Source organism: Phoenix dactylifera, unplaced genomic scaffold (genome assembly GCF_009389715.1).
Source record: "Phoenix dactylifera cultivar Barhee BC4 unplaced genomic scaffold, palm_55x_up_171113_PBpolish2nd_filt_p 000542F, whole genome shotgun sequence".
Lineage (NCBI taxonomy): Eukaryota > Viridiplantae > Streptophyta > Magnoliopsida > Arecales > Arecaceae > Phoenix > Phoenix dactylifera.
In genome coordinates, this window is record NW_024067951.1 from 39,055 (window position 1) to 111,143 (window position 72,089).

Here is a 72,089-nt window from a genome sequence, read left to right on the forward strand (position 1 = left end):
GGGAGGGCTGGGAGAGACGGAGAGTGGGAGTGGGAGACTAGGGCAACGAGCAGCCAATGAGCCAAATAGCTCATTTGGCTTGTTTGAGCATTTGAGCGTGGGACCCCAGTCAATCGCGATTCGGATTTCGGGAGGAGGCTGGGCCTGGGCGCTAGCCAGCTGGGAGACTTTACACTAGGGCTCGTTTGGGCTCGTGAGCTGCTCGGGCTCGAGCCTGGGCTCGAGCTCGAGTATAAACGGGCCTCATGTTGGGCTCGAGCCCGGGCTCGTTTCACTAACGAGCCGAGCCCGAGCCGGGCTTTTACCGAGCCGAGCCTGAGCAGCTCGGCTCATTAACAGGCCTATGGATGAGAGGCTTTGACTGATTTCCTCACAGAAGTAAATTTCAGAGGAATGCCGGTGACGATGATGAACTTTTTAGCTTTTTTCTTCTGACTCATCTTCTTTAGGAGTCGCCTCTTTAAACACAAGGGTCGACTCATCCAATAATTTTTCTGGCCAACGCTGAGACTGAACTGGGGTCGACTCTTCAAACATAAGGGTCGACTCTGTTGGAATTTGTATCCTAAATGTCAATCGTCAGCATATTGATGATTGAATTTTGTAAATGAATTGACAAATTAATAAAGTGTTATTTGGCATTATTCATCATTTCATCTTCAAATGAACTCTTATATGATGAAGTCCTTAGGACTTATGTTATGATAAAGGAGGATTTATTTTTGAGTCCTTAAACTTGTTCACGACCAAATGATATGTTGTTACTAGGACGACAGCAATATCGAGATTAGGTCGTTGTGTGACATATACGTTGGTTGTCCTCTTAACTAAGGAGTGTGGAGACACTGGTATGCCACACAGGTGAAGTGTAGGAGTACATTTTTCGAACGTGACCAATTCCGGAACGCTCTACTGTCGAGAGATGTTCCGAGTGGATATGGGTATAAATTTGGCCCTCTGACCTGAGACCACAACCTGTGACTAGCAAGCAACTCACTGTACTTTGGTACCGGACTATCTGAATTTCTAATTCAGTGACGAAAGGTCACTGGGTGCAGTCAAGTACTTGCGTAGTCAGTTATGAGTCAAGATGGAATTGACCCCTTCTGAAAATAGGAGATAATGTCTTGTGATTAATTTAGCAAAATCTTGACCAGGGTAATCCCAATGAGGAGTCACGGGATATCTAAAGTTAATCACATAATTGATGTACTAATTATAGGGTTGACAGTGAGCTCTAAGTCATCCTGGCATTAGGAGTCAAAGAAATTGAATTATACAGTAACCATAGTTCAGGATTCTAGAATATTTGCTTCGCATATATTCGGCCTATCCGAATGTCGGGTACCTTTGCTAGATGGTCACATTGATTAGTGTAGGAAGTTGTTCCTATACTACCGGCCTAGGTTCGAACCTATGAGGTCACACGCATAGAAGATTCCTGATTGATCAAGAAAGCTGATGAATGATAAAGAATCATTCAGGGATAATTTGGTCAATTTGATTGGCAAATTATCTTATAAAATAATTAAAGTAATTATTGGAGGATTAATTAGTAATTAAATTACTAATAAACTCAATTTGATTGAGTAATTGAGCTAAGGATGAGCCAAATTGAATTGGCTTCAACTTTGGGCTCAATCAGGGTTTTGACCTGATTGGATTAGGTTAGAACCAAAAGGACTTAAGCTGATCAAATTAATTTTAAATTAATTTGTGCTTAATTGGAGATTTATCTAATTGGATTAGGTCCAACACAAAGTAATTAATTCAATTTGATTGAGTTTGGATGAGCCAAAAATTGAATTGAATTCAATTTGAGCTCAATCAGGGTCTGACCTGATTAGATTGGGTTCAACCAAATTGCTTTGTTTTAATCCGGGTTTGACCAAATTTGATTAGGTGCAACCCAAGGGGATTAGGCTCAGATGATGTGGCAATTAATGGTGACATGGAATTGGATTTCATGAATTTTAACTAAACCAAAATTATTGCATGGCGCATGGATCCATTGCTGGACACATGGCGACATTGTTTGTTGTTTGAATTTGAATTCAAATATTAAGCAATATATTAAATGATTTCATCCATCAAATAACTTTTCTAGCTGGTGTGTGAACCTCTAAATCATTTAAATTCAAATTTCAAATGAAATATATGCGACAAGAGGAAGGAAAATTCTGCTGCATGGATTTCAAATTCCTCCCCTCTTGCACATGTGTTTAAAATTTGAATTTAAATCAGATTTGGTTGAGATCTGATTTGGGTTGTGTTGCCCAGAGATGGTCACCCAAGAGGGGGGTGAATTGGGTGTTTTAAAACTTTTTGACTATTTAAAAAATAAAACACGCAGATGTATGAACTAAAATAAAGATGGAGGGATGAGAACAGTCAATCGCAAATACGAGGTTTTATAGTGGTTCGGAGCTTCCACTGCTCCTACATCCACTCCCCAAAGCATCTTTGGGAATTTCCACTATAATCCAAGATTACAGTCCGGTAGTTTTGCGAGTGCACTACCCAACTCGTTGTTTTACACCGGGCTAACAACGAACCCTATAACCCCCAATTTAACCTAAGCTTGGGACGCCTTTTCCTTGTTCCAAGTCCCTTGACTGGAACAAGCACAATATTGAAAAAGTTTTACAAGGATTTAAAAGCTCTAAATAAGCAAATATAACAATGATAAGCAATAGAACCCGGAAGAACCCTTTTAGCTGTTGGAAGCGTGGGAGATGATGGTTCTTCCGATGTGGATCGCGTTGGCTTGAGTGTGAGCTTTGAATCCCGAGCGGAAGAGAGTAGTTGAGCTTGAAATCAGTTGGGAAGCTTGAAGGCACTTAATTTCTTCACTTGAATGCACTAACTCCCTTGAACCTCTCTCTCTTGCTTCTCTCTTGAATGATCTTGTGTTGGGTTGGTGAGAAGTTGTTGAGAAGCACTTAAGAGGTCCCTTTTATAGCCCAAAAAGCAAATATAGCCGTTAGAGATAACGTTAAAGAGATTTGAAATTCAAAACATCCTGCAAAAAGGTGTCAGTCGCGTCCCAGGCGCTCCGGAGACGCCTCCGCTTCAACGCGAGACGTCTCGGCTGTAAGATTTTACTTTTGACGTTGTTTGGGGTCGACTCGGCGCTTTATGGGGACGTCTCGGCTTGTTTGCGCTTTTTGCATGGGGACGACTCCGCTGCTTCGGGGTCGACTCCGCTGTTATATCTCCGAAAAATATGTCTTCTGGAATTCTCTGAGAGAGTCGACTCCGCTCTTTCAGGGGACGTCTCCGCTGCCTTAACACCGAAAAAGACATCCTCTGGAAAACCCTGAGAGAGCCGACTCTGCTACCTCGGGGACGACTCGGGAGGTTTACTTTTTACTTGCGGGGACGACTCTGCTTACTGTGGAGACGACTCGCGCATATCACTTGAAATCGGCCTTTCTACCGCCTCTGAGAGAGTCGACTCCGCTACTGAGAGAGTCGACTCCGCTATCGCGGGGACGACTCGGCAGGTGCCGGGGACGTCTCCAGTCGTGCCAGTTCTTCCTGTTTGTGCCAGAGACGTCTCTGAGACAACCCGGAGACGTCTCGGCTGTCCCTGATATGTTTTCTTCAGCTCAAAAATTCTTCAATAAATTCATAAAATTATGAGAACTTGCCTAGACATTTCTTAACAATATTCTTAATTAAACACATGAAATCCTCAAGTAAATTGTTAAGATAAATGGAATTATACTCTAGTGTTTTGTATTCATCAAAATCCATTAGGGGGTCAACAATCTCCCCCTTTTTGATGATGACAAAACACTGAGTATATGCAAAATTCGAAATTTAAACATATACACAGTATTTGATCAGATGTACAAGTATAATGTTTTGATTAGAGCTAGATACAGTGTGCATAATTCAAAATAGTCAACTTTCATTTCTATCCTTATGCATAAGATTGATCTTAATAGCTCTTAAGCAATTTTAGCATATCAACTGAATTTGAATCAAGTTAAAATGAAATATTGATGTTCAAGATAATTGAAAGCTAAGTTCTTTTTGACTCCCCCTTTCTTTTCCAGAAGGGCAATTATCTTAAAGCCAATATCTTCAATTTTATCTCTTCTAATTCTTCAATTTTGCATTCCACCATAAATTTTGCATTCTAATATATCCAATATCCATATTGGTTCTACTCCCCCTTTTTGTCATCAACAATGAAGGGGACAAATTATCCTTAGGTACTTAAAACTCAAGTTCTAGTAAAATTCAGCATATTACCATGAACCACTCAAGGATATTCAAGTTATTTCTATTAATGAATTCTGCATTCATTTTACTCCCCCTTTGTTTTGGAATTCATTTCAGACTCATCTTTTCTCCCCCTGTTTTATATGCATTGATAAATTATGTCAAATTTGAACATTTAAGGTATGTTATGAGATTTTTATGGCACATCACAGAATCACATACACAATCACAGAATCACATACACAGAGTTAGCAACAATGTACACAAGGTTTCAAAAGAAATTGTATGTCATTCATGTATCATTGTAAACCTTTGAAGTCATTACAAAGTTAAAAGAGGAAATCATTACAAGTATTAATTTCTAATACAAAAAGTGTTTCAAAATGAGCCTAGGGTTTACAAAAAGAAGAACCCTAGTTGTCTACAAGGTGTCCCTCATCGGCGACGTTGCTCATAAACTCTGGCAGCTGCATCTATAAAAGCATTGATGGAATCTAGCAGTGTTCTGAATTGATCTCCCTGTGACTGATGAAAGGCTGCCACTAGTGCTTCAAATTCAATGCTTGCCCTATCAATTCTTCCTCTAAGTTGGGCAACCAAAGTGCCCACATTGCCTCCAGGGCTTGTCAATTCTTGAAGGCTATTTGAAATGGTCCTCAAGCTGTCTTGTAGCTCAATTGATCTGAAGGTTTGGGTGGCATTCACACTAACTAGTTCTTGCGCTGTAGCTTCTATCTGAGCTCTAATTTCCTTTGGCTCTTGTAGAATCTCTTCATGTGAGGCTCTGATGGGGGCCAACTCAGTAGAGATCATCGATCTCATCTCCTCCCTCATCTGCTGGCAAATTACAGATGCTAAAGTGCGCATCTGGTCTTCTGATAGGGAGTAGGGCCCACTGACTGGAGGAGGTGGTGGCATGGATGTGGAAGGTCCAGCTGAGCTAGAGGGTACATCAGGAAAGTCCATGTGGCTATGTGGAGGAGAGTGGTGGTCAGGCTCCTGAAGTGGGATCTCAGGCTCTAGGGTTTGAGCTTTTCTCTTTGGTACCTTGACCCATGACCCATCTACCTTGTGAAACTCCATTCTACGCATTGTGCTCTCATTATAATAGTCGGTGTTTCTCAAGGGTTTTGCAGGCTCATTTTCTGGAATGGGTACTTTGAAATGTTTGAAGAGTAGGGTAAGGATCATCCCATAAGGTATGCTAAACCTAGAATACCTATGACATGTAGCAATGTAGTTCAACATAAGTCTAGGGAGGTTTAGGAGAATCCCTAGTAGGATGTGGTGCATGATAACTAGGTCTCGCTCCGAAACAAAATCGAAGCGGTCGATTTTAGGGAATAAGACTCGGTTGACAATACTCAAAAGGAGTCTCATCTCGGCATTTAGGTCTTGGGAGTTAACCACATCGAGAGGGCCGCAGTCCTCTCGTCCTAAAAGCAAGTTTAGGGCTATTTTCCTTTGGGGATGTGAGGTCGGAGCCTCACCGTCATTAGGGATTTGCAAGACGCTAGATAGGACATCTTCATTAATTTCTACCAACGTCCCCTGAACATATGCAGTGTACCCTAAGTCCCCTAAGGCCATATTGCTAAATAGTTCTCTAACTAGGCCGGGGTAGGTTGAAGTATTGAGTGTACAAAGATATTCCCACCCTTGGGCACGGAGTCTCTCTCCAATAGAGAACCCCTCACTATCTAGAAAATGGAAATCTATGTACCTCCCAGTGGTTACTGTGCGATTCGCACAGGAAATGGTCATGGTTGGCGGAGCAACCGGAGGAGACGGCGCGGAAGGCTCTTCCCTCCGTTCCTCACCGTCGGTCGCTGCCCTAGGACGCCTCCCACCAGTCCTCCTAGCTCTTTTAGGTGCCATTGAATGGAAATCCTAGGAAAATGAGGAGAAAGAGGCTAGGGTTTGTGTTGGAGAGAAAATGGAGGCTAGGGTTTTTGTTTTTGTCGGGGATGAAAGGTATAGCTCGGGTCGGCTCGAGCTGTTTCGACTTATTTTAAAAAACCTCGTTCGGTCCCCGAGACGTCTCGCCGGGGGGACGTCTCTGCGATTTGCCAGAGACGTCTCCGGCACTGAAAAATTTCAGACTGATTTTTATCTTTTCCCAATTTGTTTCATTTAATCAATTTAATCAACATGATTTCTTTTTGTGAATACAGAGTGAGTTTGTTTGTGATCCTCCCCCTTAATAATACATCCTATAAAAGTTTGATAATGATTTTTGAATCATTAATATTGAAATGAGGAATGTTTGACCAAATTTCGAATACCTATGAAATAGGCTCTGAAAATATCTCTACAAAGAGTCCAAGGGAGGGTAACCATCCTCCGGAAAGTCAAATAGTTCGTCATTTAGCTTAGATGGATTCATGCTTTCACTTATGTTTACCTTGAGGTGGATTACTACCTTGAGTAGCAAAGTATTGCAATACAAGTTGAATTTATTTGCTAGGATCATACAAGCTCAAGGCATTCCTTAAGAAGTTGAACCTATCTTTACAAAGGGGTTTTGTAAAGATATCGGCCAATTGATTTTCAGTACATACATATTCAATCATCACATCATTTTTCAGCACATGATCCCTAATAAAGTGATGCCTAATCTCTATATGTTTTGATTTTGAGTGTTGGACAGGATTTTTCGTTAAATTAATTGCGCTTGTGTTATCACATCTAATTGGTATATTGTCCATTTTGATACCAAAGTCTTCAAGTTGTTGCTTAATCCAAAGAACTTGGGCACAACAGCTTTCAGCTGCAATGTACTCAGCCTCAGCTGTGGACAAGGCAACTGAATTTTGTTTCTTGCTAAACCAAGAAACCAAATTAGCACCCAAGAATTGACATGTGCCACTTGTGCTTTTTCTGTCGAGTTTGCACCCGGCAAAATCAGCATCGGAGTAAGCAATTAAATTTATGTCAGATTGTTTAGAATACCATAAGCCTACATTAGGTGTCCCTACTAGATATCTGAAAATTCTTTTAACAGCTTGCAAATGTGATTCCTTAGGACATGCTTGGTATCTAGCACACATGCAAATACTGAATAATATATCTGGCCTACTAGCAGTAAGGTAAAGTAAAGAGCCTATCATACCTCTGTACAATTTGCAGTCTATACTTTGACCTTTTTCATCTTTGTCAAGCTTGCAGCTTGAGCCCATGGGTGTGCTAATTTCCTTTGCATCCTTCATCTTGAATTTTTCCAACATTTTCTTGATATATTTGGACTGACTGATGAAGATGCCTTCCTCTGATTGTTTTATTTGTAGCCCAAGGAAGAAGTTGAGCTCACCCATCATGCTCATTTCAAATTCTCCCTGCATAAGCTTGGCAAACTCTTGACAAAGACTATCATTAGTAGCACCAAAAATTATATCATCCACATAAATTTGTACAATCAATAAGTCATTTCCTTTTCTTTTAATGAAGAGAGTTTTGTCTACATTTCCTCTCTTAAATTTATTTTCAATTAGAAAATTACTTAATCTTTCATACCATGCTCTAGGGGCTTGCTTAAGTCCATACAATGCTTTATGCAATTTATATACATAATCTGGATGTAAGTGATTTTCAAAACCTGGAGGTTGTCCTACATAAACTTCCTCCATTATATAACCATTTAAAAAGGCACTTTTTACATCCATTTGATAGAGTTTAAAATCCATGAAGCATGCATATGCCAAAAGTAGTCTAATAGCCTCTAACCTAGCAACAGGAGCAAAAGTTTCATCAAAATCTATTCCTTCCTCCTGATTATAGCCTTTGGCAACTAGTCTGGCTTTGTTTCTTATAACTATTCCATCTTCATCTAGTTTATTTCTATACACCCACTTGGTGCCTATAATTGAAACATTAGGGGGTCTTTTCATTAGAGTCCAAACTTCATTTCTTTCAAATTGGTTTAATTCTTCTTGCATAGCATTCATCCAATTATCATTTTTTTCGGCTTCTTCTAGTGATTTAGGCTCTATTTGTGAAACGAAAGCAAGATAATTACTAGTATTTCTTAGAGAGGATCTTGTCCTTACCCCTTGTGAGGGATCACCAAGGATTAGATCCTTTGGATGACCATGTGCATACCTCCATTCCTTAGGATGATCTTGATTTCTCAATGGAGGTTGATCTTCTTCATCTTGCTGAATTGTATCTTTTTTGATCTCATCCTCATATTGTTTGTCTTGTATGGAGAATTCCTTCATTCGGTCTTCAAGTATACCTGCATCACCATCTTCTTCTTTTCTAGAAGAATCTCCATTAGCTTCGTCAAAAACAACATGAATGGATTCTTCAACAACGAGAGTTCTCTTGTTGAAGACCCTGTATGCTCTACTAGATGAGGAATAACCTAAGAAGATCCCCTCATCTGATTTAGCACTAAATTTGCTTAGATTGTCCTTTCCATTGTTTAAAATAAAACACCTACAACCGAACACATGAAAGTAACTTATATTGGGCTTCTTATTTTTTATTAGCTCATAAGGTGTTTTCTTTAAAATAGATCTAACTAATGCACGGTTTAAAATGTGACATGCAGTATTTATTGCTTCAGCCCAAAAATATTTTGGTAGATCCGATTTGCACAACATGGTACGAGCCATATCTGCTAGTGTGCGATTCTTCCTTTCTACCACCCCATTTTGTTGGGGTGTCCTAGGGGCCGAGAAATTGTGATTGATACCATTTTCGTCACAAAACTTTTCAAAGTGCTGATTTTCAAACTCGGTACCATGATCACTCCTAATTGCTTTTAGTTTAAGATTGAGTTCATTCGAAACTCTATTATGAAACTTGATAAAAGCGGGAAAGGACTCATCTTTATGTGCAAGAAATGAAACCCATGTAAAGCGTGAAAAATCATCAACAATTACAAGACCAAATCTCTTACCCCCTAGACTAGCAGTTCTAGTGGGTCCAAATAAATCCATGTGAATTAGTTCTAAGGGTTTTGTTGTTGAGACTATGTTTTTAGGCTTGAAAGAGCTTCTCGTTTGTTTCCCTAATTGACATGCAGCACAAATTTTGTTCTTTTCAAAATCTATCTTTGGTAGTCCTTTGACTAGATCTTTTGTAATCAATTTAGAAATTAAATCTATGCTAGCATGTCCTAACCTACGATGCCATAACCAACTAGTCTCATTGACTTTGGGATCCATGGCTACAAGACATTGGCCATCCTTCATGGTGAGATCATCAAGATCTACCATGTAAACATTTCCATGCCTATGTCCTGTGAGTATGATCTCATTGTCAATTGGACTACTAATTATGCATAGTGATGATTCAAATGACACTTTAAAGCCCTTGTCACAAAATTGACTTATACTTAATAAATTATGTTTTAGTCCATTAACTAACAATACATTGTCAATAAAAGAGGAGGGTGATATGGAGATTTTACCAACACCAATTATTTGACCTTTAGCATTGTCTCCAAATGTGACTACTCCTCCTTCTTTTGATTTCAAGGTGACGAAGAGACTCTTGTCACCGGTCATATGCCTTGAGCAACCACTATCAAGATACCACATTCTCTTTTTATTCCCGGCTGCAAGGCATACCTGCAAAATGATTATGTGAGGCTCTTAGGTACCCAAGTCTTCTTGGGTCCTTCGTGGTTAGTGTAGTTGGTTCCCTTAGGCACCCATACTTTAGTTATGTTTTTAGCTTTTACAAATATACTCTTGTTAGTTTGGATCTTTCTTTGAATACAAGAGTAGGCTTTATGTCCACCTTTTTTACAATGAAAGCATGTAGGTTTTTCAGTTTTGACATCTTTTGCTTTCACAAAGAAATGCTTTAGATACTTTTGTTGCTTGTTAGTTTTATATCCTAATCCGGCTTTATTAAAACAGCTCTTCGATTTGAAAGAATAAGATTTAATTTTTCAGAGCTTTGTGTAAATTTTTCAACAATTGGTTTGTACTTATGTACCTCATTCTTAAGATTCAAATTTTCTTTAACTAGTTCTTCCTTGTCCTTTTTAAGGGATTCAACATTTTGTGCAAGTGAGGTATTATTATTGAGTAGAGATTTAACTTTTAGATTCAATTCCTTAATTAGTGTTTTTGCCGTTTCATTTTCAATGCTAAGTTTTGAATTTTTGTTTTCTAGATCAATGGTGTTAACATTTTCAATGCTCTCTTTCTCAATCAATAGATTTTTAATATCTTTCTTTAGTTTTAGATTGGAGGCTTTTAATTCTTTATTCCTTGCTCCTAACATACTACAATCACTCATAAGTTCTTGAAAAGCTTCATACAATTCTTCTAAAGTAAAGTTTATAGTTGAGTTTTGACATACCTCGTCGTCTTCGAACGCCATGAAGCACAAATTGGCGGTCTCTTCCTTCTCTTCCTCGAAGGAGGATGTGTCACTATCGTCCCAAGTTGCCTTTAATGCCTTCTTCTTCTTCTTCCCAAAGTACTTCTTTTGTTGAGGGCATTCGGAACGAATGTGTCCCGGTCTCTTGCAATCATAGCATATGATTGGGTCTCTTTCTTTTTCCTTTTCTTTTTCCCAATCATTTCTCCCTCCAAATTTCTTTCTTGGGAAGGGTTTCTTTCTTCTCATAAATTTCTTAAACTTCCTTACTATTAAACCCAAATCCTCATCTTCGCTTTCCTCTTCACTTTCACTACTTTCTTCTTCACACACACTCGAGGTAGCCTTGAGTGCGATTGTCTTCTTCTTTGGCAACTCTTCTTCATGTTGCTTCATTGTGAGCTCATGCGTCATCAATGAGCCCAATAGTTGTTCTAGTCCCAAGGTGTTGAGGTCTTTGGCTTCTACGATTGCCGTGACCTTTGCTTCCCATGCTTTCGGCAAAGACCTGAGAATTTTACTCACAAGTTCCGGATTAGTATAAGATTTACCCAAACTCTTTAGACCATTAATTATATCGGTGAAGCGTGTAAACATGCATGTGATAGTTTCATTGGGTTCCATGTTAAACAACTCATATTTGTGAACAAGAATGTTCACTTTAGACTCTTTGACTTGATTTATACCCTCGTGGGTAACTTCAAGCCTATCCCATATTTCCTTAGCGGAACTACATGTGGAGACTCTATTAAACTCATTTACATCTAGAGCACAAAATAGTGAGTTCATGGCTCTAGAATTGAGTTGAACCATCCTATTATCATTCTCATCCCAATCCTCCTCAGATTTGGGAACTTGAATGTCATTCACCATGTGTGATGGTTCTTGTGGTCCCTTGACTATAACCCTCCACAAGGCATAATCTTGTGCTTGAATAAAGATCCTCATTCTAGTCTTCCAATAGGTATAATTTGTCCCATTGAAGAGTGGAGGTCTATTGGTTGCCTGCCCCTCAGCAGGAACATTGTTAAAGGGTGTTGCCATCTAGATCTTTGGCTAAGACGGTTAGGTCTTTCAAGAAATACACAGAGCACCTGCTCTGATACCACTTGTTGCCCAGAGATGGTCACCCAAGAGGGGGGTGAATTGGGTGTTTTAAAACTTTTTGACTATTTAAAAAATAAAACACGCAGATGTATGAACTAAAGTAAAGATGGAGGGATGAGAACAGTCAATCGCAAACACGAGATTTTATAGTGGTACGGAGCTTCCACTGCTCCTACATCCACTCCCCAAAGCACCTTTGGGAATTTTCACTATAATCCAAGATTACAGTCCGGTAGTTTTGCGAGTGCACTACCCAGCTCGTTGTTTTACACCGGGCTAACAACGAACCCTATAACCCCCAATTTAACCTAGGCTTGGGACGTCTTTCCCTTGTTCCAAGTCTCTTGACTGGAACAAGCACAATATTGAAAAAGTTTTACAAGGATTTAAAAGCTCTAAATAAGCAAATATAACAATGATAAGCAATAAAACCCGGAAGAACCCTTTTAGCTGTTGGAAGCGTGGGAGATGATGGTTCTTCCGATGTGGATCGCGTTGGCTTGAGTGTGAGCTTTGAATCCCGAGCGGAAGAGAGTAGTTGAGCTTGAAATCAGTTGGGAAGCTTGAAGGCACTTGATTTCTTCACTTGAATGCACTAACTCCCTTGAACCTCTCTCTCTTGCTTCTCTCTTGAATGATCTTGTGTTGGGTTGGTGAGAAGTTGTTGAGAAGCACTTAAGAGGTCCCTTTTATAGCCCAAAAAGCAAATATAGCCGTTAGAGATAAAGTTAAAGAGATTTGAAATTGAAAACATCCTGCAAAAAGGTGTCAGTCGCGTCCCAGGCGCTCCGGAGACGTCTCCGCTTCAACGCGAGACGTCTCGGCTGTAAGATTTTACTTTTGACGTTGTTTGGGGTCGACTCGGCGCTTTATGGGGACGTCTCGGCTTGTTTGCGCTTTTTGCATGGGGACGACTCCGCTGCTTCGGGGTCGACTCCGCTGTTATATCTCCGAAAAATATGTCTTCTGGAATTCTCTGAGAGAGTCGACTCCGCTCTTTCAGGGGACGTCTCCGCTGCCTTAACACCGAAAAAGACATCCTCTGGAAAACCCTGAGAGAGCCGACTCCGCTACCTCGGGGACGACTCGGGAGGTTTACTTTTTACTTGCGGGGACGACTCCGCTTACTGTGGAGACGACTCGCGCATATCACTTGAAATCGGCCTTTCTGCTGCCTCTGAGAGAGTCGACTCCGCTACTGAGAGAGTCGACTCCGCTATCGCGGGGACGACTCGGCAGGTGCCGGGGACGTCTCCAGTCGTGCCAGTTCTTCCTGTTTGTGCCAGAGACGTCTCTGAGACAACCCGGAGACGTCTCGGCTGTCCCTGATCTGTTTTCTTCAGCTCAAAAATTCTTCAATAAATTCATAAAATTATGGGAACTTGCCTAGACATTTCTTAATAATATTCTTAATTAAACACATGAAATCCTCAAGTAAATTGTTAAGATAAATGGAATTATACTCTAGTATTTTGTATTCATCAAAATCCATTAGGGGGTCAACAGGTTGTTCCTATTCCTTTGCATGCGCCAACTAAAGAAGATTTTCTAAAGATAAATTTCGAATTTTGAATGAAAATTCGGAGGCCATTAAAAGAGGTCAAACATGGGCACCAAAAACACATCCATTGCAGCCTTCTTCCTCACCCGCCTCCTCCTCTTCTTCTCCATTTTAGATAGGGTTTTCAGGGTGAATATCTAGAAGATTCAAGATCAGATCTGAGTCCTCTACTTTTCTTACAAACCTCAACTCCATCTGCTTCAAGACGATTGATCAAGAGTTGATTGAATCCCGACGGATAGATTTCAGCTTTCAAGTGTTCTGCAGCTGCTAGCACTGTTGTGGAAGAAGATCCTTCAGAACTTCGCGTGTACTTCTCGTAGAGGCTATTCGTGTGCATGGCTGCGAAGTCAAGAATCAGATTCACAACTTTCATCCATCATAAAAGGTATTAATCTAGCATTAATTATTTATTATGGTGTCAAGATCTAGGTCCGATTTCTCGAGGTTTTACCCTCTTTTGGGGCTCCTCACGGAGATATCTTCAGAATCCATTCGATGGATATTCGGAGATTAATTAGAATAGAGTTCTTAAGTTTCAGATCTGATAGTTAATCATGCATAAAAGTTTTAGCATAATTGTTTAAACAATTCCGGCATAATCCTATATGTTCATAATGTGCTGATTTCTAGATTTGATCTTGTAAGCATGCATGAATTAAATTATTTGATTTATTTTTCCGCTATATTTTTGAAATTTTAAAAGAACTACGTGTGGCTTGATCCCCCTTATGAAGGGGTACGTAGGCAACCCGATCAGGTTCAGCCATGGTTTTCAAAAAAAAAAAAAATTCAGCATGCTAAACACCGAAGAACCTAGGAATAACTTTCAGTGGTATCAGAGCCAGGTTTATATTTAAACTTTTATGTTTTAATTCTTGTAATTAAATCTGAAATCATTAACATATTTAGATTAGATCTAAAGTGCTTTTTATAATTGATTTAATTGCTGATTATGCATGATTAAGTAGATCTGAAATTTTGGATGCATATGATGCATGTTTGTGTTAGGATTAGTAACATGAATAAATCTGAAATCATAATATTGTTTAGATTAGATCTAAATAAAGTTTATGATTCATATGATCTCTAATTTTAATGAACAAATCAGATCTGAAAATAAAAGTGAAAAAATAAATACATAAGATGTATGTTGTTTGTATTAATTCATGTTGTTATGTATATGTGATGCATGAACATAAAACATAATGACTTAAACATGAATTAAATCTGATTACATATGATTAATTATAAAAACTTAGATCCGAAAATGTATTTTAAGAACTGAAAGATTGAAATTAATATGTAATTAAAAAGAAATATGCAATGATCAAAACTTTCATAAGTCTAAACTTAATTAAGAATTAAGTGCTATGAAATAGAATTGTAACTCAATTAATTGACATTGCATAATTCTTTGGGCATACGGGTTAGCTTGAATCAAGTTCTTAGGATTGGGTTAGACCTAAGGTTAGAATCATACATGGACTAATAGAATTAATTGATCAAATCTAATTAAGTAGTAACTAGATTATGTCAAGGAAATTCTAGAACAATTTACAATAGTTGTAGATGGATCAAATCCATGTCTTTGATTAGACCAAGATGGAACTTGATTTAGGCTCAGTGGTGTAGCCCGAGTTATTTGAGTAATCAAATCAAAATTGATTAACCAGTCGATGTCTAAGGTAAGTTTGGCAGACTCGACCGGTGGTTTTTAATTGGGAGCTACTTGCACTGATTCGTCTTTATCGAGTTAATGGCATATTCCTTCCACCGATCTCACTTACCTGGCAGACATGGTCAATCACATTTTGATTGGATCACTTAATGATTCGAGTTAGCCCATGCCTTAAGAAAAATCAGTATGACTGATTTAGGTGTCTCCTTAACCGATTTCAGTCTAATCTGATTTGGTAAAGTCAGTGGAAGAAATTAGACTAACTGGATCTTCTCATCTATCCTAATTGTGAAATCCTCTAAAATTATTAGGTCCTTAAAATGAAATGGTTATGGGGATAACTAGGTCATAGCTGTTAGATGTATGCCCTAGAAGCCAATCTGGCTGACACATTGTTAATTCTAGGAACATAATTTTATACTTGACTATTTATTATTGAATAAATAAAAGGCATCCTTTTATTCATATTGTTTATGTGTCTATGAATCGTCCAAAAATTAATAAGATGATGATGCGTATTCTTAAGAGTTAAGAATTTGAGCCATGCATCATTGGTGATTAATTTCTAAATGCTCCTGATCAATGGATCATCACAAGGACGGTGATCGATCCGATCAGTGCACATATTGCTTTTCCTATGGATGGACGAGACTCGAGTCCACGGTGTGGAGACACTGAAGTAATAGTGCAGGTGCTTGTTAGAGAACAAGGGTACTGAGCGTGACCAAGACAAGAAGTCACTTGGATGTCTATCCACTCGTCAGTGACTTGCTTGATGTTGTCTATCCACTCGTCAGTGACTTGCTTGATGTTGCAGTAGTGTGACTGATCCTTTGACCTGCGATGCTTCGGCTACTCACAGTGAGGTTATTGTAGTTTGACTGCACAAATACATGGTCTCTAGCCATATGGGTCCATGCAGTGTAGATTGGCTGCAGTAGGTTCACTGTAGGAGTAGGGTATGCATCTACAAGGAACCTATCGACCTTGATAGATAAGGAGAGATCCTATGTGATTTATAAGACTGAGTTCGTAAGACCTCGGCCGGGGCAGATTGCATAGTGGAGAAAGAGTTCTCCACTCTCGAACTTATCTCGAATAAATCTTGACATATGACAGACGAAGGGGTTTGACAAGTTATCCATGACCTCCGTCTTGTAGGAATCCACGACAGAAGGACTGTATCACATAATAACTGTACCTAGAGGTTCATCATTCCATTCTGCTGGATAGCCACTACATGCTGCTAGGTGTCACTAGTGGATGGTGAGACTCACAGGAATTATCTCGATGATCGATAAATCCTAATGAGTAGAGTTGGAATCGTTCCAACCCATTGAAAGGAGTTTTCAATGATATTGAGATAGAGATCACAATATATATCTTACTACCAGTCAGAATAGAACCTATGGGGTCACACACACTAGAAGTATTGACCGATTCGATGGTTGAAATGTGATTATGAATCAAAAGTAATCAATTTGATTGATGATCAGTTGAAAAAGGAACAATGGAAATTGATTAATTGGACTTAAACACGAATCCTACTTGGAGTAGGATTCCTAGAGTCCTAATTGGATTAGGACTGGAAGTCCTACTAGGAGTAGGACTGGAATTCCTACTTGAAGTAGGACTAGGATTCCTACTTGAAGTAGGATTCCCACAATCCTAAAAGATTTGGATTTTGAATTTATTTTGGATTTCTACTTAGAATAGGATTCCTAGAAATCCTAACTGGATTAGGACTTCGAATTCAAATTAGAGTCCTAATTGGATTAGGACTAAAATTGAATAAATTCTAATTGGATTATGACTTCTTAAGTCACAACTAATTATTTATCTAATGAATCAAGATGACTCCTAATTAGATTAGGATTGAAGGGTTCAATTGAGTCATGGTTCATTAAGTTCTAATTGGATTAGGACTTACCTAGATTAAACCCAAATTGGTTCAACCTTGGACTAAGCCTAATTAGATTAGGACTTAGCCACAAGAAGACCACCTAATCCTCCTTAGAGGATGTTGCCCAGATAGACAACCCAAGAGGGGGGGGGGGTGAATTGGGTTTTTAAATTAACTTGAATATTTAAAACTTTGTGGATGATTAATTTAAAGCTATAGCAAGTTGTTTAATTAAAGCTAAGTGCTGTGAGTAGTGTCCGGGGAAGAAGATGAGAGACAATGCACTACAAACACAAAGTTTTATAGTGGTTCGGAGCTAACCCTTGCTCCTACGTCCACTCCCCAAGTCTCACTTGGGAATTTCACTATAACCCCCATGGATTACAGCCGGTTGTTTTGCAAGCTCACAACCAAACTTGTTGTTTTACGAGCTCACAACGAACTTGGTCGGTTTTTCCAGGCTCACTGACTAGAACCAAACCCCGATTGTTTTTCCGGGCTCACAATCAAACCCTTACACACGTTGGTTTTAACTTGGCTCACCAACCAACCTTAAACCCCTTGATTCAATCCCCCGATTGAATCAAGTAAATACAAGAGATAGAAGAAAACAGAAAATAGCTTCTCAAAAAGCAGATTTAAAACAATATAATCGTAAAGGAGTTAGAAGTCCTCAAACGCTTTTAAGCTGGTGAAGAGGTATGGCTTCTGGAACTCCGGTCTCCTCTTGAAAGAGTGGTCGACTTGAATGCAGGAGGAGGAAGCTTTGATTGTTGGGAAGAAGTTGTTGGAGCAGTAAATGCAGATCTCCCCTTTTTCGTTTAAGAGCACTTGGAGAGCTTGAAAACTTGAATGCTTGGAGTGGAATCTCTATTCTCTTCCTTGCTACAGTCCTCTGTGGCTATTTAAGCCAACCCCCACGGAAACTAGCCGTTACTCTGCTTTTTCTGGCCGTTCTGCACACTCTGCGCAGCCTGACAATGTGACCGTTGGTGGGTTGGAGTCGACTCGCGCGATCAGGAGTCGACTCGGCTGTAGCAGGAGTCGACTCACGCTTTTTCGGAGTCGACTCGGCAACTGTTCCAAATTTGAATTAAAGTTGCAGTCTTGACTGGGAGTCGACTCGTCTTGACCTGGAGTCGACTCGCCAACTTCTGGAGCTGACGTGGCAATTTTGGAGTCGGCTCATCCACTGAAGTCCGTGGATCCAAATTTGAATTTTGTCCACTCGAGTCGACTCGACTGTCCTGGGAGTCGACTCGAATCTCAGAGCCCGAACTCCCGATTCTCTGTCTTTTGGCTCATCCAGTCTTGGAGTCGACTCGAACTTCCTTGGAGTCGACTCGGCTCTCAGTTTCCGAAAGTTGGTCTTCTGCCTTTTGACGTGAAGCTTGTCTCGGAGTCGACTCGAGCTGTCTGTGAGTCGACTCGAATCTCAGAGGCAGTAACATGGTCTTCTGTCTGTTGATGGTCGCTCAGTCTCGGAGTCGACTCGCGTACTGCGGGAGTCGACTCGAATCTCAGAGCCGAAAACTGCTCTCTGACTTTTCTTTGTGTTTCTCTTGGAGTCGACTCTTACTACCCTGGAGTCGACTCGTTGAACATTGGAGTCGACTCGCGCACTTCGGAAGTCGACTCGTTGACAGTTTCTGAGTTGAAGCTTTCTGTCCTTCTGTCTGTTCTCAGTCGGAGTCGACTCGTACTGATCTGGAGTCGACTCGAGCTCGTGCCAGTGAACTTGATACGCTTGGAGTCGACTCGTGATACTCGGGAGTCGACTCGAGTCTCAGACATTGGTTCATGCAGACTTCTTAACTTATCCAAAATACTATGAACCAAGTCTAGAAACACTTGGACAGGATTTTCACTGAAACACTCAATTGAATTCATTAGTAATCACAAGATATACTCAAATGCTTTGAGCTCATCAAAATCAAATGGGGTTTTAATCAATCACTCCACAATCTCCCCCTTTTTGATGATGACAAAACTTTGAGTATATGTAAAGTGAATTGCTCATAAAACAATGAAGTAAAATCCATAAATGAATTCAAATGTCTGATAATTTAATTTATCCAAGTTTGAAAGGAGTGAAACTTTAAATTTCGGAGTTAAAGCTCCCCCTTTCATTTGGAATTATATAAGCCTTCATATTATGCAATCAATTGTTCGGCTTATATGTCATTAATTATTTAGCTTGATTAAAATTCAGATTCTCCCCCTCAACATATGCATTCAACTATGTTTTGATTCTCTGAATTTTCTTTTAATGCTTTGAAGTTTTTGAACTGAATTTTATCTTTTTAGAGGGAAAATCTGTCAATTTGTTCTTGAGTAGGATTCAGCTAATCTCCGAATATCCCTTGAATAGATTCTGGAGATTACTCCATTAGGAGCCCCAAAAGAGAGATAATGAGCCTCGAGGTACCGAATCCACTTAGAACAAATTTGTGTGTGTTATTAAGAGTTTATCTTTTTATTTTGAGTTCTTTTACATATTTTTTCACATTTCTCCCCTTTTTACATATTTTATACATATTTCTCCCCCTTTTTGTCATCATACCAAAAAGGAGGAAATCACACACAATCAATGGCACAACCAATCATCAAATGGCACATAATTGAAGATAAAATGTCTACTCATTGTATTGATATGAATGTGAATACATGTGAGAATACAATAAGTAAAGCAAAGCAAGACAAAACACAACTCAAACACATCTATGTCCTCCTCGAGGATGAAGCTCCCCCTCTCGAGGATGCATCTCCTCCTCTGGAGGGTGTGGCTCCTCCTCTTGAGGATGTGGCACCTCCTCTGGAGGATGGTGCTCCTCCTCTCAATCGGCTCTGCTCCATGAGGAGGGTGACTGCATCTGTCACATGTCCGAGCTGCGTGATAATAGACGTGGTGGCTCTGCTATGTGTAGTGGAGAGCTCTGTCACCGACGCCTGAAGTCCAGTCACCGATGTCTGTAGTGCGTCCAGCTTGTCGATGAGTACATTCGACAAGCGCTCGGCCCCCTCGGTGGTGGTGTACATGTCACGACCTATCTCCTCTCGCATCTGTCGAGTGGAGCTCGTGACCTCACTCATGCTATGGAACTGGGCTTGGACCAAACTCCGGATATTGTAGATCTCTTCCCGTACATGAGCCGTCATGTCAGTCACGGCTGTCAAGGAAGGGACCAGGGTAGAGGAAGTGGGCGCAGAAGAGGGAGCAGGCACCGAGCCGCGGATCTCCCGAAGCAGCTCGTCCTTCAGATCTCGGACGATCTCCTGCCGCAGCTCCCGGAGCTGCTCTGTATCAATACGGACCTCCATAGATGGTGGAACTGAGGAGGAAGGTCCGGCAGAGGTGGCAGGAGCAGGAGAAGTGGATGGGAGGTCTGGATGGTCTGGAAGATCTGGGTAGTCTGAATCTGGCTCAGGACTGGGTGATGGTCTGGTGGTCTGAGCAGTAGAGTGGACTTCCTAACCCAGATCCCTTCTCTCTTCCGAAACCCCATCCTGTGCATAGTCCCTGTACATAAGCGATCAGTCCATCGCAAGGCACGAGAGGGTTCCCTCTCAGGAATGGAAATCTCGTACTGCCTAAAAAGAAGAGTGAATAACATCCCATATGGGAGTGAGAGCCTAGGTCTATGTAGGGGCTCACACATATACCTATAAATGAGCTTTGGAAAGTTGATCGGGGTGTCCTGAAGGATATAAGACATAATAGCTAAGTCCCTCTCATTCACAAAATCAAATCTCCCTGTCTTAGGGAAGATGGACCTGGACAGAATGCTCAAAAGGATTCTCACTTCAATAGGAAGTGAGCTAGCAGATACCTCATCTAGGGGGGACTGAGGTGGATGCCCTAAGACGACCGTAAGGGCTGCAACTCTATCCTCAGGGTGTGCGGGAGCCACCCCTACTAATGGAAGGTGAAGGATATGGGCAATGAGGTCCTCTGTGACACGCAACGGGACACCTACTACCGTGCCCTCGATACCTCCATCTCCCCGATGGACGGTACTGTAAAACTCTTGAACTAGGCCAGGATAGGTGGGAAGGTCCAAGGTGAGGAAGTACTCTAGGCCCTGGGCTCTAAGCCTATCGCCTATGGTGAACCCCTCCCGGGAGAGATAGTCGAAATCGACAAACCTCCCGGAGGTGACGGCCTTCCCGGCCAACGGCCTAACGAGAACCACCCTAGGCGGGGAACGATCCGGAGGTGGTTGCCTCGCGGGATCGTGCCGCGCCTTGGAGCGCCGCTCGGGACCGGCCTCGGGACGGGACCTCTTCCTAACGACGGTCTTACGAGGCATCTTGACCTAAACGGGAAGAAAAATACCTAGAGGACGGTGAAGGACCGACAGAGGAAGCTCGGGACGGACCGGAAATGACCTAGGAACGGACGGAAACTCAATGTCCGGCGAAGAATCGACGGGAAAAGGGCTTGGAGACGATCGGGGATGACCTAGGAGTCGGCTCTAGGGCTTTGTGAACAGTGGCGGCTTGAGGAAAAGTGTTTGCGAAACGACAACCCTAGGGTTAAAAAGTCGGATCCCGACTGCGAGTCGACTCCCCTGAGTCGCGAGTCGACTCGACCTCGAGTCGACTCCAGAATATGCGCGAGTCGACTCTCTGTTAGCGCATGTAGACTTCGAGTCGACTCCCGACATTGTGCGAGTCGACTCCCCCTCAGCTGCCAACTTTGCGAGTCGACTCCCGCAAATGTGCGAGTCGACTCCCCCTTAGGAGCCGGCTCTGAAACTTACTCGAGTCGTCTCTAACCTTGGCACGCACCTAAAAACCATGCCATAATCGTGCCAAATGAGGGAAAATCAGCTAATTAAGGACTGATTTGATGATCACTGTATAGAAACTCTATTTTAACCTCATTCTAATCATCAAAATCAATTAATCTAGTGAAAAACTCCCACTAGGATGGATCAATCACTCCTAATCCCCTTCTAAGCACACTAAACCTCTCTTCACTTAGGGATTTTGTAAAAATGTCTGCTAATTGATTATCAGTACACACAAATTGGAGTGACACATCACCATTCAATACATGATCTCTTATGAAGTGATGTCTTATCTCAATGTGTTTAGTTCTTGAGTGTTGAATTGGATTTTTAGTGAGATTTATGGCACTTGTGTTATCACAATTAATGGGGATTTTATCTTGTTTAATGCCATAATCTTCTAATTGTTGTTTAATCCATAAGATTTGAGCACAACAACTCCCGGCTGCAACATATTCAGCTTCTGCAGTGGATAATGCAACCGAGTTTTGTTTCTTGCTAAACCATGAGATTAGGTTTTCTCCTAGAAATTGACAGAACCCGCTGGTACTTTTTCTATCCAGCTTACATCCAGCGAAGTCTGAATCTGTGTACCCTATTAAGTTTAGGCTAGATTCTTTAGAGTACCACAGCCCTATGTTCTTAGTTCCAATTAAGTATTTAAAGATTCTCTTAACTGCAGCTAGGTGTGATTCTTTAGGATTAGCCTGATATCTAGCACACATGCACACACTAAACATAATATCAGGCCTACTTGCAGTAAGATACAGTAAAGAACCTATCATACCTCTATAAAGTTTTTGATCTACAGATTTACCTGATTCATCTTGGTCTAACTTGCATGATGAGCTCATGGGGGTGCTGATTGACTTGTTTCCCTCCATATCAAACTTCTTGAGCATCTCCTTGATATATTTTGCTTGATTAATGAAGATGCCTCCTTCAGATTGTTTGATTTGAAGCCCGAGGAAGTAGTTCAGCTCTCCCATCATGCTCATCTCACTCTGCATCAAATCAGCAAATTCCTCGCAGAGGCGATTGTTAGTAGCACCGAAAATGATATCATCAACATAAATCTGTACTAATAACATATCCTTATTTTTCTTTTTCAGAAATAATGTTGTATCTACATTTCCCCTAGAGAATTCATATTCTAATAGGAATTTACTAAGTCTCTCATACCATGCTCTAGGTGCTTGTTTTAGTCCATAAAGTGCTTTGGATGCTAGTTGGTTATGGCACCGTAAGTTAGGTCATGCAAGCATGGACACAATAACTAAATTAGTTAAAAGAGACTCCGTGATAGGTTTGCCAAAATTAAAATTTGAAAAGAACAAAATATGTGAAGCATGTCAATTTGGCAAACAATCTAGGAACTCCTTTAAATCCATAAAATGTGTCTCTACCTCTAGGCCTCTAGAATTATTACACATGGACCTATTTGGTCCAACTAGAACAACAAGTCTAGGTGGAAATAAATATGGTCTTGTTATAGTAGATGATTACTCTAGGTACACATGGGTCATGTTCCTAGTACATAAGGATCAAGCATTTTCTATGTTTAAAAAAATTCCATAAGGAAGTAACAAATGCTAGAGAGTCTTCAATCATAGCCATTAGAAGTGACCATAGTACCGAATTCGAAAATCAATTATTTGACGAATTTTGTAGTAAAAAGGGGATAACCCATAATTTTTCTGCACCTAGGACACCACAACAAAATGGAGTTGTGGAAAGGAAGAATAGAACTCTAGAGGAAATGGCTAGAACGATGTTATGTGAAAGTAACCTCCCTAAGTACTTTTGGGGAGAAGCCATTAATACTTCTTGCCATATATTAAATAGAGTTTTATTAAGACCCATTATAAAGAAAACACCTTATGAACTGTGGAAAAACAGAAAACCAAAAGTTAACTATTTTCATGTTTTTGGATGTAGGTGTTTTGTACATAATAATGGGAAAGATAATCTAGGGAAATTTGATCCTAAATCTGATAAAGGAATATTCCTAGGTTATTCTACAACTAGTAAAGCCTATAGAATCTTTAATAAAAGAATCCTAGTTATAGAAGAATCTATACATGTTGTTTTTGATGACTCTAGTGACATCTCATCTAGTAAGAAGGTTAATTTTGATGATGATATTGAAATACTTGAAGAAAAGATAGATGAGATGGGATTACAAGATGATAATCAAAAGTTGATTGAAGGAGAATCGTCAAACCAAGAGCCTATAGTGGATCATGGGCTAGCTAAAGCTTGGAGGTATGCTCACGGGCATCCTAAGGAACTAATTCTAGATGATCCATCACAACCGGTTAGGACTAGAGCATCCTTTAGGAATTTGAATAATCATCTAGCTTTTGTTTCACACTTTGAGCCCAAACATATAGAAGAAGCCGAAAATGATGTAAATTGGATAAATGCAATGCAAGAAGAACTAAATCAATTTACTAGAAACAAGGTTTGGGATCTAGTGGAGAGACCTTCTGAATATCCAATTATAGGTACTAAATGGATATATAAAAATAAGCTAGATGAAAATGGAATTGTTATAAGGAATAAGGCTAGACTAGTAGCAAAGGGTTATAATCAAGAAGAAGGCATAGATTTTGATGAAACCTTTGCTCCCGTAGCTAGACTTGAGGCAATTAGACTTCTATTAGCATATGCATGCTCTAAGGACTTCAAACTATATCAAATGGATGTAAAGAGTGCTTTTCTAAATGGGTTTATTAATGAGGAGGTGTATGTAGAACAACCTCCTGGTTTTGAAAATCATCAATACCCTAATCATGTGTATACTAGACATTGGTTATGTTTTGCAAGATCTTCTAGGTCTACAACATATACATTTCCACGTCTAATCCCTTTAAAAACTAAGCTATTATCATTAGGATTTGTTATAATACATAGTGATGGTTTAAACATAACATCATATCCTTTATCACATAATTGACTGATGCTTAACAAGTTATGCTTAAGACCATCAACATATCTGACATTATCTATAAAAGTAGAAGGGGTGATTTGAACTTTACCAATACCAATGATGTGACCTTGGTTGTTGTCTCCAAACGTCACAGCACCTCCCTTCTTAGCTTCAAGGGTGAAAAATTGGTCTTTATCACCCGTCATGTGCCTTGAGCAGCCACTATCCAAATACCAGCAATTTTTGTTGACCTTGGCTGCAAGACACTCCTACACAAGCAAATCATGTCATCTTAGGTACCCAAGTTTTCTTGGGTCCTTCATGGTTAGTCAAGTTGGTTCCTTTTGGAACCCATACCCTTTTAATCTTTCTTTTAGTTTTCCTTTTCCTATAGTCACATGCATCTGCCTTATGTCCTATATTTCCACAACAAAAACAGATCATTTTCTTAGTTTTATTTTCTCCAGCTTTGACAAAGAAGTTACTAAGAAGTTTTTGTTTATTTTTCGGTTTATACCCTAAACCCGCTTTATTAAATACGGCTCGTTGACTGTTAAGTATCATGTTTAACTTTTCAGAACTATATGTGAATTTTTCAACTAAGGGTTTGTATTTGTTAAGTTCTTTAGTTAATGTTTGATTTTCGGCTTTTAGATCATTTAGTTCTTTTGTTAGATCCTTGTTTAAGACTTGTTTATGGTTTCTGAGTTCTGAAAGTTCCTTAGTTAGTTTTTCATTATCTTTAGTTAAGGTACTAGTTTTCTTAATTAAGAGTTGGTTGCTTGTCTTAAGTTCTAGATTTTCTTTGGTAATAGCATCTTTATCCTTAATTAAAGAATCATACTTACGGATATAAGTTTGGTTAGTTACTTTTAGTTCCCTGTTTTTAACATTAACATCCTTATATTCAATCATTAGTTCGTTAAACGCATCATAAAGTTCATCAAATGAAAAATCATAGTGCGTATCAGAAGTTACCTCATTTTCGTTGGCCATGAAACAAAAATTGGCCTTCTCTTCTTGTTCTTCATCCGATGATGAGGATGATGCGTCGGAGTCCGATAGGGTGATGACAAGGGCTTTCTTCTTCTTCTTGTACTTGCTGCTCTTCTTTAGTAAGGGACACTCAGCTCGGATGTGTCCCGGCTTTTTGCACTCATAGCACCCGATCCCCTCACTTTCCCTTTCCTTACTTTTGTCCTTGCGGTAGGAATTTGAGGGGCCTCTCCTTTGATGATAGGACTTCTTGTGGTTGATGAATTTCTTGAACTTGCGCACAAGAAGAGGCTCACCACCATCTTCCTCATCTTCTTCTTCTTCACTGCTGCTGCTGCAAGACAAGTCCTTGTTAGAAGAAGTAGATTTTAAAGCTATTACCTTTTTCTTATGGGAGGACTCTTCCTCGTTGTGTTGTTTCATGGTAAGCTCATGCGTCATAAGGGATCCAAGGAGCTCTTCAAGTGGAAGCTTGTTCAAGTCTTTAGCTTCTTGGATTGCCGTCACTTTAGCTTCCCACGACCTTGGTAGACACCGAAGGATTTTCCTGACAAGTTCACTGTTAGTATAGTTCTTGCCAAGGCTTTTTAGGCCATTGACAATATCAGTAAACCTAGTGAACATGCATGTAATTGTTTCGTTAGAGTCCATTTTAAATAGTTCATAAGTATGAACCAAAATATTTATTTTGGACTCTTTCACTTGATTCGTGCCCTCATGGGTCACTTCAAGTCTGTCCCAAATCTCTTTTGCAGAATTGCAAGTAGAGACCCTATTGAATTCATTACGGTCTAAGGCACAATAGAAGACATTCATTGCTTTAGAGTTTAATTGTGCCTTCCTCATGTCATGTTCATCCCAGTCCATTTCTAGTTTAGGTACCTTAACACCATCTACGTATATGGATGGGATGTAGGGCCCATTTACTACAATGGACCACATCTCATAGTCTTGGGCTTGGATGAATATTCTCATCCTAGCCTTCCAGTATGAGTAGTCAGATCCATTGAAGAAAGGGGGTCTTTGGGTGGACTGACCCTCAATGTGGGAAGATCCAAATGGGGTTGTCATTTTGATCTTTTAACTCTTGAGTGGAAGAGTTTTTGGCTCTGATACCACTTGTTGCCCAGATAGACAACCCAAGAGGGGGGGGGGTGAATTGGGTTTTTAAATTAACTTGAATATTTAAAACTTTGTGGATGATTAATTTAAAGCTATAGCAAGTTGTTTAATTAAAGCTAAGTGCTGTGAGTAGTGTCCGGGGAAGAAGATGAGAGACAATGCACTACAAACACAAAGTTTTATAGTGGTTCGGAGCTAACCCTTGCTCCTACGTCTACTCCCCAAGTCTCACTTGGGAATTTCACTATAACCCCCTTGGATTACAGCCGGTTGTTTTGCAAGCTCACAACCAAACTTGTTGTTTTACGAGCTCACAACGAACTCGGTCGGTTTTCCCAGGCTCACCGACTAGAACCAAACCCCGATTGTTTTTCCGGGCTCACAATCAAACCCTTACACACGTTGGTTTTAACTTGGCTCACCAACCAACCTTAAACCCCTTGATTCAATCCCCCGATTGAATCAAGTAAATACAAGAGATAGAAGAAAACAGAAAATAGCTTCTCAAAAAGCAGATTTAAAACAATATAATCGTAAAGGAGTTAGAAGCCCTCAAACGCTTTTAAGCTGGTGAAGAGGTATGGCTTCTGGAACTCCGGTCTCCTTTTGAAAGAGTGGTCGACTTGAATGCAGGAGGAGGAAGCTTTGATTGTTGGAAAGAAGTTGTTGGAGCAGTAAATGCAGATCTCCCCTTTTTCGTTTAAGAGCACTTGGAGAGCTTGAAAACTTGAATGCTTGGAGTGGAATCTCTATTCTCTTCCTTGCTACAGTCCTCTGTGGCTATTTAAGCCAACCCCCACAGAAACTAGCCGTTACTCTGCTTTTTCTGGCCGTTCTGCACACTCTGCGCAGCCTGACAATATGACCGTTGGTGGGTTGGAGTCGACTCGCGCGATCAGGAGTCGACTCGGCTGTAGCAGGAGTCGACTCACGCTTTTCCGGAGTCGACTCGGCAACTGTTCCAAATTTGAATTAAAGTTGCAGTCTTGACTGGGAGTCGACTCGTCTTGACCTGGAGTCGACTCGCCAACTTCTGGAGCTGACGTGGCAATTTTGGAGTCGGCTCATCCACTGAAGTCCGTGGATCCAAATTTGAATTTTGTCCACTCGAGTCGACTCGACTGTCTTGGGAGTCGACTCGAATCTCAGAGCCCGAACTCCCGATTCTCTGTCTTTTGGCTCATCCAGTCTTGGAGTCGACTCGAACTTCCTTGGAGTCGACTCGGCTCTCAGTTTCCGAAAGTTGGTCTTCTGCCTTTTGACGTGAAGCTTGTCTCGGAGTCGACTCGAGCTGTCTGTGAGTCGACTCGAATCTCAGAGGCAGTAACATGGTCTTCTGTCTGTTGATGGTCGCTCAGTCTCGGAGTCGACTCGCGTACTGCGGGAGTCGACTCGAATCTCAGAGCCGAAAACTGCTCTCTGACTTTTCTTTGTGTTTCTCTTGGAGTCGACTCTTACTACCCTGGAGTCGACTCGTTGAACATTGGAGTCGACTCGCGCACTTCGGGAGTCGACTCGTTGACAGTTTCTGAGTTGAAGCTTTCTGTCCTTCTGTCTGTTCTCAGTCGGAGTCGACTCGTACTGATCTGGAGTCGACTCGAGCTCGTGCCAGTGAACTTGATACGCTTGGAGACGACTCGTGATACTCGGGAGTCGACTCAAGTCTCAGACATTGGTTCATGCAGACTTCTTAACTTATCCAAAATACTATGAACCAAGTCTAGAAACACTTGGACAGGATTTTCACTGAAACACTCAATTGAATTCATTAGTAATCACAAGATATACTCAAATGCTTTGAGCTCATCAAAATCAAATGGGGTTTTAATCAATCACTCCACAGAGGAGGACTAGGGTTAGCAAAGAGGGAGGGGCGCACGCCCCTCCTCTTTTTCCTTGCATGGTGCGGCAACACAAGAGGGGCCGGCGCCCCTCTTGGAAAATTGTTTGGAGCTCCTAATTTGTAGGAGCTCCACACGCTATTAAAGGGACATGAGGCGGCACACTAGGGCATTCAAGCCCTCTTCCTCCTCCAGCCGTGAGCCCTCTCTCCTCCCTTTGTTTCAGCCGCAAGCAAGGTGAAAGAAAAGAAGAGGCTTGGCGGCATCCTTTCTTCCCTCTCTTGGTTTCCAACGTGAGCAAGGGAAAAGGCTGCAAGCAAGCATTGGATCTTCATCCATCTTCATCCTTCTTCTTCCTCCTCCCAAACACAATCAAGGGTTGATCAAAAGGGAGGAGATCAGCCACCTAAAGTAGTCTTTGCAAGGGAGCTAGCACCCCAGGAAGACAAGAAAGCTTTGATCGGTTCCTGCTTCGTGTGGATACCCGTAGAGGCCGGGCACTTGAACGGCTTCAAGCAAACCTTCATCCAAAACCACGATCATCAGTTTGCGGTGATTATCTACCCGCACAAGGTGAAGATCTGATCTTCTAATGTTTTTAAAAAGTTTTTAATCCTTATCTATCTACGAACGGTTTTAAACAACGTTCATGCGATGAACGGTTGATCCCGCGCATGCCTCTTCCGCTGCATCTGAATTTTTTTGAAATTTTTCTACGGCATGGGCAGATTTCTAACAATAGCCTCCCATTAAGTTGGGTGATAATGGATCCAATATTTTGATAATTATTGGAGGCGCCACACATCTGGTACTTATCAAGCATTGGAATTGTTATTCAATATATGATGAGTTAAGTGTACCTTCAATAGGCGATCAGGTGAGCCGAGCCACACTCGGATTTGGTCATCTATTAGTTGATTAGACTTAACCCTATCATTTAATGGTTGGACCTGACTAGGATATTCGGTGGAGGCGCCACACGCCTGCCGAAAAACCTAGGGCAAAATCATCACTAGAAGTTGCTTGGTGAAGCAATTGGTTAAGAACCTACCAATAGGTGCATATGGGTTGGCCGAGCCATACTCGGGCCTATATGCGATCTATTGGGTTCTAGTGCCCACTAAAAAATTAGGAGTAATTTTTCGAATTAGAGGTAGAGGCTACCAATTTGTATAAAATAGTGGAAGTATCTTTAGACTAAAGTCCAAGTCTATTGAGTTTAGTCAATTCATATACTAATAGCCAAATTTTCTTTTTATGCAGACATGGCCACTAATTTGTCACTTCGCTCATTATTGGATAATGACAAGTTGACTGGTCCAAATTTCAATAATTGGCATAGAAAACTGAAAATAGTGCTAGAGCATGAGAGGATCCTTTATGTGATAACGGATCAAGCACCTGAGCAGCCCGCTGCTAATGCATCAAGATCGACCAGAGATACTTATCAGAAGTGGCTCAGTGACCGAATCACTGTTCGATGCATCATGTTGGCAGCAATGAGTGATGAGTTTAGTAGGCGTTTTGAGAATACGCAGCCGGAAGATATCATTCAAATGTTGAATGAATCATTCGGCGTTCCTGACGACATTGAGAGGCACAAAACTAGTTGTGCCATCTTCAGCGCCTAAATGAAAGATGGGACCTCGGTAACTGATCATGTACTGTACATGATTGAGTTAATCGAGCGTCTAAGCTCTTCTGGCTTTCCCCTTCATGATCAATTGGGGAAGGATGCCATACTAAACTCATTGCCTGGATCATACCGTCCTTTTCTCTCTTATTTTCATATGACGAAACCTGTAGTGAATTATCACCAATTGTTGGGGTTACTACAGATGTTTGAAAATGATCACCAACTTCTTAAGAAGACGGTGAACTTAGTGGGAGGTTCATCCAAGGGTCGCTCCTTTAAGAAAGAGAAAAAGAAAAATAAAATCCAAAAGAAACAGGTGCACCATGCTCAGCCTAGTCAGAAAAAGAATAAAAAGGCTGATCAGAACAAGGCGGAGTGCTTCTTCTGCAAGAAGTAAGGATATTGGAAGAGGAACTGTCCTCTTTACATTGCATCCCTCGATCCGAACCGGCCTAAAAAAAGTGGGCAATTAGTTGCCAATCAAGGTACTTATATGATAACACTTTGCAATTTTTCTATTTGTGATAATTCGACCTGGGTATTGGATACCGGTAGTCCTTTTAATATTTGCAATTCGTTGCAGGGGCTACAAGTCAGTAAGAGGTTTGAAGAAGGAGAAAGGTTCCTGAATGTTGGAGATGGAAGACTAGTTCCAGTTCTAGCTTTAGGAATTCTTAAAATTGAATTCAGCTCTTATGTAAATATCCTTAGTGATTGTCACTATTGTCCAAGTTTTCTATTGAATATCATTTCTGTAGGCCTTTTGGCCAAAAATAGTTATGAAATATCAATAAAAAAGGATTATTGCAATGCCATTTGGAATGGTGTTGTTGTAATGAATGAAATTCTGAGTAATGGCATTTACATTTTGTCACAGCCTGTTCATGTAATGTATAAATCCAATAAGCGCCCTAGAATAGATAATGTTACGGATGTCTACCTTTGGCATCATAGACTAGGTCATATTAATAAGAACAGGATGAACAGGTTAAGTAAAGAGGGAATCCTATGTTAATGATTGTGAATCATTGACAACCTGTGAATCATGTCTTCTTGATAAAATGAACAAATCACCTTTTATCGGAAAAGGTGAACGAGCCAGTGATCTATTGATCCTTGTACATTCTGATGTATGTGGGCCAATGAGCACAGATGTTAGAGGTGGGTATTCATATTTCATTACGTTTACAGACGACCTTTCTAGGTATGGTTATGTCTATTTAATGAGACATAAATCTGAATTATTTGAAATGTTCGAATTATATCGTAATGAAGTAGAAAAATAAACTGGAAAGAGTATTAAAACTCTTCGATCAGATCGAGGAGGTGAATACCTCTCCAGTGAATTTTTGACATATCTAGGAAAAAATGAGATTCTCTCCCAATGGACTCCTCCTAGTACACCACAGTATAACGGTGTATCAGAAAGAAGAAATTGAACTCTGTTAGACATGGTTCGATCTATGATGGGGTTAGCTGATCTGCCCATATCCTTTTGGGGATATGCTCTTGAGTCAGCCTGCTATATTGTAAATAAGGTTCCAAGTAAGTTTGTTGATGAGAGCACAAAAGTGCGATCTAAGTACCAATTAACTTAGCCTAATGCTAGTAAAATAATGATAAATAATAGGTGTTAACATTTACATGATTAAATATTTTATTCTTAGCACTTATTATAATTTTTATCATTATATAAATTCATCTCTTTCCTTCAAGCATCCAACCGTGATCCTAGGACCCGTGAAGCATTGCAGCCGTCTGCAAGTATCTCCAGATTTCATCCATCCGAGTCCTAGCCTCTTCAGATCCTACCCACGATGTTTGCGGAGCCCACGATGCATGCCAAGCGTCCACAATCTCCCGAGCATCTCGTGATCCCCGCGTCCGCATCCCAGCAGTTCAATCCTCCTGCGATCCAGTCGTCCGTGCCGATTCACCAGCATCCCAGATTCTGCCTCATCCGCGAAGCTCCCAGCGTCCGCATGCAGCTCATCAACCCACGATCAGTCCAAGCTTCCTTCAGCGTCTTCCTCGCAGTCCACGCGTCCATCTGAATCTCCCGCATCCAGCTTCTCCTGCGAGCCCATGCATCCCAAATTCCGGATCGCGATAAATCCCAAGTTTCCGAATCCCAGCATCCACCATGATTTTCAGCCTTCCCCAGATCCCGCAGGCATCCGTGATCCAGCTTCTAGATCTTAGATCCACGCGTCTTCCGAATTCTTTCCCAGATCTCTCCCTGCGTCCCGACTTCAGCCATTTGAGATCACATCCAAGATTCCAGCATCCCCAGATCTTCTCCGCGTCCGAGAGCCAACGTCCGCAACCTCCCGCGAAGCATCCCAGCCGTCCGCGAAGCATTCTTCCATGATCCCGTCCATCGAATCATCCCGAATCTCCTGCGTCCAACGCCTGCGATCGTTCCATGCGTATCATCCAAATCCTAGGTCCCGCGATCCAGCTCCTATGATTTCGCGTCCGGATATCTCGCAACTGGATTAGGGATCCATCGGGGGGGATATAGAAGGTTTCTCCCTTGGCTGAAGGGGGATCCCCATTCGAAAAAGAATAGAGAGGTCTCCGATTCAAAGAAACAGAGGCCCCCTGCTATTCTAAAAGAAAAAAAAAAGAGAGAAGGGATACTCTGTTTCGGGCCAAAGAAAAGAAGAAAAAAAAATGGAAGGGGGACTAATGTTTAAAATGAGTGGCTGATTTCTTAGGGAGGGTGATGGAGGAAGCTTTGATGTATTGCTCTTTGAAGTAAACTCTAAACTTTTGCTTTGAATGATTTATATTTACTGATATGTTCTTGACCCATGCATTGTTATTTCATAGATAGCTTTTTAATGGATTATGATTATTGATATATGGATTGCTTTAGTATTTGATTCGTCGTAGACGTAGAAAGCACGATGAATGCTTAGAAATTGAGTTCATATGTTCATGAAACATATACCACGATTAGATCTATCCGACAGTTAATCTTTAATCAAGAACCATAGATTTTATTTCTTGGATGCAATATCATCAAGGGGAATTCCAGATCCCTACCATCTTTATTTCATGGAACTATGTTTATTGATATATTGTTCTCTGCTTTTAATTTCTGAAAATCAAAACATCATCTTAATCCACAAATTTATTGAATTAATTAATCTGAAATTATACTAAATAATCTTATATATATTTCGTTATCTGAGGATTCGACCTCGGACTTCCGAGATTTTACTACTTGTACGATTCTCCTATACTTGGGAGATTAGTTTCGCGAAAACATTTTTGCGAGTGCGTCAAGTTTTTGGCGACGTTGCCGGGAAATAGCTGATTTATTATTATAATTTTAGATTTAATTAGTACTTTAGTAGTTAGTCTTTTTCTTTCGAAAAAAAAAAATTCTTTACTGCTGTTTTTTTATTCCCTGCACAGTCTGCATCAAACTCTGATATCAAAGTAATTAACCATCTGAACTCAAATTTGGTCTTCAGGTGCAGGACCTGTGTTTCTTTCATCTGAACGGTCTAATTGACATTCTAAAACTTTTAAGACCATTAGATTAATACGAAACCTTGCTGCTTTCTGTTTTGAATTTTCTGCATTTAATTGTTTTAGAATCAGAATTTTATTGTTATCATATCTCATTAACCCTTGTTGCTAATTGAAAATTTAAGAAAAAAAACTTTAAGAAAACATCGAGGGTGATTATTCAAAAATTAAAAAAAAAGAAGAAAAACCTAAAATTTCAAATTTCAAATTTCAGAATTCAAATTTCAAACTTCAACTCATAAAATTTAAAAAAAATAAATAATTTGCTTGATCACCTATTCAATGAAATTTAATGTCACGTCATAAAACAAAAAAAAAATCTCTTGATTGTTGCATATAGTATAAGGCATCAGCATAAAATACTCTAAGAGCTGAACCCATTTAAAAAGATAAGGTCGGAATTTCATCACTCGTCCTTAGCCCAAAAATCACCCCATTGCATAAATATCCTAAGCATAACTAAAATCAACTAGACGTTGACCCCTAAGGACATTCGAGCTCAATAGGACGAAGACCACCGAAAGTTGCACCAATTTCGCTCTGTGGCTTAGTTGATGTCTAGGCAAGCTTTGTCCCTATAAGGGAGACAGTTCATCTGTTCGAGGCAAGTGGGTTTTAAGTGGGACCTTTGCGAACACATCGTGACCCCTCCACTTACCTGGAAGCTTACCTGGTCAACTCGGTTCGTTAGACTGGATTGGAGGCTTAGGTGCCCTCTTCAACCAGTTAGGAGCTGTCTAAAAATTTAAGAAAAACATTAGAAATTAAGGTGTAATGTTTTGTTGCATGTTTGATTGTGAATAGATTTTTATTTTAGGGTGTCATTTTAGGGTATCTTTAGTTGGTACTTATATTTATATTTATTTTTTTTAAAAAAAACAACATAAAAAAATTTAATTAAATTTTGTATGCTAGGTTGGAATAGGGACAACACTAGGCGTCTGAATCGACAAATTTTTGACAGTTCCTTAAATCAAAATATTGAAACTCTTTCGCAAAATCTCAGATCTGGTGAGACGGCTGATGACGATGTAGGAAGTCACCATGGTAATGAAGGTAGACCCCCAGTTATGACACTTCGACAATACTTACACCCCACTAGGACTAGTCAACCTTCATGCATGATTATTCCTGAAAACGTAGGACACTTTGAAATCAAACCAGGAGTAATCAGTTGCTGCCAAAGTATCATGGAATGAAATCCGAGAACCCTTATCTTCACCTTAAGGATTTTAAAGAAATTAGCATCACATTTAGAGTGCCAAATGTATCGAAAGATGTCCTTAAATTGACCTTTGTTGGCGGAGGCCTGAGGGGCCGAGTCAACGTTGGCGGAGGCCTGGAGGGCCGAGTCAGTCCCGCCGCCTGCCAACGTGGATGCGCTGGAGGAGTAGGGTGGGTTATACCACTAGGGGGTCCCTGAACCCACTGGCGAGGCCCTGTCGGAGTCCGGAGTTGGGCGAGGCTTGGTCGGAGTCGACTCGTGGCGCTATGGGCCCCTGTGCTAGTTTAAGAAAATAAAGTTGCGCCTTCACTAACACCTGCGGGTTTTGGTGTAATGGTAGCGCTTGATCCTGACAATTGGTATCAGAGCCATAGGTCTCGAGTTCGAAACCCAGGCATCACGTTGGGGGAGGATTGTTGGCGGAGGCCTGAGGGGCCGAGTCAACGTTGGCGGAGGCCTGGAGGGCCGAGTCAGTCCCGCCGCCTGCCAACGTGGATGCGCTGGAGGAGTAGGGTGGGTTATACCACTAGGGGGTCCCTGAACCCACTAGCGAGGCCCTGTCGGAGTCCGGAGTTGGGCGAGGCTTGGTCGGAGTCGACTCGTGGCGCTATGGGCCCCTGTGCTAGTTTAAGGAAATAAAGTTGCGCCTCACTAACACCTGCGGATTTTGGTGTAATGGTAGCGCTTGATCCTGATAACCTTGTTTTCTTTTTTCTTAAAGGATAAAGCCAAAACATGGTTGAACTCCTTGAGACCTAGATCGCTAGGAACATGGCATGATATGCAAAGAGAATTCTTGAAAAAATTCTTTCCCGCACAAAGGACTAACTTTTTGAAAAGGCACATTAGTAATTTCCAACAAAACGACCATGAAACATTTTATGAATGCTGGGAGAGATTTAAAGATTTGCTTCTCTCTTGTCCTCATCATGGGTTTGAAATATGGAGAACTATTAGTTTCTTTTACGAAGGGTTGTCTCCACAGTTAAAACAATTTATAGAGACTATGTGCAATGGTCTATTTTTGGAAAAGCAACCCGATGAGGCATGGAACTATTTAGACTCTCTCGCAGAGACTGCACAATTATGGGATACAGGGGATAGAGTGAATAAACCTTTGCCTAAGCCTACTAGCATTGGACACGGGGGCCTTTACAACCTTAGTACTCAGGATGATATTCAGGCTAAAATGGCAGCCCTTACTAGGAAGGTAGAGGAAATTGAACTTAGAAGGATTGAACCCGTCAAGACCGTAGAACATAACAGCGAATGTTGTAGGATTTATGAGATGCCTGGCCATCTCACCACTGATTGCCCCATAATACCCGCATTCAAGGAAGTCTTGCATGATCAGGCCAATGTTATGAATACCTATCAAAAATCTTTCAATAATCCTTTTTCGGGTACTTACAACCCTGGATGGAAGAACCATCCAAATTTGAGGTGGAGGAATGACCAACCTCAACAAGTATATAACCCAACTCCTCCACCTCCGCAACCTCATTATGCACACGCACCCCCTCAAAAACCCAGTCTCGAAGAAACTTTGCAATCTTTCATGCAAGGTCAAGCTAAAATTAATGATGAATTAAGAAATCAACTGACAACGCTGACCACTGCTTTAAGTGCTCAAGAGAAGGGTAAGCTACCAGCTCAACCACAACCTAACCCTCAAGTCTACGGCGGTAGCAATGCATCATCTTCAACTTCGCATAAAGAACAAGCGAAGAGTATAATAACTTTGCGAAGTGGAAAGGTTATTGACCGACCAGTCCCAGAACAAACACAAGCCATACCTGATTCTGACCCTCCTAAGACAAAAGAAAAGGATACTGAAGAAACCGAAGCACCAACATCAACTGAAAAAATTAAATGTCCTTTTCCTGCACCATTTCCACAAAGATTAAAGCCCTTGCAAAAACTTGAACCAAACTCTGAAATTCTTGAGCTTTTTAAGCAAGTAAAAATCAATGATACCTCTTCTTGATGCAATCAAACAAGTGCCTTCATATGCAAAATTTTTGAAAGATTTGTGCACTGTCAAGCATCGTTTAAATGTCAAGAAGAAGGCATTTCTGGCTGAAAATATGAGTGCAATTTTACAGCATAACATTCTTCCTAAATATAAGGATCCAGGTTGCCCAACTATCTCGTGCATCATTGGCAATTTTAGGATTGAGCGAGCATTGCTAGATTTAGGAGCAAGTGTGAACTTGTTGCCATATACGGTATATGAGCAACTCAGTTTGGGAGAGTTGAAGCCAACAACTGTGACCTTACAATTAGCTGACAGGTCAGTGAAGGTTCCTAGAGGGATTATCGAAGATGTGTTGGTCCAAGTAGACAAGTTCTATTTTCCTGTTGACTTTATCGTACTGGACACACATCCGGCTTCCAATTCACCAACTCAGATTCCGGTCATCTTAGGACGTCCATTCCTTGCAACTTCTAATGCATTGATCAATTGTAGGAATGGTGTCATGAAGCTTTCTTTTGGCAAGATGACCTTGGAACTGAACGTCTTTAGTATAGGTAAACAACCCAGTGATCATGAAAAAAGTAAAGAAGTTGAATGGGTTGAAACCATTGCGGAAGAATATTTGTTAAAAGAAACATTTACTGAATCGGCCGACAATGGTTTAATAGATTGGTGTTCTGAAGGTACTGCTAATGATGTGGTCCCACCTGGTTTAGATAATTCGGATGTTATGATGGTCAATGGGTGGAGACCGCGAATAGAGGAATTTGAACAGTTGCCACCTCGAAAAGCAAAGATAGTACCATCCCATGAACAAACACCTAAGCTCGAGTTGAAACCTTTACCGAAGGAAATCAAGTATGCCTTTCTTGGACCCGAGGACACATTTCCTATAATCATCTCATCTGATCTGGATCATGCCCAAGAAAAAAAATTACTTGGTGTTCTAAAGAATCATAAGGGAGCTTTAGGGTGGTCTATTGCCGACTTGAAGGGGATTAGCCCTTTAATTTGCACGCATCGGATATATTTGGAGGACAATGCCAAAAACACAAGGCAAATGCAATGCAGGTTGAATCCTACGATGAGAGATGTGGTTAAAGCAGAAGTCCTCAAGTTGCTTGACGTGGGTATTATTTACCCAATTTCCGACAGTAAATGGGTAAGTCCTACTCAAGTCGTTCCTAAGAAGTCGGGTCTGACGGTAGTCAAAAATGAGCAGGGTGAACTAGTTCCAACTCATGTTCCGACGAGTTGGCGCATGTGTCTTGACTACCGAAAATTGAATTTGGTCACTAGGAAGGATCACTTTCCCCTACCCTTCCTAGACCAAGTTTTGGAAAGAGTTGCAGGATACAAATTCTATTGTTTTCTCGATGGCTATTCCGGGTACTACCAAGTCGAAATTTCACCTGAGTATCAAGAGAAGACTACCTTCACTTGTCCTTTTGGCACATTCGCTTTCCGTCGGATGCCATTCGGGTTGTGTAATGCACCTGCAACATTCCAAAGGTGTATGCTCAGCATTTTTGAAGAAATGAACGAGATATTTTTTGAAGTGTTTATGGATGATTTCTCTATTTTTGGCGATTCTTTTGATGATTGTTTATTACATTTACGAGCAGTCTTAGCTCGATGCATGAAAAAGAATCTGATACTAAATTGGGAGAAATGCCACTTTATGGTGCCAAAGGGAATTGTCCTAGGATATATTGTTTCATCGAAGGGCATGGAAGTTGATAGAGCTAAGATTGATTTAATCGCCAAGCTACCTGCATCCAAGACAGTTAGAGATGTTAGATCATTTTTGGGTCACACAGAATTTTATAAGAGGTTCATCAAGGACTTTAGTATCATAGCTCGACCATTATGTAACCTCCTATTCCTTGATACACCGTTCAATTGGACTGAAACATGTCAAGAGGCATTCAAAAAATTGAAGGCTATGCTTAGCACTGCACCCATCGTGCGACCACCTGATTGGTCATTACCTTTTGAGATCATGTGCGATGCTAGCGACTATGCGATAGGAGCTGTCCTAGGACAACGCAAGGATAATAAGCCATATATCATTTACTATGCAAGCAAAACCTTAAACGATACTCAAATAAATTACACCACCACCGAGAAGGAATTGCTTGCAGTAGTATTTGCATTAGACAAATTTCGCTCTTATATCCTTGGTGCTCCTATTGTTATCTTCACAGATCATGCGGCGCTAAAATATTTGCTGGATAAGAAAGAGGCCAAACCACGCTTAATACGATGGATACTTCTACTCCAAGAATTTGACATCACAATCAAAGATAAAAAGGGAGTAGAGAATGTGGTTGCTGACCATTTATCACGGCTAGTTGTTTATGATTTGGTGCCACAGTTGCCCATCAAGGACTCGTTCCCTGAAGAGCAAATGTTTATACTTTCTACTATGCCATGGTATGCTGATATTGTAAACTTTCTTGTCACGAACCGGATGCCGGAGCATTGGGGATCGAATGATAAGAATAATTTCTTGCGTGAAGTAAGGAGTTATATTATGATGCCCCCTATTTGTTCAAGTATTGTAATGATCAAATCTTTAGAAGATGCATACCGGATCATGAGATGCATATGTTAGATGTATGCCCTAGAAGCCAATCTGGCTGACACATTATTAATTCTAGTGACATAATTTTGTACTTGACTATTTATTATTGAATAAATGAAAGGCATCTTTTTCATTCATATTGTTATTGTGTCTATGAATCGTCCAAGGAATTAATAAGATGATGATGCATATTCTCAAGAGTTGAGAATTTGAGCCATGTATCATTAGTGATTAATTTCTAAACGCTCCTGATCGATGGATCATCACGAGGACGGTGATCGATCCGATGAGATCAGTGCACACATTACTTTCCCTATGGATGGACGAGACTCGAGTCCATGGTATGGAGATACTGAAGTAATAGTGCAGGTGCTTGTTAGAGAACAAGGGTACTGAGCGTGACCAAGACAAGAAGTCACTTGGGTGTCTATCCACTCATCAGTGACTTGCTTGATGTTGCAGTAGTGTGACTGGTCCTTTGACCTGCGATGCTTCGGCTACTCACAGTGAGGTTATTGTAGTTTGACTGCACATATACATGGTCTCTAGCCATATGGGTCCATGCAGTGTAGATTGGCTGCAGTAGGTTCACTGTAGGAGTAGGGTATGCACCTATAAGAAATCTATCGACCTTGATAGATAAGGAGAGATCCTATGTGATTTATAAGACTGAGTTTGTAAGATCTCGGCCGGGGCAGATTGCACAGTGGAGAAAGAGTTCTCCGCTCTCGAACTTAAGTCGAATAAATCTTGACATATGACAGACGAAGGGGTTTGATGAGTTATCCATGACCTCTGTCTTGTAGGGATCCACGATAGAAGGACTGTATCACATGATAACTGCACCTAGAGGTTCATCATTCTATTCTGCTGGGTAGCCACTACATGCTGCTAGGTGTCACTAGTGGATGGTGGGACTCATAGGGATTCTCTTGATGATCGATAAACTCTAATGAGTAGAGTTGGAATCGTTCCGACCCATTGAAAGGAGTTTTCAATGATATTGTGCTAGAGATCACAATATATCTCACTACCAGTCAGAGTAGAACCTATGGGGTCACACACACTAGAGGCATTGACCGATCCGATGGTTGAATCGTGATTAGGAATCACAAGTAATCAATTCGATTGATAATAAGTTGAAGAAGGAACAAAGGGAATTGATTAATTGGACTTAAAACAAGAGTCCTACTTAGAGTAGGATTCGTAGAGTCCTAATTGGATTAGGACTAGGAATCCTACTTGGACTGGGATTCCTACTTGGACTGGGAATCCTATTTGGAGTAGGACTAGGATTCCTACTTGGAGTAGGATTCCTATAATCCTAATTAGATTAGGAGTTTTGAATTAAATTTGGATTCCTACTTGGAGTAGGATTTCTAGAGTCCTAATTGGATTAGGACTTCGAATTTAAATTAGAGTCCTAATTGGATTAGGACTAGAATTAAACAAGTCCTAATTGGATTAGGATTTCTTAAGTCCCAATTAATTATTAATCCAATGAATCAAGATGACTCCTAATTAGATTAGGATTGAAGAGTTCAATTGAGTCATGGTTCATTCAAGTTCTAATTGGATTAGGACTAGCATAGATTGAACCCAATTGATTCATGATTTGGACTAAACCAAATAGGAGCTCTAGATGCCTTTAAAAGGCTTTGAAAGGAGGTGCCCTAATGATAAGTGAAGCCCTCCTCCTCTCCAACTCGTGGCCACCCTTCTCCCCTCTTGGTTTCAGCCGCCATCAGCAAAATGGTGAGAAGAAGAAAGCTTGGCGGCAGCCTCCTCCCTCCTCCTTTGCTTCATCCAATGCAGGGGAAAGAAAAGGGCTGCAAGGTGCTTTGATTCTTCTTCAAGATCCCTCCTTCTTCTTCCTCCTTCCAAGCACAATCAAGAGTTGATTGAAAGGGAGGTGATCAGCTATCAAAAACATATCTCTGCAAGGGAGCTAGCACCCCGGGGAGATTGGAACGTTTGGATCGGTTCCTGCTTCGTGTGGATACCCGTAGAGGCCGGGCACTTGAACGGCTTCAAGCGAACCTTCATCCAAAACCACGATCATCAGTTTGCGGTGATCATCTACCCGCACAAGGTGAAGATCTGATCTTCTAATATTATTTAAAAGTTTTTAATCCTTATCTTATTAGATGTATGCCCTAGAAGCCAATCTGGCTGACACATTATTAATTCTAGGACATAATTTGGTACTTGACTATTTATTATTGGATAAATAAAAGGCATCTTTTCATTCATATTATTTATGTGTCTATGAATCGTCCAAGAAATTAATAAGATGATGATACATATTCTCAAGAGTTGAGAATTTGAGCCATGTATCATTGGTGATTAATTTCTAAATACTCCTGATCAATGGATCATCACGAGGACGGTGATCGATCCGATCAGTGCACAGATCACTTTCCTTCTAGATGGACGAGACTTGAGTCTACAGTGTAGGGACACTGAAGTGATAGTGCAGGTGCTTGTTAGAGAACAAGGGTACTGAGCGTGACCAAGACAAGAAGTCACTTGGATGTCTATCCACTCGTCAGTGACTTGCTTGATGTTGCAGTAGTATGACTGGTCCTTTGACCTGCGGTGCTTCAGCTACTCACAGTGAGGTTATTGTAGTTTGACTATACGTATACATGGTCTCTAGTCATATGGGTCCTTGTAGTGTAGATTGGCTGCAGTGAGTTCACTGTAGGAGTAGGGTATGCACTTACATGGAATCTATCGACCTTGATAGAAGAGGAGTGATCCTATGTGATTTGTTAGACTGAGTTCTAAGACCTTGGCCAGGGCAGTAATATAAAGTGGAGAAAGAGTTTTCCACTATCGAACTCGAGTCGAATAAATTTTGACATATGACAGACGATGGGGTTTGACGAGTTGTCCATGACTCCGTCCTGTAGGGATCCACGATAGTAGGACTGTATCACACGTTAACTGCACCTAGAGGTTCATCATTCCATTCTGCTGGGTAGCCACTACATGCTGCTAGGTGTCACTGGTGGATGGTGGGACTCACAGGGATTATCTCGATGATCGATAAACCCTAATGAGTTGAGTTGGAATCGTTCCAACCCATTGAAAGGAGTTTTCAATGATATAGTGATAGAGATCACAATATATCTCACTACCAGTCAGAATAGAACCTATGGGGTCACACACACTAGAAGTATTGACCGATCCGATGGTTGAAAAGTGATTGTGAATCACGAGTAATTAATTCGATTGATAAGAAGTTGAAGAAGGAAAGGGAATTAATTAATTGGACTTGAAACAAGAGTCCTACTTCGAGTAGGATTCCTAGAGTCCTAATTGGATTAGGACTGGAAATCCTAGTTGAAGTAGGACTGGGATTCCTACTTAGAATAGGATTCCTGCAATCCTAATGAGATTAGAAGTTTTGAATCAAAATTGGATTCCTACTTGAAGTAGGATTCCTAGAGTCCTAATCGGATTAGGACTTTGGATTCAAATAGAGTCCTAATTGGATTAGGACTAAAATTAAATATGTCCTAATTTGGATTAGGGTTTCTTAAGTCACAATTAATTATTAATCTAATGAATCAATAAGACTCCTAATTAGATTAGGATTGAAGAGTTCAACTGAGTCAAAATTGATTTAAGTTCTAATTGGATTAGGACTTACCTAGATTGGATCCAAATTGGTTCACCCTTGGGCTAAGCCTAATTGGATTAGGGCTTGACCATATTAGGGCATTCCAATCCCTACCTAATATGGATTAGGATTTACCATGAGGAAGGGGATAAGCCCCTCCCCTTTCCACGTGGAAAAGGGAGAAGAGACGGCGCCCCCTCTTAGGAAAGACATCAAGAGCTCCTAAATGTTAGGAGCTCCACATGTCTATAAAAAGGGACTTGTGGGTGGCACCTAGTGAAAGAGTAGATGCCCTACAAGCCAATCGCAATATGTATTGTGAAGGATTTTCTTTTGATTTTCCAAATCATTTACATGACATTTAATATAAATAAAGGCATTGTGTTTCATCATATGCTATTGATTATATTTGTGATGAACCTCTTAGATTAAGACAATGATTTTGAGGCTATGATGAGATCATACTAGTGAGACCTAAAATCTTAAAATCCTAATCTTAAATATTCCCAGTCATTGGTACATTGAGTCGAGGATCAATGTTTACCGGAAAGACTGGCACATCTTACGTATGCTCGATGCAGAGGGTGATTGATCTCACAATCACTTGTGTGGAGACACTAATACAAAGATGTGGGTGCTCATTAGAGAAATGAGTTCACTGAATTGACCTACAAAGAGAAATCTTATGAAGTCTTACTTACATGTCAAAAGATGATTCTCTTAGTGGGAGTTGTGCAACTGATCCTTTGACCTGAGATCACCATAGTATCTTGTGCACATAAATCCATATTTTGGTTTCCACTCATTCATGACAATAAGTTATGTACGAGGTCTTCTGGATATGGTGGAATGTGTACGAAGGTTATGAGTAGGTCAACAAGGAATTAATCACTTCTAGTAAGAGAAGATCGCATCCTATTTATTCTAATCATATGATAATTCAGAAAGTCTTTGATCAAAGTACAATAAAAATTAGAAAGAGTTTCTAATATTTCATTATTCGAATTATCATTAGAAGATTGAGAAATATATGAATATAAAATTGAGTTTGACATATATTCATACTCATATACATATTCGGGATGCAGTTTGATTAAAGGATTGAATTGCACGGTAACTTGCCACTGAAGGGTATTTTTGGTATTTCCACCAAATTTCATATTTTTCGGATAGACATGACACATTGCTAGACGTCAATCTTGTCTTATAGGTTTGATCGAATTAAAGAGTTTAATTCGATCACCAATTAGAAAGGATTCTAATTGTTAAGTTTGGGTTCGCGCAGTTTGGACTTAAATCGATTAGAAGAGTTCTAATCAAGTTGGGTCAACTTGCACTCACACCTATTGCTGGCTAAGTATGGAACCCAATGGGTCATAAGAGTTTGTTGTATAAACACAAGGCTTTTTATGATGAATTAGGATCTCAACCCTACTAAGAAAAATTATATTTTCACGTTTATCAGAGGAGAGGGCTATGATATTCGATAAAAATAGTAGGAGACAAATTAGATTAAAGTCCTTATCTAGTTGCAAACATGTCATCATGATTGGTCTGCTTATATTAGTTTTGTTCTTGCATATGTAGAATTATTAAATGGCTTCTTCACTTTCACTAAGAGGAATCTTAGATGCCAACAAGTTGACCGGACCAAACTATGTGGACTGGTTGAGAAATTTAAAGATAGTACTCACTCAGGAGAAAATTTTCTATATACTTGAAACTCCTGATCTTGGAGATCTAGGGGATGATGCTACAGAAGAGGAGGTTGCCACACATAAGATGTGGAAAAATGACAGTGTGACTGTCAAATGTATCATACTTGCCTCTATGAACAATGAATTACAGAGGCAACATGAAGGCATGGACACTCAATCCATACTTCTCAATTTAAAAGAGTTGTATGGAGAACAAAGCAGAACTGCTAGGTATGAGATATCTAAGCAGTTGTTCCGTGCTAGAATGAATGAAGGAACTCCAGTGCAAAACCATGTTCTTATGGTTATAGACTTGACCACCAGATTAAGTCAATTAGGTTTTGCTATGGATAGTGAGCTCAGTCAGGATTTGATCCTGCAATCACTGCCTGATTCATTCTCTCAGTTTGTTGTGAACTTTCACATGAACAAGCTGAACACCTCCCTGCCTGAGCTGTTAAATATGCTCAAAATAGCTGAAGGGCATATTAAGAAGGATAAAGGTCCACTCTGAAGGGTTCTAGCATGTCATAATGGGCAGCGGAAGCTAGGGATTTTAAAAATTCTTAATAAAGTCCCTATGCATGAAACCCTTTTAAGCCTAGATCACCTTAATGATTACAATCAAATAATATAAAATAAATGCAGAATTAGTAGAATACCTCAAACGCTAATCCAAAGTGTACAATCTCCACGAGGCGTCCAAGTGTCCGCCCTCCAATGGTGATCCACACGAAAACTTGATCAAGACTTTAGCTCCAAAGACTTTTGATCCTTAATGCAGAATTCTTCTAAAGAACTCTAATGGCTTGCTTTCCTTCCTTTCTATTTTTCTTTAGCCTTCTAAAATCACTTCTAATCCTTTTGTCCTAAGGAAGACCACCTTGTCTTGGCTTAGGACACACTAGAAGCAATGTTAGAAAGAAAGAAACTAATGTAAGAAAGAAGGGGTATGAGAGAGAGAGAGTTGGATTGATTTCCGATGATTAGAAAACACCGGGAGCATTCCTATTTATAGATGGCGTGGGGATGCATCACCAAAGGATGCATCCCATCCACACATCCTTCAGATGGGGCGTGATAAGAGGAGAGAAGGCGCCACAAAAATAGGAAGAGGCGTATCAAAAGTGGTTATGATAAGATCAAGCGCTTATGATGTGGCGCTTGATTCCCTAAGCACCTCTTCATGAAAATGCGCCGTACTCTTCCCTTTTTTCACTTCTTCTCACGCAAGAAAAATAGGAACCAACCTTATCCATTCATCAAGGGTTGATGATGATCCAAAGGCCATGAAAGAAGGCGCCATATATCCCTTAGGCGTGATGAAGAGAGAAGAGAGAGAATGGATAAGATCAAATAAATGGTTCATCCTTATCCATTTAATCTTCACGTATTCTCTCTCTTTCCTTCACCTATTTTTCATCTCCACGCCTCCCAATGATATCCATCACGTCATCATGATCTCCCATCATCCTATGATGAAAATCCAATGGCTCCAATTCATGGTGCCATCCATTTGATCCATCTCTTCATCCAAATGTTGATCCAACGGTCAAAAATGAATGATTTATCAAATCTAATCCAATTAGACTCAAACCAAGCCAATTAGGAGCCAACTCTTGGCTAACCCATATTAGAATATGATCTAATCAAATTAGATCAATTAAGAATCAGATTCGAATTCAATTCGAATCAGATTCGAATCCAGTTCGAATCAGGAGCTAAGGTTTGCAACACCTGCTAGGATGTTTATCTTGCAAACATGATCTAATCCAATTAGACCCTTGATAAGTTTTCTTGTGTGTGACCCATTGGGTTCCATACTTAGCCAGCAATAGGTGTGAGTGCGAGTTGACCCAACTTGATTAGAACTCTTCTAATCGATTTAAGTCCAAACTGCGCGAACCCGAACTTAACAATTAGAATCCTTTCTAATTGGTAATCGAATTAAACTCTTTAATTCGATCAAACCTATAAGACAAGATTGACGTCTAGCAACGTGTCATGTCTACCCGGAAAATATGGAATTTGGTAGAAATACCAAAAATACCCTTCAGTGGCAAGTTACCATGCTATTCAATCCTTTAATCAAACTGCATCCCAAATATGTATATGAGTATGAATATATGTCAAACTCAATTTCATATTCATATTTTTCTCAATCTTTTAATGATAATTCAAATAATGAAACATTAGAAACTCTTTCTAATTTTCATTCTGCTTTGATCAAAGGCTTCCTGAATTATCATATGATTAGAATAAATAGGATGCTATCTTCTCTTACTAGAAGTGATTAATTCCTTATTGACCTACTCATAATCTTCGTACACAATCCACCATATCCAGAAGACCTCGTACATAACTTATTGTCATGAATGAGTGTAAACCAAAACATAGGTTCATGTGCACAAGATACCATGGTGATCTCAGGTCAAAGGATCAGTTGCACAACTCCCACTAAGAGAATCATCTTTTGACATGTAAGTAAGACTTCATAAGATTTCTCTTTGTAGGTCAATTCAATGAACTCATTCTTCTAATGAGCACCCATATCTTTGTATTAGTGTCTCCACACAAATGATTGTGAGATCAATCATCCTCTGCATCGAGCATACATAAGACATGCCAGTCTTTCCGGTAATCATTGATCCCCGACTCAACGTACCAATGACTGGGAATATTTAAGATTAGGATTTTAGGATTTTAAGTCTCACTAGTATGATCTCATCATAGTCTTAAAACCATTGCCCTAATCTAAGGAGTTTATCATAAATATAATCAACAGCATATGATAAAATATAATGCCTTTATTCATATTTAAATGTCATGTACATGATTTGGACAAATCAAAAGAAAAATCCTTCGCAATACATATTGCGATTGGCTTGTAGGGCATCTACTCTTTCAATCTCCCACTTGCACTAAAGCCAATCGCTCTTATATTTTATCCCCATACAATCGAGGTGGCGATCGAACTGCTGTTGTGGTAGAGCTTTAGTGAACGGGTCTGCTAGGTTGTTCTTGGTGTCTACTCGTTCAATGACTATGTCTTGTCTCTCGACAATCTCTCGAACAAGATGGAAGCGTCTTAGAATGTGCTTGGATTTGTGATGAGACCTTGGTTCCTTCGCTTGAGCAACAGCTCCAGTGTTATCACAATAAACTGGGACTGGTCCAGCAATCTCGGGAACTACTCCTAACTCAGAGATGAACTTCTTCATCCAGACAGCTTCCTTAGCGGCTTCACTTACAGCAATGTATTCTGCCTCAGTAGTTGAGTCAGCTACAGTTTGCTGTTTGGAACTCTTCCAGCTCACTGCACCACCATTTAGGGTAAAGACATACCCTGAAGTGGACTTGCTATCATCTGGGTCTGATTGAAAACTAGAATCAGAAAATCCTTCTAGTTTCAACTCAGATCCTCCATAAACTAGAAAAATATCTTTAGTCCTTCTCAAGTACTTAAGAATATTTTTCACAGCTATCCAATGATCCTCTCCTGGATCAGCCTGAAATCTACTTGTTATGCCTAAGGCATAAGCAACATCAGGCCTAGTACATAGCATAGCATACATAATCGATCCTATTGCCGAAGCATAGGGAATAGAATTCATTCTATTCCTCTCTTCAGATGTTTTAGGAGACATCTTCTTAGAGAGACGTATGCCATGACTCATAGGCAAATAACCTCTTTTACTTTCTTCCATGCTGAATCTTTTCAGCACATTATCTATGTACCTAGACTGGGACAAGCCTAGCATCCTTTTAGATCTATCCCTATAGATCTTTATACCAAGTATATAGGATGCTTCTCCCAAGTCTTTCATGGAAAAGCTTTTTGACAGCCAAGTCTTGACCGATTGTAACATTGGAATATCATTTCCAATGATCAGTATGTCATCTACATACAATATTAAGAAGACAATGGCACTCCCACTAGTCTTCTTGTACACACATGGTTCATCCACATTTTTGATAAAACCAAACTCTTTGACTGTTGTATCAAAACGGATGTTCCAACTCCTCGATGCTTGCTTTAATCCATAAATGGATCTCTTAAGCTTGCATACTTGATTTGCTCTCTTACTTGAGACAAATCCTTCTGGCTGTGTCATGTAAACTTCTTCCTCAAGATAACCATTAAGGAAGGCGGTTTTGACATCCATCTGCCAGATTTCATAATCATAGTATGCAGCTATTGCAAGCAAAATCCGAATAGATTTGAGCATAGCTACTGGCGAAAAAGTTTCATCATAGTCAATTCCTTGCTTTTGCCTGAAACCTTTTGCCACCAATCTAGCCTTGTAGGTTTCTACTTGGCCATCTGCTCCAATCTTTTTCTTATAGACCCATTTGCAACCTATAGGGTTTACACCCTCTGGTGCATCAACCAAAGTCCATACTTGGTTGGTATACATAGAATCTATTTCGGATTTCATGGCTTCTAGCCATTTCTCAGAGTCATTACTCATGACAGCTTCCGAATAGGTCAGAGGATCATTATTCTGAACAATGTGGGCTTCATCATTTTCAATGATGAACCCATATCTCTCAGGTGCTCTTCGCACTCTATCTGACCTTCGGAGAGGAGATGTGTGTTGTGGTTGTACCTCATCAATGGGTACATCTGGTTGAAGAATTTCTTGTGTTTCTATTTGTAGGTTTTGAACTTCTTCAAGTTCAATTTTTCTATCCTTGCCCTTTTCTAAGATAAACTCTTTTTCTAAGAAAATGGCATGCCTACCTACAAAAACTTTTTGTTCGGTAGGATGATAGAAGATGTATCCTATACTATCTTTAGGATAACCTACAAAAATACATTTATCTGATCTAGCACTTAGCTTGTATCCAAAATTTCTTTTGACATAAGCTTGACAACCCCATATCTTAAGATACTTAAGATTAGGCTTCTTTCCTCTCCATATCTCATATGGAGTGCTAGGTACAGACTTAGAAGGTACCCTGTTTAATATTAGTGCAGCAGTCTCTAGGGCAAAACCCCAGAAGGAAATAGGAAGATCAGTAAAGCACATCATGGACCTTACCATATCTAATAGAGTACGATTCCTCCGTTCAGCTACACCATTTAATTGTGGCATATACGGAGGTGTCCATTCAGAGAGAATGCCCTTTTCTTTAAGATGATTTAAAAACTCACTAGATAGGTATTCACCTCCTCGATCAGATCGAAGGATTTTAATACACTTTCCGGTTTGTTTTTCAACCATACTTTGATACTCTTTAAACTTATCAAAAGCTTCGGATTTATGTTTCATAAGATACACATATCTAAACCTTGATAAATCATCAGTGAATGTGATGAAGTAAGAGTATCCACCTCTAGCTGGAGTTGTCATAGGACCACATACATCTGTGTGTACAAGTCCTAATAACTCACTTGCCCTTTCTCCATGTCCAGTGAATGGAGACTTAGTCATTTTACCCATAAGACAAGATTCACAAGTTCCTAATGATTCATAATCATAAGGATCAAAGAACTGTTCTTTGTATAACTTGTTGATTCTTGATTCACTTATGTGACCAAGTCGGCAATGCCAAAGAAGGGTGTTATTTACTTCCTCTCTCTTTCTTTTATTGCTTTTATTAATATGAAAGACATTGTCATTAAGTAATAAAACAAGAAGACCATTTTCCATAATGCCATTGCAAAGATGCTTATTAGAAAAATAAATAGAGCAACCATTGCCCTTTCCATTAATTTCAAATCCTTTCTTTAACAACAAAGGAATGGAAATTACATTTCTAATAATTTTGGGCATATAATAACAATCTTCTAATTGTAGGAGCTCTCCCGAAGGTAACTCCAAGTTGTAGGTTCCAACAGCTTCAGCCTGGATGGACTCTCCTCCAGCGCCATGCAGCTCGAAGTCACCTTTCTTCAAACTTTTAATTTTCTGTAGTCCATGCAAAGATTTGCAAATGTGAAAACCACAGCCGGTATCCAATACCCATGAATTTGAATTTGAAGAACTTAATGACAAGTTGGCATGTAACATAAACATACCTTTTGATGCAACTCTTGCATCGGTCTTCATACTTGCAAGAAAACTCTTGCAATTCCTTTTCCAGTGGCCAGCTTTGCCGCAATGAAAACAGGTACTTGATCCGGAGTTTTTCTTTCCTTTTTTCTTTTTGATGCTACTCTTGGGGTTCAATCGTTTCTTAGAACCCTTATTGCCCGATTTTCTCTTAGAGGTGCCATCTATAAGAAGGAGTGGACCTTTATCCTTCTTAATATGGCCTTCAGCTGTTTTGAGCATATTTAACAGCTCGGGCAGGGAGGTGTTCAGCTTGTTCATGTGAAAGTTCACAACAAACTGAGAGAATGAATCAGGCAGTGATTGCAGGATCAAATCCTGACTGAGCTCACTATCCATAGCAAAACCTAATTGACTTAATCTAGTGATTAACTCTATAACCATAAGAACATGGTTTTGCACTGGAGTTCCTTTATTCATTCTAGCACGGAACAACTGCTTAGATATCTCATACCTAGCAGTCCTGCTTTGTTCTCCATACAACTCTTTTAAATTGAGAAGTATGGATTGAGTGTCCATGCCTTCATGTTGCCTCTGTAATTCATTGCTCATAGAGGCAAGTATGATACATTTGACAGTCAAACTGTCATTTTTCCACATCTTATGTGTGGCAACCTCCTCTTCTGTAGCATCATCCCCTAGATCTCCAAGATCAGGGGTTTCAAGTATATAGGAAATTTTCTCCTGAGTGAGTACTATCTTTAAATTCCTCAACCAGTCCACATAGTTTGGTCCGGTCAACTTGTTGGCATCTAAGATGCCTCTTAGTGAAAGTGAAGAAGCCATTTAATAATTCTACATATGCAAGAACATAACTAATATAAGCAGACCAATCATGATGACATGTTTGCAACTAGATAAGGACTTTAATCTAATTTGTCTCCTACTATTTTTATCGAATATCATAGCCCTCTCCTATGATAAACGTGAAAATATAATTTTTCTTAGTAGGGTTGAGATCCTAATTCATCATAAAAAGCCTTGTGGTTACACAACAAACCTTTATGAGTTCAAAGGTAGGAAACTCTTTCCGATTGCATCTCATGCAATTCTCAACTTTATCTTGTCCTCTTAAAATACTTATTGCCTTGTGTTAGCACAACAAACAATAATATTTTAGTTAAGTCAAACCCTTCATTTCCATATAGTCATATTCGAATAATATTGCCCTTGTGGTTACACAACAAGGCAATATATTAAAATATGCCATAAGCATCTTAATGCACCAAGACAGTATAACATCAGTCCCCATTGCAAGTTTTGTGTTAGCACAACAAACTAGCATGGATCTTGACATAATAATATCGAGGCATGAAGGAAGGCTATCAATAGTGTTATATCAATATTAAGCTTCTCCATAATAGACAATCAAACAATTGGCCAGGTAAGCAGGTGGGAGGCTCCCCTTACTCAAAGAGTAAGGTCCTAATTAAGTAACCACCTTTAGTGCTTTCCTTAGACACCAATTAGATTAATTGTTCTAGAATGGGTTAGCTCAAAATTTTTTAACACTATGACTTAATATAATTTTATTGAGGGCTTACTAGTCTCTAGCACATTCTTTAATTGTAACATATATTTAACATATCTAAAATAAGCTATCATGCATCATAACTATCTCATAGCATGTATAAATCATAAGCAACTAATTAACATGCTTCAACATATTTTCATATGGAAAATTTCATATCATGACATTTTATTACATATCATATCATATATGAATCATATATTTCAGCATTTCATTAAGCATATGACATTACTATCTCATAGTAAATTAATAATCATACATCATGCATTATTATTTGATTGAACCAATTAAGGATAGCTCTGATACCACTGAAGGGTTCTAGCATGTTATAATGGGCAGCGGAAGCTAGGGATTTTAAAAATTCTTAATAAAGTCCCTATGCATGAAACCCTTTTAAGCCTAGATCACCTTAATGATTACAATCAAATAATATAAAATAAATGCAGAATTAGTAGAATACCTCAAACGCTAATCCAAAGTGTACAATCTCCACGAGGCGTCCAAGTGTCCGCCCTCCAATGGTGATCCACACGAAAACTTGATCAAGACTTTAGCTCCAAAGACTTTTGATCCTTAATGCAGAATTCTTCTAAAGAACTCTAATGGCTTGCTTTCCTTCCTTTCTATTTTTCTTTAGCCTTCTAAAATCACTTCTAATCCTTTTGTCCTAAGGAAGACCACCTTGTCTTGGCTTAGGACACACTAGAAGCAATGTTAGAAAGAAAGAAACTAATGTAAGAAAGAAGGGGTATGAGAGAGAGAGAGTTGGATTGATTTCCGATGATTAGAAAACACCGGGAGCATTCCTATTTATAGATGGCGTGGGGATGCATCACCAAAGGATGCATCCCATCCACACATCCTTCAGATGGGGCGTGATAAGAGGAGAGAAGGCGCCACAAAAATAGGGAGAGGCGTATCAAAAGTGGTTATGATAAGATCAAGCGCTTATGATGTGGCGCTTGATTCCCTAAGCACCTCTTCATGAAAATGCGCCGTACTCTTCCCTTTTTTCACTTCTTCTCACGCAAGAAAAATAGGAACCAACCTTATCCATTCATCAAGGGTTGATGATGATCCAAAGGCCATGAAAGAAGGCGCCATATATCCCTTAGGCGTGATGAAGAGAGAAGAGAGAGAATGGATAAGATCAAATAAATGGTTCATCCTTATCCATTTAATCTTCACGTATTCTCTCTCTTTCCTTCACCTATTTTTCATCTCCACGCCTCCCAATGATATCCATCACGTCATCATGATCTCCCATCATCCTATGATGAAAATCCAATGGCTCCAATTCATGGTGCCATCCATTTGATCCATCTCTTCATCCAAATGTTGATCCAACGGTCAAAAATGAATGATTTATCAAATCTAATCCAATTAGACTCAAACCAAGCCAATTAGGAGCCAACTCTTGGCTAACCCATATTAGAATATGATCTAATCAAATTAGATCAATTAAGAATCAGATTCGAATCCAGTTCGAATCAGATTCGAATCCAGTTCGAATCAGGAGCTAAGGTTTGCAACACCTGCTAGGATGTTTATCTTGCAAACATGATCTAATCCAATTAGACCCTTGATAAGTTTTCTTGTGTGTGACCCATTGGGTTCCATACTTAGCCAGCAATAGGTGTGAGTGCGAGTTGACCCAACTTGATTAGAACTCTTCTAATCGATTTAAGTCCAAACTGCGCGAACCCGAACTTAACAATTAGAATCCTTTCTAATTGGTAATCGAATTAAACTCTTTAATTCGATCAAACCTATAAGATAAGATTGACGTCTAGCAACGTGTCATGTCTATCCGGAAAATATGGAATTTGGTAGAAATACCAAAAATACCCTTCAGTGGCAAGTTACCATGCAATTCAATCCTTTAATCAAACTGCATCCCAAATATGTATATGAGTATGAATATATGTCAAACTCAATTTCATATTCATATTTTTCTCAATCTTTTAATGATAATTCAAATAATGAAACATTAGAAACTCTTTCTAATTTTCATTCTGCTTTGATCAAAGGCTTCCTGAATTATCATATGATTAGAATAAATAGGATGCTATCTTCTCTTACTAGAAGTGATTAATTCCTTATTGACCTACTCATAATCTTCGTACACAATCCACCATATCCAGAAGACCTCGTACATAACTTATTGTCATGAATGAGTGTAAACCAAAACATAGGTTCATGTGCACAAGATACCATGGTGATCTCAGGTCAAAGGATCAGTTGCACAACTCCCACTAAGAGAATCATCTTTTGACATGTAAGTAAGACTTCATAAGATTTCTCTTTGTAGGTCAATTCAGTGAACTCATTCTTCTAATGAGCACCCATATCTTTGTATTAGTGTCTCCACACAAATGATTGTGAGATCAATCATCCTCTGCATCGAGCATACATAAGACATGCCAGTCTTTCCGGTAATCATTGATCCCCGACTCAATGTACCAATGACTGGGAATATTTAAGATTAGGATTTTAGGATTTTAAGTCTCACTAGTATGATCTCATCATAGTCTTAAAACCATTGCCCTAATCTAAGGAGTTTATCATAAATATAATCAACAGCATATGATAAAATATAATGCCTTTAATCATATTTAAATGTCATGTACATGATTTGGACAAATCAAAAGAAAAACCCTTCGTAATACATATTGCGATTGGCTTGTAGGGCATCTACTCTTTCACACTCCTTCTTATAAATAGCACCTCTATGAGGAAATCGGGAAATAAGGGTTCTAAGAAATGATTGAACCCCAAGAGTAGCATCAAAAAGAAAAAATGAAAGAAAAACTCCGGATCAAGTACCTGTTTTCATTGCGGCAAAGCTGGCCACTGGAAAAGGAATTGCAAGAGTTTTCTTGCAAGTATGAAGACCGATGCAAGAGTTGCATCAAAAGGTATGTTTATGTTACATGCCAACTTGTCATTAATTTCTTCAAATTCAAATTCATGGGTATTGGATACTGGCTGTGGTTTTCACATTTGCAAATCTTTGCATGGACTACAGAAAATTAAAATTTTGAAGAAAGGTGACTTCGAGCTGTATGGCGCTAGAGGAGAGTCTATCCAGGCTGAAGCTGTTGGAACCTACAACTTGGAATTGCCTTCGGAAAAGCTCCTACAATTAGAAGATTGTTATTATATGCCCAAAATTATTAGAAATGTAATTTCCATTCTTTTGTTGTTAAAGAAAGGTTTTGAAATTAATGGAAAGGGCAATGGTTGCTCTATTTATTTTTCTAATAAGCATCTTTGCAATGGCATTATGGAAAATGGTCTTCTAGTTTTATTACTTAATGACAATGTCTTTCATATTAATAAAAGCAATAAAAGAAAGAGAGAGGAAGTGAATAATATCCTCCTTTGGCATTGCCGACTTGGTCACATAAGTGAATCAAGAATCAACAAGTTATACAAAGAAGAGTTCTTTGATCCTTATGATTATGAATCATTAGGAACTTGTGAATCTTGTCTTATGGGAAAAATGACCAAGTCTCCATTCACTGGACATGGAGAAAGGGCAAGTGAGTTATTAGGACTTATACATACAGATGTATGTGGTCCTATGACAACTCCAGCTAGAGGTGGATACTCTTACTTCATCACATTCACTGATGATTTATCAAGGTTCGGATTTGTGTATCTTATGAAACATAAATACGAGGCCTTTGATAAGTTTAAAGAGTATCAAAGTATGGTTGAAAAACAAACCGAAAAGTGTATTAAAATCCTTCGATCTGATCGAGGAGGTGAATACCTTTCTAGTGAATTTTTAAATCATCTTAAAGAAAAGGGCATTCTCTCTGAATGGACACCTTCGTATACGCCACAACTAAATGGTGTAGCTGAACGGAGGAATCGTACTCTATTAGATATGGTAAGGTCCATGATGTGCTTTACAGATCTTCCTATTTCCTTCTGGGGTTATGCCTTAGAAACTGCTACATATGTGCTAAACAGGATACCTTCAAAATCTGTATCTAGTACTCCATATGAGATATGGAGAGGTAGAAAGCCCAATCTTAAATATTTTAAAATATGGGGCTGCCAAGCATATGTCAAAAAAAATTTTGGACATAAGCTAAGTGCTAGATCAGATAAATGTACATTTATAGGTTATTCCAAAGAAAGTATTGGATATCTCTTCTATCACCCTACTGAACAAAAGGTATTTGTTAGTAGGCATGCCACTTTCTTAGAAAAAGAGTTTATATTAGAAAAGGACAGTGAAAGAAGAATTGAACTTAATGAAGTTCAAGACCTACAAATAGAAACACAAGAAATTCTTCAACCAGATGTACCCATTGATGAAGTACAACCACAACACACATCTCCTCTCCAAAGGTCAGATAGAGTGCGAAATGCACCTAAGAGATATGGGTTTGTCATTGAGAATGATGAAGCCCACATCGTCGAAAATGATGATCCTCTGACCTATTCGGAAGCTATCATGAGTAATGACTCTAACAAATGGTTAGAAGCTATGAAATCCGAAATAGACTCTATGTATACCAACCAAGTATGGACTTTGGTTGATGCACCAGAAGGTGTAAACCCTATAGGTTGCAAATGGGTCTATAAGAAGAAGATTGGAGCAGATGGCCAAGTAGAAACCTACAAGGCTAGATTGGTGGCAAAAGATTTCAGGCAAAAGCAAGGAATTGACTATGATGAAACTTTTTCACCAGTTGCCATGCTTAAATCTATTCGGATTTTGCTTGCAATAGCTGCATACTATGATTATGAAATTTGGCAGATGGATGTCAAAACCGCCTTCCTTAATGGTTATCTTGAGGAAGAGGTTTACATGACACAACCAGAAGGATTTGTCTCAAGTGGGAGAGCAAATCAAGTATGCAAGCTTAAGAGATCCATTTATGGATTAAAGCAAGCATCGAGGAGTTGGAACATCCGTTTTGATACAACAGTCAAAGAGTTTGGTTTTATCAAAAATGTGGATGAACCATGTGTGTACAAGAAGACTAGTGGGAGTGTCGTTGTCTTCTTAATATTGTATGTAGATGACATACTAATCATTGGAAATGATATTCCAATGTTACAATCGGTCAAGACTTGGCTATCAAAAAGCTTTTCCATGAAAGACTTGGGAGAAGCATCCTATATACTTGGTATAAAGATCTATAGGGATAGATCTAAAAGGATGCTAGGCTTGTCCCAATCTAAATACATAGATCGTGTGCTGAAAAGATTCAGCATGGAAGGAAGTAAAAGAGGTTACTTACCTATGAGTCATGGCATACGTCTCTCTAAGAAGATGTCTCCTAAGACATCTGAAGAGAGGAATAGAATGAATTCTATTCCCTATGCTTCGGCAGTAGGATCAATTATGTATGCTATGCTATGTACTAGGCCTGATGTTGCTTATGCCTTAGGCATAACAAGCAGATTTCAGGCTGATCCAGGAGAAAATCATTGGATAGCTGTGAAAAATATTCTTAAGTACTTAAGAAGGACTAAAGATATTTTTCTAGTTTATGGAGGATCTGAGTTGAAACTAGAAGGATTTTCTGATTCTAGTTTTTAATCAGACCCAGATGATAGCAAGTCCACTTCAGGGTATGTCTTTATCCTAAATGGTGGTGCAGTGAGCTGGAAGAGTTCCAAGCAGCAAACTGTAGCTGACTCAACTACTGAGGCAGAATACATCGCTGTAAGTGAAGCCGCTAAGGAAGCTGTCTGGATGAAGAAGTTCATCGCTGAGTTGGGAGTAGTTCCTGAGATTGCTGGACCAGTTCCAGTTTATTGTGACAACACTGGAGCGGTTGCTCAAGCAAAGGAACCAAGATCTCATCACAAATCCAAGCACATTCTAAGACGCTTCCACCTCGTTCGAGAGATCGTCGAGAGACAAGACATAGTCATTGAACGAGTAGACACAAAGAACAACTTAGCAGACCCGTTCACTAAAGCTCTACCACAACAGCAGTTCGATCGCCACCTCGATTGTATGGGGATGAATATAAGGGAGATTGGCTTTAGTGCAAGTGGGAGATCGAAAGAGTAGATGCCCTACAAGCCAATCGCAATATGTATTGTGAAGGATTTTCTTTTGATTTTCCAAATCATTTACATGACATTTAATATAAATAAAGGCATTGTGTTTCATCATATGCTGTTGATTATATTTGTGATGAACCTCTTAGATTAAGATAATGATTTTGAGGCTATGATGAGATCATACTAGTGAGACCTAAAATCTTAAAATCCTAATCTTAAATATTTTCAGTCATTGGTACATTGAGTCGAGGATCAATGTTTACCGGAAAGACTGGCACATCTTATGTATGCTCGATGCAGAGGGTGATTGATCTCACAATCACTTGTGTGGAGACACTAATACAAAGATGTGGGTGCTCATTAGAGAAATAAGTTCACTGAATTGACCTACAAAGAGAAATCTTATGAAGTCTTACTTACATGTCAAAAGATGATTCTCTTAGTGGGAGTTGTGCAACTGATCCTTTGACCTGAGATCACCATAGTATCTTGTGCACATAAATCCATATTTTGGTTTCCACTCATTCATGACAATAAGTTATGTACGAGGTCTTCTGGATATGGTGGAATGTGTACGAAGGTTATGAGTAGGTCAACAAGAAATTAATCACTTCTAGTAAGAGAAGATCGCATCCTATTTATTCTAATCATATGATAATTCAGAAAGTCTTTGATCAAAGCACAATAAAAATTAGAAAGAGTTTCTAATATTTCATTATTCGAATTATCATTAGAAGATTGAGAAATATATGAATATAAAATTGAGTTTGACATATATTCATACTCATATACATATTCGGGATGCAGTTTGATTAAAGGATTGAATTGTACGGTAACTTGCCACTGAAGGGTATTTTTGGTATTTTCACCAAATTCCATATTTTCCGGATAGACATGACACGTTGCTAGACGTCAATCTTGTTTTATAGGTTTGATCGAATTAAAGAGTTTAATTCGATCACCAATTAGAAAGGATTCTAATTGTTAAGTTTGGGTTCGCGCAGTTTGGACTTAAATCGATTAGAAGAGTTCTAATCAAGTTGGGTCAACTTGCACTCACACCTATTGCTGGCTAAGTATGGAACCCAATGGGTCACACACAAGAAAACTTATTAAGGGTCTAATTGGATTAGATCATGTTTGCAAGATAGACATCCTAGCAGGTGTTGCAAACCCTTAGCTCTTGATTCGAATTGGATTCGAATCTGATTCTTAATTGATCTAATTTGATTAGATCATCTTCTAATATGGGTTAGCCAAGAGTTGGCACCTAATTGGCTTGGTTTGAGTCTAATTGGATTAGATTTAATAAATCATTCAATCTAGACCGTTAGATCTTGATCTACCGTTGGATGAAGACATAATGGAGAGTTGGTTTAACCCAATTGGATTGGGTTAGAGGATGGCTATTATAATTGACCAATGGATCTTAATCCCACCATTGGATGAAGACATAATGGGTCAAGTAAATGGCGCCTTGCATTGGAGCCCTTGGATCATCATCATGAAAGATCAAGAGGTGAGGCGTGATGGACATGTGATTAGCATGTGATGTTGACTTGGTCAAAATATGGCACCACATGAAAGGACATATCATTTGATACACCTTTTCACTTGATCTGCACCTCCTCTTATTTGATATGGCCCTTAGATGATGTCCTTTCATGAAAGGATGTGTGGATGGGATGCATCCCTTGGAGATGCATCCCTACACCTATTATAAATAGGCTAGCACTCCATGGGTTTCATCATTCCAACTCCACCCCACTCCTCTCTTCTTTCTTTCTTACATTAGTTTCTTTCTTTCTAGCATTGCTTCTAGTGTGTCCTAAGCCAAGACAAGGTGGTCTTCTTTAGGACAAAAGGATTAGAAGTGATTTTAGAAGGTTAAAGAAAAATAGAAAGAAAGGAAAGCAAGCCATTAGAGTTCTTTAAGAATTCTGCATTAAGGATCAAAGTCTTTGGAGCTTAAGACTTAAATCAAGTTTTCGTGTGGATCAACATTGGAGGGTGAACACTTGGGCACCTAGTGGAAATTCTGCATATTGGATTAGCGTTAGAGGTATTCTTCTATTTCTGCATTTATATTATATTATTTGATTGCTTCCATTAAGGTGATCTTGGCTTATAAGGGTTTTATGTTAAGGAACTTTATCAAGAAATTTTTAAAATTCCTAACTTCCGCTGCGCATTATAACATGCTAAAACCCTTCACCTAGGGCATAGAATAAGTGCTCTCTCCTCTCCTTGCTGCCGCCACCCTCTCCCTTTCCCTTGGTTCAGCCGCCAACAAGAAGAAGAAAAGAAGAGAGCCTTGTCCGCCTCCTCTTCCTCCAATCCTTCTTCCAACGCAGGGAAAAGAAAGGCTGTGTTCTTCTTCCTTGAGTTCATCCTTCTTCTTCCTCCTCCCAAGCACAATCAAGGGTTGATTGAAAGGGAGGAAATCAGCCATCAAAAGAAGTCTTTGCAAGGGAGCTAGCACCCCGGGAAGACAAGAGAGTTTTGATCGGATCACTGCTTCATGTGGATACCCGTAGAGGCCGGACACTTGAACGGCTTCAAGCGAACCTTCATCCTAGACCACGAACTTCAGTTTGCGGTGATCATCTACCCGCACAAGGTAAAGATCTGATCTTCTAATGAATTTAAAAGTTTTTAATTCTTGCCTAACTACGAACGGTTCATGAAACAACGTTCATGCGATGAACGTCGATCCCGCTTATGCCGATTCCGCTGCATCTGAATTTTTTTTGAAATATCAGCGACATGGTCGGGTTCCCAACAGTGGTATCAGAGCCTAGGATTCGTAGATTAAGGTAAGAATTAATTATCTAAAGGCTTATTAGATCTGAAAATTGAATGATCATGCATGCTGAAAATTTCTGCACGCAGATTTTTCAGGGGTGCTGATTTTTGCATGCTGATTTTTATGTGATAAAATGATGATTCTAATTGCGTTGTTAATGAGATTACAAAGTTTAGAATCATGATTAGCATGATCAGCAACCTATGTCATGATATAATCTGTTAGTTTTCAGATCTGAAAATTATAATTGCTGCATGTGGTGATGATCGTAGGATTCAAACCCTTTTGGTATTAAATGTAATGACCTGCGATGTGATCTGCAATGTCATGTAATTTTTCAGATGCTTGCATGCATCTTATTTGATGTTTTGAGAGGCCTGCGTGCCTCCTAAAAGGAGATGTAATTTATTTTTATTTTTATTTTACTTCTGGTTGTATTTCTGTGATGTGATGTACGTCAACGATCAAGTCGAAGATGATGCATGAGATGAGCAGGGGTCTAAGCAGTTGATGGCGATTGGATCAAGAGTTGGTCAAGGATCGGATCAAGGAGGCTTGGAACCAATTCAAGAGTTGAAGACCAGTTGATCGATTAACGTGCATGTGCTTGTAATACGACCTAACTAGAATCCATGATCATCACCTATTTAAAGTTTAGCTTTAATTATTGCTGCGATTATAACTGCCTGCAATGTGTCGTTTGCATGTGATGTGAATGTGAGTCGGGTAGATAGTTTTACATGTGATGTAGCAAACCCAATTGAGACCTAAATCAAAACCTCCTCAATCAAGTCGAGAGTGAACCGACATGAGCAAGTCATATTAGATTAATTGATCTAATTGGTGTCTAGGAAAGCATGAAAGGTGGTTACTTAATTAGGACCTTACTCTCTGAGTAAGGGGAGCCTCCCACCTGCTTACCTGGCCAATTGTTCGATTACCTCTTATGAAGAGCTCAAGTTGCAAACACTAAGACCTGATTAACCAATATTAAGTCAATAGGTCTTCTACTGTAGTAGAGTTGCTAAGGCCTTTCTGATGTTGATTTGTCTCGGCTGGACACAGTGGTCAAGTTGCATCGGGGGGCTGGACCTCTCTATAGACATGAGATGTTGTAGGGTAAAGGTGGGGTTGGGCACCAATAACTGTTAGGTGAGGACCTAATGACAACTTTATTCCTACGGTTATACGGTGGGTCTGACTTAACTAAGAAATGAGACCAATAACTGTTAGGTGAGGTTTTCATGGCTTAGAGACCAAGTTACACTGCAACATGCTTGAGAAGCATTGTACAAGAGTTGTACATTCATCAATCTATGTCTCACCAATAACTGTTAGGTGAGGTGGCATGTAAATTGGTGAGACCGCAGTACCTACTAGAAACCCTAGTCGCGTAGGATTTCCGTTTTTCTACCAGGGGAGTGTGAGGAATTCGAGAAAATAGTGGGAGTTACATTTATTCTAAAAGACCTTAGAACAGATTAGGATCAAGTACAAAAGTCTAACTAGAATCTTTACTCTCTGCAGATACAATGTCAGCTTCAAACCCTTTGACCCGTATTCTTGAGACCAACCGACTGACCGGAACCAATTACAAGGACTGGCTTAGAAACCTCAAAATTATTTTGGACTGCGAGAAAATAGGCTATGTGCTCGAGAATGACATCCCCGCATTACCAGCACGTCCGACCGTTGATCAGCGTACGACGCATGAGAAGTGGACAGACGATGACACTAGGGTCAAGTGCTATATCATGGCATCCATGTCCAATGAACTACAATGCCAGCATGAAAATATGAAGACTGCTAGGGTCATACTAGCACACCTGCAAGAGTTGTATGGTGAGCAGAGTCGCACAGCTCGTTTTGAAGTGTCCAAGAGGCTTTTCAAAACAAAGATGCGCGAGGGGCAGTCTGTCCATGATCACGGTCTGACTATGATCAAAGATCTGGAGGAGCTTGAGAAGCTCGGTATGGACATGCACAAGGAATTACAAGTGGATTTGATCCTACAGTCACTTCCTGATTCATTTGGTCAGTTTATAGTAAACTACCACATGAATAAGATTGAATGCACTAAGACTGAACTAATAAACATGTTGGTAACTGCTGAGGGAGCCTTGAAAGGTTCAAGGGGCAATGTCCTTGCTGCTGAGTTGACTTCTGGTTCCAAGAGAAAGTCTACTTGGAAGAAAAAGAAGCCTGCTAAGAAGCAGAAAAAGGACAAGAAGCCAAAGAAAGAAGTTCAAAAGAAAAGGGCTAACGACAAAGAAAAATGTTTCCACTGCAATGTCGATGGCCACTGGAAGGGAAACTGTCCTTCATACCTCGAGAGCCTGAAGAACAAGAAAGGTGACATACCTTCAGAAGGTATAGACTTGCTCATTATTGAAACTAATCTAACGGTTTCTTCTACTTCTAGTTGGGTTATAGATTCTGGTTCTAGTGCTCATTTGTGCACTACCATGCAGGGTCTAAAGGAAAGTAGAAGGCTGGCGGAAGGTGCGGTAACCCTTCGGGTTGGCAACGGGGCAAAAGTTGCTGCTGTGACTGTGGGCACCTACCATCTGCGACTACCGTCTGCATTTAGTTTATTACTTAGAGACTGCTATTATGTACCTGATGCTAGCAGAAATTTGATTTCTGTTTCATGTCTAGCACAGGAAGGTCATGTTTTTACATTTGACAAAGACTACTGTTCTATTTATTTCAGAAATAAAATAGTTGCACGTGGTTTCATGATCGACAGTCTCTATCATTTACATATGGATGTATCTGTGAATATTACCGAGCAAGAAGTGAGTGCCAAAGGATCCAAAAGATCCAGAGATGAGATAAACCAAAAATATTTGTGGCACCTCAGACTTGGCCATATTGGAGAGGATAGGATGAACAAAAAGGATAAAGATGGGCTTCTCGGCTCATTGACTTCCGAGTCATATCCAGTTTGCGAGTCCTGTCTTCAAGGAAAAATGGCTAGACTGCCCTTTGTAGGACATGGGGAGAGGACCACTGAAATACTTACCCTAGTACATACAGACGTATGTAGCCCATTCGATGTGCTAGCCAGGGGACGTTATTCTTTCTTCATTACCTTTACCGATGATTATTCACGGTATGGGTATGTGTATCTTATGAGACACAAGTCTGAATCTTTTGAAAGGTTCAAAGAGTTCAAGAATGAAGTAGAAAAACAAACTGGAAAATCTCTTAAGGCTCTTCGATCAGATCGAGGAGGAGAATACCATAGTGAGAAATTCCGAGACTATCTCAAGAAAAACGGCATAGTCTCACAATGGACACCTCCGGGTACACCTCAACTCAACGGGGGTGTCAGAGAGGAGGAATCGGATCCTATTGGATATGGTCAGGTCCATGATGAGCTTCACTGATTTACCTATGTTTCTTTGGGGAGATGCCTTACTTACCGCAGTATATCTACTGAATAGAGTTCCCTCTAAATCCATTCCTACCACACCGTATGAGATATGGCATGGTAAGAAACCAAGTCTTGGTCATCTCAAGATTTGGGGATGTCCGGCCCACGTCAAGAGACTACAGGTAGACAAGTTAGAGGCTAGGACCATAAGTGCTCGTTTTATAGGATATCCTAAAGAGTCATTAGGATATAATTTTACATCTCAGAGGATCACAATGTGTTTGTGAGCCGTCATGCCATCTTCTTGGAAAATCAGTTTATCCTTGATAGAGGCAGTGGGAGGAAAATTGAGCTTGAAGAGAAAGTCTCTGAAAAGCAACGAGTCATGGATCCTATTGAACCCATTCATACAGAGCTAGTACACGATGTCCCTCGACCACCTCGTAGATCTAGTAGGGTCTCCCATCCTCTCGATAGATACTTAGGTATAATAGAAGAGGATACTGAGGAAATATTCCTAGTGGGAGATAGGGATCACATACAGGATCCCAAAACCTACAACGAGGCGATATCTGATATCGATTCTGAGAAATGGTTGGAAGCTATGAAATCAGAGTTAGACTCCATGCATTCCAACCAAGTCTGGACCTTAGTAGACCCACCAGAAGGTATTGTACCTATTGGATGCAAATGGATCTACAAAAGGAAGATAGGTTCGGATGGAGAGGTAGAGACCTATAAGGCAAGGCTTGTGGCGAAAGGGTATAGTCAGCGCGAAGGCATTGACTATTAGGAGACCTTTTCACCTGTTGCCATGCTAAAATCCATACCGAACATTGCTTGCCATTGCAGCATTTCATGATTATGAAATCTGGCAGATGGATGTGAAAACTGCTTTCCTGAATGGATATCTTGATGAAGATATCTATATGGAACAGCCTTTGGGTTTCACTTCCAGTGATGGAGATCACAAGGTCTGCAAGCTGCAAAGGTCCATCTATGGACTAAAGCAAGCATCTCGGAGTTGGAACACTCATTTCGATGACGCAATCAAAACGTTTGATTTCATCAAAAACGAAGAGGAACCGTGTGTTTACAAAAAGGTTAGTGGGAGCGCTGTCGTATTTCTCGTACTGTACGTGGACGACATCCTACTGATAGGGAATGATATTCCCATGCTAACCTCAGTCAAGGTCTGCGTTGTCAAAAGAATTCTCCATGAAAGACCTTGGGAAGCATCCTATATTTTGGGAATAAAGGTCTATAGAGATAGATCTAAAAGGATGCTTTGTCCTTTCACAGAATGTACATAGAGGAGGTGCTGAAGAGGTTCAGCATGGAAAACTCCAAGAGGGGTCTCTTACCCCTTAGGCATAGAATTCATCTCTCCAAGAAGATGTGCCCCTTAGAACTCTTCAACGCATGAGCAAGATTCCCTATGCATCGGCAATAGGAAGCCTCATGTATGCCATGCTATGTACACGACCTGATATAGCTCTTGCTGTGAGTGTCACAAGCAGATATCAGTCGAATCCAGGTGAGAACACTGGACAGTTGTGAAGAATATTCTTAAGTACTTGAGAAGAACTAAAGATTATTCTTGGTTTTTGGAGGATCATCAGAGTTAAAGGTAGAAGGATACACAGATTCAGACTTCATGACTGATGTCGATGATAGGAAGTCAACATCTGGATATGTGTTCTTGTGCAATGGTGGTACGGTGAATTGGAAGAGTTTTAAACAACCGATCATTGCTGATTCTACTATGGAAGCTGAATACATCGCCGCCTCTGAAGCTGCTAAGGAAGGCTTCTGGTTCAAAAATTCATTGCAGAGTTGGACGTGATGACATCAGATGCCATAACACTCTACTGCGATAATAATGGCGCCATAGCCCTTGCTAAGGAGCCAAGGTCTCATCAGAAGTCTAAGCATATAGAGTGGCGCTTCCATCTCATACGCGACTATGTTGAGAAGAAATATGTAGAGGTGCAGAGAGTAGACTCCACGGATAACGTGGCAGACCCGTTCACTAAGCAGCTAAGTCAGCAAAAGACTGAAGCCCACCTTGAGAAGATGGGGCTTGGATATATGACTGATTGGCTTTAGTGCAAGTGGGAGATTGTTAGATGTATGCCCTAGAAACCAATCTGGCTGACACATTATTAGTTCTAGGACATAATTTGGTACTTGACTATTTTATTATTGGATAAATAAAAGGCATCTTTTCATTCATATTATTTATGTGTCTATGAATCATCCAAAAAATTAATAAGATGATGATACATATTCTCAAGAGTTGAGAATTTGAGCCATGTATCATTGGTGATTAATTTCTAAATGCTCCTGATCAGTGGATCATCACGAGGACGGTGATCGATCCGATCAGTGCACAGATCACTTTCCTTCTGGATGGACGAGACTTGAGTCTACAGTGTAGGGACACTGAAGTGATAGTGCAGGTGCTTGTTAGAGAACAAGGTACTGAGCGTGACCAAGACAAGAAGTCACTTGGATGTCTATCTACTCGTTAGTGACTTGCTTGATGTTGCAGTAGTATGACTGGTCCTTTAACCTGAGGTGGCTTCAGCTACTCACAGTGAGTTATGTAGTTTGACTACACGTATACATGGTCTCTAGTCATATGGGTCCTTGTAGTATAGATTGGCTGCAGTAAGTTCACTGTAGAGTAGGGTATGCACTTACATGGAATCTATCGACCTTGATAGAAGAGGAGTGATCCTATGTGATTTGTTAGACTGAGTTCTAAGACCTTGGCCAGGGCAGTAATATAAAGTGGAGAAAGAGTTTTCCACTATCGAACTCGAGTCGAATAAATTTTGACATATGACAGACGATGGGGTTTGACGAGTTGTCCATGACCTCCGTCCTGTAGGGATCCACGATAGTAGGACTGCATCACACGTTAACTGCACCTAGAGGTTCATCATTCCATTTTGCTAGGTAGCCACTACATGCTGCTAGGTGTCACTAGTGGATGGTGGGACTCACAGGGATTATCTCGATGATCGATAAACCCTAATGAGTTGAGTTGGAATCGTTCCAACCCATTGAAAGGAGTTTTCAATGATATAGTGATAGAGATCACAATATATCTCACTACCAGTCAGAATAGAACCTATGGGGTCACACACACTAGAAGTATTGACCGGATCCGATGGTTGAAAAGTGATTATGAATCACGAGTAATCAATTCGATGATAAGAAGTTGAAGAAGGAAAGGGAATTAATTAATTGGACTTGAAACAAGAGTCCTACTTCGAGTAGGATTCCTAGAGTCCTAATTGGATTAGGACTGGGAATTCTAGTTGGAGTAGGACTGGGATTCCTACTTAGAATAGGATTCCTGCAATCCTAATAAGATTAGAAGTTTTGAATCAAAATTGGATTCCTACTTAAAGTAGGATTCCTAGAGTCCTAATCGGATTAGGACTTCGGATTCAAATAGAGTCCTAATTGGATTAGGACTAAAATTAAATATGTCCTAATTTGGATTAGGGTTCTTAAGTCACAATTAATTATTAATCTAATGAATCAATAAGACTCCTAATTGGATTAGGATTGAAGAGTTCAACTGAGTCAAAATTAATTTAAGTTCTAATTGGATTAGGACTTACCTAGATTGGATCCAAATTAGTTCACCCTTGGGCTAAGCCTAATTGGATTAGGGCTTGACCATATTAGGGCATTCCAATCCCTACCTAATATGGATTAGGATTTACCATGAGGAAGGGGATAAGCCCCTCCCCATTCCACGTGGAGAAGGGAGAAGAGACGGCGCCCCCTCTTAGGAAAGACATCAAGAGCTCCTAAATGTTAGGAGCTCCACATGTCTATAAAAAGGGACTTGTGGGCGGCACCTAGGGCATAGAATAAGTGCTCTCTCCTCTCCTTGCTGCCGCCACCCTCTCCCTTTCCCTTGGTTCAGCCGCCAACAAGAAGAAGAAAAGAAGAGAGCCTTGTCCGCCTCCTCTTCCTCCAATCCTTCTTCCAACGCAGGATAAAGAAAGGCTGTGTTCTTCTTCCTTGAGTTCATCCTTCTTCTTCCTCCTCCCAAGCACAATCAAGGGTTGATTGAAAGGAAGGAAATCAGCCATCAAAAGAAGTCTTTGCAAGGGAGCTAGCACCCCGGGAAGACAAGAGAGCTTTGATCGGATCACTGCTTCATGTGGATACCCGTAGTGGCCGGACACTTGAACGGCTTCAAGCGAACCTTCATCCTAAACCACGAACTTCAGTTGGCGGTGATCATCTACCCGCACAAGGTGAAGATCTGATCTTCTAATGAATTTAAAAGTTTTTAATTCTTGCCTAACTACGAACGGTTCATGAAACAACGTTCATGCGATGAACGTCGATCCCGCTTATGCCGATTCCGCTGCCATCTGAATTTTTTTGAAATATCAGCGGCATGGGCGGGTTCCCAACAGTGGTATCAGAGCCTAGGCTTCGTAGATTAAGGTAAGAATTAATTATCTAAAGGCTTATTAGATCTGAAAATTGAATGATCATGCATGCTGAAAATTTCTGCATGCAGATTTTTCAGGGGTGCTGATTTTGCATGCTGATTTTTATGTGATAAAATGATGATTCTAATTGCATTGTTAATGAGATTACCAAGTTTAGAATCATGATTAGCATGATCAGCAACCTATGTCCTGATATAATCAGTTAGTTTTCAGATCTGAAAATTATAATTGCTGCATGTGGTGATGATCGTAGGATTCAAACCCTTTTGGTATTAAATGTAAAGACCTGCGATGTGATCTGCATGTCATGTAATTTTTCAGATGCTTGCATGCATCTTATTTGATGTTTGAGAGGCCTGCGTGCCTCCTAAAAGGAGATGTAATTTATTTTTATTTTTATTTTACATCTGGTTGTATTTTTGTGATGTGATGTACGTCAACGATCAAGTCGAAGATGATGCATGAGATGAGCAGGGGTCTAAGCGGTTGATGGCGATTGGATCAAGAGTTGGTCAAGGATCGGATCAAGGAGGCTTGAAACCAATTCAAGAGTTGAAGACCAGTTGATCGATTAACGTGCATGTGCTTGTAATACGACCTAACTAGAATCCATGATTATCACCTATTTAAAGTTTAGCTTTAATTATTGCTGCAATTATATCTGCCTGCAATGTGCCGTTTGCATGTGATGTGAATGTGAGTCGGGTAGATAGGTTTATATGTGATGTAGCAAACCCAATTGAGACCTAAATCAAAACCTCCTCAATCAAGTCGAGAGTGAACCGACATGAGCAAGTCATATTAGATTAATTGATCTAATTGGTGTTTAGGAAAGCATTAAAGGTGGTTACTTAATTAGGACCTTACTCTCTGAGTAAGGGGGGCCTCCCACCTGCTTACCTGGCCAATTGTTCGATTACCTCTTATGAAGAGCTCAAGTTGCAAACACTAAGACCTGATTAACCAATATTAAGTCAATAGGTCTTCCACTGTAGTAGAGCTGCTAAGGCCTTTCTGATGTTGATTTGTCTCGGCTGGACACAGTGGTCAAGTTGCATCGGGGGGCTGGACCTCTCTATAGACATGAGATGTTGTAGGGTAAAGGTGGGGTTGGGCACCAATAACTGTTAGGTGAGGACCCAATGACGACTTTATTCCTACAGTTATACGGTGGGTCTGACTTAACTAAGAAATGGGACCAATAACTGTTAGGTGAGGTTTTCATGGCTTAGAGACCAAGTTACACTGCAACATGCTTGAGAAGCATTGTACAAGAGTTGTACATTCATCAATCTATGTCTCACCAATAACTGTTAGGTGAGGTGGCATGTAAATTGGTGAGACCGCAGTACTACTAGAAACCCTAGTCGCGTAGGATTTCCGTTTTCCTACCAGGGGAGTGTGAGGAATTCGAGAAAATAGTGGGAGTTACATTTATTCTAAAAGACCTTAGAACAGATTAGGATCAAGTACAAAAGTCTAACTAGAATCTTTACTCTCTACAGATACAATGTCAGCTTCAAACCCTTTGACCCGTATTCTTGAGACCAACCGACTGACCGGAACCAATTACAAGGACTGGCTTAGAAACCTCAAAATTATTTTGGACTGCGAGAAAATAGGCTATGTGCTCGAGAATGACATCCCCGCATTACCAGCACGTCCGACCGTGATCAGCGTACGACGCATGAGAAGTGGACAGACGATGACACTAGGGTCAAGTGCTATATCATGGCATCCATGTCCAATGAACTACAATGCCAGCATGAAAATATGAAGACTGCTAGGGTCATACTAGCACACCTGCAAGAGTTGTATGGTGAGCAGAGTCGCACAGCTCGTTTTGAAGTGTCCAAGAGGCTTTTCAAACAAAGATGCGCGAGGGGCAGTCTGTCCATGATCACGGTCTGACTATGATCAAAGATCTGGAGGAGCTTGAGAAGCTCGGTATGGACATGCACAAGGAATTACAAGTGGATTTGATCCTACAGTCACTTCCTGATTCATTTGGTCAGTTTATAGTAAACTACCACATGAATAAGATTGAATGCACTAAGACTGAACTAATAAACATGTTGGTAACTGCTGAGGGAGCCTTGAAAGGTTCAAGGGGCAATGTCCTTGCTGCTGAGTTGACTTCTGGTTCTACGAGAAAGTCTACTTGGAAGAAAAAAAGCCTGCTAAGAAGCAGAAAAAGGACAAGAAGCCAAAGAAGGAAGTTCAAAAGAAAAGGGCTAACGACAAAGAAAAATGTTTCCACTGCAATGTCGATGGCCACTGGAAGGGAAACTGTCCTTCATACCTCGAGAGCCTGAAGAACAAGAAAGGTGACATACCTTCGGAAGGTATAGACTTGCTCATTATTGAAACTAATCTAACGGTTTCTTCTACTTCTAGTTGGGTTATAGATTCTGATTCTAGTGCTCATTTGTGCACTACCATGCAGGGTCTAAAGGAAAGTAGAAGGCTGGCGAAGGTGCGGTAACCCTTCGGGTTGGCAACGGGGCAAAAGTTGCTGCTGTGACTGTGGGCACCTACCATCTGCGACTACCGTCTGCATTTAGTTTATTACTTAGAGACTGCTATTATGTACCTGATGCTAGCAGAAATTTGATTTCTGTTTCATGTCTAGCACAGGAAGGTCATGTTTTTACATTTGACAAAGACTACTGTTCTATTTATTTCAGAAATAAAATAGTTGCACGTGGTTTCATGATCGACAGTCTCTATCATTTACATATGGATGTATCTGTGAATGTTACCGAGCAAGAAGTGAGTGCCAAAGGATCAAAAGATCCAGAGATGAGATAAACCAAAAATATTTGTGGCACCTCAGACTTGGCCATATTGGAGAGGATAGGATGAACAAAATGGATAAAGATGGGCTTCTCGGCTCATTGACTTCCGAGTCATATCCAGTTTGCGAGTCCTGTCTTCAAGAAAAATGGCTAGACTGCCCTTTGTAGGACATGGGGAGAGGACC

General features: G+C 40.1%; 1 pseudogene; it reads right to left on the bottom strand.

The window, feature by feature from the left end:
• Positions 1-35,750: 35,750 nt before the first annotated feature.
• On the bottom strand, positions 35,751-35,848 carry LOC120106389 (annotated as a pseudogene).
• Positions 35,849-72,089: the final 36,241 nt, after the last annotated feature.